We start from the raw sequence: 72089 nt of genomic DNA on the forward strand, positions 1-72089 counted from the left end.
TTCGCCAAGAGGGCAATGTGGTGGATGGAAGGGATCACCTTCTTCTTGTCTCCAATGATTAAGGAGGCTACGAACCCATCCCCAATTCATCCAGAATAGATGATGACTAATTGGTTGATCCATTCTGGTCACACTGCTTTCGGAGCTTGAGTGGGATTCCATATCGGAATTCGAGGGACTTGAACTAATGACGAATTCCATTTCGTTCGAGTGAATAAAGGATTTTTCGATATGAAATGATTTTTCGGCTATCGGGTGGTATTCTAATTACATAGAATATCTATATATATAGCGCAAAAGATTTCGTAGATTACGGAGGAATTTACGGGATATGTCAGGCAAAGTTTACAGTAACAGATACGCTAAGATATGGATTAGCAGATACGCTAAGATATGAATTTTTTCTATACACTATTCATGCAATCAATGCAATAAGATGTGTCTAGACTAAGAATGATAAGCAGGTAATTTCCGACAAGAATGATGAGCAAAACTTTTGAAATGCAAACACGGTCGAAGTCCAGACTCACTAATGCATCCTAACGACTATCAGTTAGACACACTAATGTAGACCTGGTTCGCTAAGACCACCGCTCTGATACCAACTGAAAGTTGGGGACGCATCCCACTCAGTGCCTTCTCAGCTAACCGCCTGTGACCACTGAGCGTACCTCAGACACTGATTTTACGGCCCGCCTCTCGGCAGTACAGCCAACCCTAATAGGGACCGCGAGGAGTAAGAGCCAATGCTTCGTCACAGGTAACACTGTGAGAACCCCCTCTACGATTAACCCGCTAATAAACGGCATTAAACCAGCTCTGATACCAACTGAAAGGACCCGTTCATAAACATTATAAACGATTCACAATAGTTGATTACATCGCGAGGTATTTGACCTCTATATGATACATTTTACAAACATTGCATTCGTTTTTAAAAGACAAACTTTCTTTACAACGAAAGTTGACGGCATGCACACCATTTCATAATACATCCAACTATAATTGGCTTTATAATAATCTTGATGAACTCAATGACTCGAATGCAACGTCTTTCAAAATATGCCATGAATGACTCCAAGTAATATCCTTAAAATGAGCTAATGCACAGCGGAAGATTTCTTTAATACCTGAGAATAAACATGCTTTAAAGTGTCAACCAAAAGGTTGGTGAGTTCATAGGTTTATCATAACAATCATTTCAATATATTAATAGTCCACATGATTTTCGTTTATAAATATATGTACACTCGCAAGTGTATAAAAGTATTCTATAAGTTGTAGGCACCCGGTAACAAGCCTTAACGTTCATGTTTTACCCTCTGAAGTACACCAGATCAGGTGTGTTTAAAATTACCTCGAAGTACTAAAGCATCTCATAGTCAGGATGGGGTTTGTCAGGCCCAATAGATTTATCTTTAGGATTCGCGCCTACCGTACATAGACAAGTAGTTTAATGCTACCAAGCTAAGGGTATATTTCTGGTTTAAACCCACGTAGAATTAGTTTTAGTACTTGTCCCTATTTCGTAAAACATTTATAAAAAACAGCGCATGTATTCTCAGTCCCAAAAATATATATAAAAGGGAGCAAATGAAACTCACCATACTGTATTTCGTAGTAAAAATACATATAACGTCATTTAACAAGTGCAAGGTTGGCCTCGGATTCACGAACCTATATTAATTATATATATTTATATGTTGGTCAATATTTGTCTAATAATTTTTGGTCAAGTCATAGTGTACCACAATCCTAATGCTCGAGACTAATATGCAAAAGTCAACAAAAGTCAACTTGACCCAAAATGACTTCTAAAATTTATACGTGTTTATTATATAACTTAACTATAGTCGTTTTATATATTTAAATATATTTATTAGATTTTATAATAATAAAAGTCATTTATTAATAAAAATTTATATTAACGTTTATATATGATAAAATATACTTTTATATATCTTAAGTAGTAAAATTTATAAAGTTCACTTAATATCGTAAAACTATAGTGGTAAGTATTATTAATGTAATTATATTACGCGTGGTGAAAAATATCTTTGTATCCCCTATTTATTTGATAAAATAATATTGATCATAATAATAATAAGTAAAAGTTGTATTATTTTGTAATAATAATTATTATTCTATAAAAAAATAACAATATTTATATTTACTAAAAATGGTATTATGATAAAATGATAATACTAACATAATAGTAATAATGATATTTTATAATAACAATGATATTTCTATTAAAATAATAACGACGATAGTAATAATAATCATTTTAACAATAATACTAAAATTCAGTTGACTATAACTTCTAATCTGTTCATCGAAACCATTCGATATCTAAATGAAAAGTTCTTAATTTTTCGCTAGCTTTCCAATGACATGCATATCATATACCCTATCTCAGTAGCATATGTATCTAATTCAGGATTCAACAAACCTATCTAAGGATAATATCGAATGTACAAGCATGCATAATCCTATATACTCGAGCACTAGTCAGGGATACACTATTGATATATAAAAGTTAAGTTATGAGTGCTCACGTATCAATATTGAGATTCAATATTGCAGGAAAGTACGTAGACGCAACGGAGATGATAAACACTAGATTGACCTCACGAGCATACCCATAAACCATACCCATCACCTCCATAGCTATAAGCCATAATTTCCTTAGCTTCGACTCATTTAAAAAAAACTGTTTTGAAATCACTCGGACATCACTCCGTCGTAATATTTTATGTATACTAATAATATCTTGAAATAATACAGAGCATATATATATAAATCGATTGAGAGAGTTTTAGAGAATTATATTTTCAAGTTTCTATGAAATAATGAAACCTATTGAATTCTATTTATAATAGATTTTTGAATTATTAAAGTGAATTATTAAAGTATGAATTATTAAAGTGAATTATTAAAGTATGAATTATTAAAGTGAATTATTAAAGTTAAAGTAAAGTAAAAGTGAAGTAAAAGTAAAGTTAAAGTATAGTAAAAGTATAAAAACTATGTATGTATAATACGCATATAAATATATATAATATTAATTTAAATCGTTATATATATTTAATGAAATAAAATATAAATATCGTTATATTTATTATACTGGTTAAGTAATGAGTTGTCAAAAGTGATTCTAGATATTTATAAAAGTTATATACGTTTTAATAATAAAGTTCCTTTTAAACTGAAAACGTTTTTGTACGTTTGAAAATAGATTAATAGAATATTATGGAAACCAATTCTCCACTAGCTTTTGTCTAACTTTCGTAAATGACACTTTTTATTTTTATTTATAAATAGCTTTACAAATTATTTCGAATATCGTTAAGAGGAATAGATTTCTCAAATCATAGTGGACCTCTCAACAGAGACTTGTAATCATAATTCAATGTTTCTAAAAATTCAATCATTTAATATATATATATTTTTTAATTTCGTCGATAATCATATTGAAACAAATACGTCCATATAAAGCATTATACTTTTAAATACTTTGTTGACATTTTCAATTTATAACATATACATATATATGTTCATTTAATGGTTCGTGAATCATTGAAATTTGGTCGAGGTTTAAATGAATGTATGAACACAGTTTAAAATTCTTGAGATTTAACTTAACAAACTTTGCTTATCGTGTCGGAATAATATAAAGATTAAAGTTTAAATTTGGTCGAAAATTTCCGGGTCGTCACAGGTTGAACATAACTTACAATGATTAAAAATAGCGTAGCGTTACACGGACAGAATTTCGACTTACACCCTTACAACATTCGCTAACATACCCTTATTATTAGAAATTAAAATTAAAATTAAAATATAAATATAAATATATATATATATATATATATATATATATATATATATATATATATATATATATATATATATATATATATATATATATATATATATATATATATACGTTTAGATAGAGAGATTAAAGGATGGATATATAAAACGTTGAGAATGCGCGAGCTTTTATAGGCATTTTTGTCCAGGACATCTCCGCGAGTCGCGGTATTTTTGTACTACAAACTCCGCAAGTCGCGGAGTTCGTAAATCCAGCTCACACAAGTTTGGATCCTAGTCTGCCGACAGTTTTATTATATAAATATAATATATATATATATATATATATATATATATATATATATATATATATATATATATATATATATATATATATATAATTTATATAATTAATTATATATTATATTATATTTATATACATAGTTAACTTGTAATTTTTAGTCCGTTGCGTCGAGCGTTGAGAGTTGACTCTGGTCCCGGTTCCGAATTTTCGAACGTCCTTGCGTACAATTTAATATCTTGTACTTTGCGTTTTGAATCTTGTACTCTTGTAATTCTGAGACGTTTCTTATCAATAATTGGAACCTCTTTGATTGTATTTTGTACTTTTGAGCTTTTTGGTCGTTTGCGTCTTCAATTCGTCGAATCTGTCTTTTGTCTTCACCTTTTATTATTTAAACGAATATCACTTGTAAATAGAACAATTGCAACTAAAATCTTGTCTTTCTTGAGGAATAATGCTATGAAATATATGTTCGTTTTTAGCATTATCATATCTCATTGAAACAGGTGCATTGAGTGGCATATTAAGCTTATTAAGAACATTTTTCAACAATATTCTTCGATTCATGGGTTTTTCGGGTGCAATTGGGAGTTTTAACTGAATTCTAAAACAATCTAGGGGAAAATATATGGGAATGTTGTTAATAAACTGGAAAGAACCCCCACAACATAGATGAACAACAAATTTACCATCATTACGACAATTCATTAACATTAAAATAATTGCAAAAATGCTTAAATGTGTACCTTTTGATGCCAATAATCTCTGAAATGAATTTGAAATAATGGAATATGAGAGTGTGTATGAACTCTTCCATGGCCATTCTTTATTTACTGATATAATCTTATCCGAAAAAATCTAGGAAATCTGACGAAATCTTATCCAGAAAATCCAGTTCTGATCAGATAAAGTCGCAAGGCCGCAAGGTCGCAAACTTGCGCCTTGCGCGGGTCTAGTGGCAAGGTTTCTTGCGACTTGCACGGGCATTCTGGCAAATTTTTTTTTTTTTTTTTTTTTGGGCTCTGAGGAAAAAAGGGTGAAAAATCGGGAAAAAAGTGATAATCCCACAACAATTTTACGATTGGGTATTGACTTGATTGAATACAATATACCCATTTCCAAATAGTGCTTATACAAACATTAATTTATCTTTGCATATTTACTGTGAACGAAAAATAACTTTACTACATGCACATATATCAGTTTTAACAAACAAGAACATGTGGCACAGATACATTGTACCATACAGCATGCCAACAGTAGGATCTCAATATTTTCAGTAACCCATTAGGAGAAGTCGATGAAGTCAGCATCATGGATTAATTAATTTTAGGTTCCAACCACACAACAAACAATTAGTACGTATTGTCTTGTTTGTAGTCTTAAAAAACAGGAACACTGAGCGATGTGGTGTTTTGAACCCGTGGTAATATCTGCAGTAACAGCATGAGATTCAGGTAAATCTAAACTTACATTCAAATGGTTTTCAGGCACAACAGACCTCTCACAGTCTCGCGTTAATTTTAAAATCTGCAATATGAACAGCTCGAGTTTTGCCAACATTTATACTAGTTACTAGAATTGAGTTACATCGGGTTTAAGAATTCAGTCACATTTTGAGCACGTCGGTATGTGGAAATCTTCTTTTCAGAAATTTTCATGGATTTCAATATCACCATCGGGTCTTTGCTTCATCCCAAAACTCTTATCTGAATTGCTGCTGTCATAACCCAGACTTTCTATTGCTGCTGCCCACTGCAATCAACGTATATTGTTTGATGTTGGTTCGAGCTCTTTTGCTGCAAATTCCACTTTCGTCAAATCATTAAAAAAAAGAACGGAGAAGAAGATGGAGAAGGAAGTATCTTTGGGTTTACACAATGAAGACAAGAACGAAGAAAAGCCTACCCTGATTTTGATTGGGCGAAGCGGGAGAATATATTGCGACTGTGAGGTGCCCTCGTGTGAATGATTTTATAAATTTTGGCATGTCTTTAATAGGCATTTATCAAAAGTTCAAATTAGTAGCGCTAATTTGAAGACATGAAAGTAGGCGAAAGAGATACATACCTTGCGATCTTTAAAACTCAAGGATTATAACGAAGATTTGGTTTACGGAGAAGCAATCTAAAATTTGTTATGGTTCCTCAAGATTGTAACCAGGTTGGATCGTCGGGTGCGAATTTTATGAACTTCGAATATAGATGCCTTCCAAAACTTGGCTAACTGTGGTTTTTCCCCTCCTTCTTCCGATACTTTGATTGGTGATTGATCTTCTTATGCTCTCTCCTTTAAGATCGAGAACTCTTCCGGAAAATATCGGTCGAGAGATTTTACATGGCAAGTTTAAAAAGGTCGAAGATTCGATGCTTGTTACGTTTTGTCATTTTTCCGTAAGGTCTACTGTTGGATGTTAGTTTGATGTTTTTTTTTTTATGTTTTTTGTTTCGATTCTCCTTCTGGGGTAGTTTGGTTTGCCTTAATGTAGATGAGACTCGGTATAGATAGTTAGATTCTATGCTGCTTTTTAGGTACGAGCCTCATCAGGTCATCTTTTGTATATTTGGTTAAAGACGTTTTCTTTTAGAAAACATTTTCGATTTTATAGAAGTTTTCGTTATTTTTGGCAAAAAAAGATCAACTTCCACAAACAAACTACTACTCGATAAAAATTGGTATTGTAATTCCTTATATGGCAACACACATTGTACTACCTTAAAGGCGTCGTCGTTGTTGATGTCAACATCATCGAGATACCAACCACTCACACTTAGTTAGTTTTCATTATGTTGTTTAAATTCTTAGATAGCGCAATGCTAAATGATAGGTTTACATCGGTTTAAGAAGTCTATCACACTTGAGCATCTTGGTACGTGGAAAGATCATCGACTTCAATTGAAAGAAAGACAAATTATTTACTTAATTAAATTATTAGTTAATTAAAGTTTAACTAAAGAGTATTGAACTCCGTACTAATTTTAATTGAACAAGGACCTATTCTCCAAATAAAAAGTTTTGGTTAAAATTCGAGGTATGTTTACTTATGCCACAGTGACCTAAACCCTATAAACCTGAAAGTCTGACAAAACTTAAAACGAGAGGGACTGCAAGTTTCGGCGCTAAACTCTAATCGGTACTCCAATGGATTCATCTTTTATTTTGACTATCGGTAAGTTTATTTCTCCCTCATAATACGATTTAATGATATTCAAATAAACGTACTTATGTGTGAAAAACATGATTCATGTTGTAATTTCTATTCGACTTTTTATTTTCTTCAATTTAATGCTGTCACACATTCATTGTTTATTCCAGTTGAATTAGTTCATTCTGGTTTAGCAATTCGAGTTATTTGAGATTGTTATAACCTAGTTAGCGATTTACTCTAAACATATTCAAGAGACCGAATATTAACTTAGATACTTATTAGAATCCCTAAAGAATAAAGCAGCAAGTATGAATAGATTGCTTTATAAAGACGACTAATCAACAAATAGAAAAATGCATATAGTATCAACTAAGTGTATTCAGATTACCTGATGAGTAATTGGCTTGAAACCAGTACTGTAAGCTCCATATGGGCTGCACAAATCTTAATATTAAACAGGAAACATTAATGATGTTACTTACTGGGAGATGACATGAAAGTTACATAAGCACAACAGAAAAATATTTGACAACTACTAAAAAAGATAAGTCCCTTTATGAAACCATAGGTGGTAAAATGGGCAGGTTAGTTAATGATTGGTTTGTTAACTAGATACATGTGAGGTTGCGTTGACCTGAAACACTTCTCGTCCAAACTTTTATACAAATAACTAGTGTATCAAATAAGATTATCAAATACATATATATACTACTTTGATAATAAACTAAAACTTTGATAGAAATGATTTGGGAGGTTTTATGGATCGAAGATACACATTGGGAAACTTTCAGTTCATTAGATCTGTTGTTTATCAAGCAGTTTTTCTATTTTACCTTTTGACCCATTGAGAGATATATCATAGCCCAAATCGACCCATTTATAAGAAAATTGATCTTACTTCCATTCATAAGTAAATTGATATAACATCGGCCTAAGAACTACATCACATTTTGAGCATCTTGGTTGTGGAAATCTTTATCGATTTTGATTGAAGAAAAAACAAATTAATAAAAATAAAAATAAAGAGTATCATAGTAATTAAATAAACCAGTCTTTGTTTTCTTGAATGTAATGACAGATAACAATGCTAAGAGGAGGTTTGTAACTTGTACTGAAATGGATAGAATCAGTAATTTGGCAGAGAATTTGATAGACTCGATTTTAGAGAAGCTACCTGTTGTAGATGCGGTGAGGACACATGTCCTGTCAAAAAAATGGAGGTACAGATGGACCTCAATTAGGTCATTGGTTCTTGATAAACATTTCTCAGAAAAGTTTGCAAAAAATGGAAGTTTTGGTCATAATGGATTTATTAGGATCACAAACTATATCTTTAACTATCTCAAGGGTCCTCGCTTAAAGTTACATCTTCACATACCATACATGTTTCTTGATAGTTTCCAAGAAGTCAATCAATGGATTTCATCATTGTCAAGAGATGGTGTTAGAGAACTCATCCTTACAAATTCAAACCAACGTTATCAACTTCCATATTATTTATTTCATTGTCTAGAATTGAGAATCCTAGAACTTGACAACTGTATCATTAAGCCACCACTTGAGTTTCAAGGATTTCTATATCTCGAAAAACTTAGGCTTAGGAATATTGAATTTGGGGCTAACTTACATGGAACTATTATCAACTTACCACAGCTCAAGATGTTGCAATTGTTTGAATGCACCGATGTTTACAATTTCAAGATCAAGTCTACAAAGTTGTTTCAGTTATTGATCAGGAGTTGCCCCGATGCAACTTTGCTCCACTTGTTGCATAGTAAATGTCTTAGTGAGTTTGGTATATTTATCAAAAAACCTATTCAGGGAGTTGAGAGAGTTAATTTGGCAAGCTTGTTAATTAATATGCCATGTGTTGGGTATTTTGTTATCGACGGGTATTTTCTCCAGGTACGAGTTGAATTTTAAATTCTAGGGTTAAGGCTACTCAAGGGCCATATACTTTTTGTTTTGTTCCGATGTAGTCCATATACCCAAAAAATACTATTATAGGCCATAAACTTTGAAAAAGTGTATCGATGTAAACAAAAGGTAACTTGTTACCGGCTAAACAGGTCACCTTTTGTTTACATCGATACGGAAAATATGTGACCTACATCGATACACTTTTTGAAAGTATGTGAACTACATTAGTACTTTTTTTTTTGTATAAAGCTTACATTGGAACAAAAAAAATTATACTTTTTTGAAAATCAACCTACAAAATCGATCAACCTTATTTATCAGGTCAACGGTTTACATTAACACATTTTTTTAAAGTTTATGGCCTATAATAGTATTTTTTTTGGGTATATGGACTACATCGGGACAAAATAAAAAGTATATGACCCTTGAATAGCCTTAACCCTAAATTCTAATATTTATATTTTGCTCTTCATCATTTTGCGTTTGAGCAAGTGAACTTTACCATTCAACTCTTGTGTATAGTTAGTTCTCATATATTATTTCGTATCATCTTCCAACCATATCTTCTTTGTTAACTTATAATCTTACTTTCACCCTCACAGTTTTCCATTGCGGAAAATATTCCCAAGTGGCTTCCACACCCAACTAATAGTTTAAAGCTTCTCTACTTACGAGACTTCAAATTTGGTGATTTGTACCAACTTCAAGGTGTTTTATGTATCCTTCGAAACTCACCTAACTTGAGACGACTTGATGTGTACAATCAGGTAAAGAGTGCTAAACGTTTCTCTTGTGTTTTTGTGTTGTGTGTGCATATATATTAATTTAATGTGGGTTCCTTTTATACACAGTCAGTCTCACTTTTAATGTGTTTCCAGGATCTTCCAAACGTGTATTTGGATGTGAAACCAACAATAGCTTATTTGGAAGCTTCTGACTGTTTGGACCAGACATTGAACTGCTTGAAAATTATAAATATAATGGATGTAGAAAGATCAAGATCCTTGTTGCTATTTATAAAGCTTTTACTTGAACATTCTCCCACTCTTGAAAAAATATCAATCCGACCACGTGCAACTGTTGATGTTCAGGAAAGGTACAACTTCTCTAAGGATGTTATGCGGTTCCCACGAGCTTCCTCGAAAGCAGAGCTTCACTACTTGGATCCGTAACTACAATCCACTAATAAATTTAAGTTACTTTATAATTTAGTTGTATTCTGATTGTATGCATCATATATGTTATGGGTTTTCATTAACTCGCAGAGTGGTACTATAAAACCGGTAACCCTCCTGGTATTTATTTATACTTTGCGAGCAGCTAGAATAAAAACTAGATCAAGTGTTCCTTACACAATAGTTGTGTAACAAGCATCTTTGGAAAAAGAAAATTCACAGATTGATTTGTCTGGTTAAAATGTACATATCACATCTATAGTGTAATGTTTGGATATTCTTGTTATTGTAACTATAGTGTTATAAGACCTTTACCAACCCTCCGTTAGTTTCCCCCTCGTCAGATGATGTGTTAAAAATTGACGAAAACTGACGGCCCCTAATGGAGCGTCAGTTAGTTTTGTATCCATCCGTCACCAAGTGGCACAAATGTGAAGGTGCGTTTGTTTTCTCCCAACCAATCAAAAATTTTCATTAATTGGATTTTTATTATTAATTAATTTTTTCCCACCCATTTTCAATCTGATTTTACCACATCACTCTATCCAATATTTGAAAAAAAAACTGACATATGGGGTTAAAAAATGTCAGAAATTGACATTGCCAAATCAGATTGCACTTTTTGGCTTAAAAGTGCACAACTGACCGTGATATCACTACCAAGGGTTAGAAATGGTCCAAAAACAATTTTACGGTTGGGTATTGATTGATTGAATACAATATACCCATTTCCAAATATTGCTTATACAAACATTAATTTATCTTTGCATATTTATTGTCAATGGAAAATAACTTTACTACACGCACATATATCAGTTTTAACAAACAAGAACATGTGGCACAGATACCTTGTCCCATAACAGCATGCCAACAGTAGGATCTCAATATTTGCACTAACCCATTAGGAGAAGTCGATGAAGTCAGCATCAAGGATTAATTAATTTTAGGTTCCAACCACACAACAAACAATTAGTACGTATTGTCTTGTGTATAGTCTTAAAAAACAGGAACACTGAGCGATGTGGTGTTTAGAACCCGTGGTAATATCTGCAGTAACACCCAACTGGAATCATGATTCAGGTAAATCTAAACTTACATTCAAATGGTTTTCAGGCACAACGGATCTCTCCCAGTCTCGCGTTAGTTTTAAAATCTTCAATATCATCAGCTCGAGTTTTGCCAATATTTATAATTGTTGTAACAGCACCAGCATCATGAGCAGCTCTGTATAATTGCTCCAACCACATTTGTACCCGACAAGTCAGAAAGCGGACATTGTCATAACGGATGAACCAAGAACGAGGAAAGCATCACACCCTACAGCAGCTTCCATAGCTACAATCGCTCTATCTTTTGGTACGTACATTATCACCAAAAAACACAACCTTCAAAAAGAGACACCTTAAGCCAATTAGTCAATTAGTGGTAGTAAAAACGGATTCCATGTATTAATACTAGTTACTAGAATTGAGTTACATCGGGTTCAAGAATTCAGTCACATTTTGAGCATGTCGGTATGTGGAAATCTCCTTCCCATAATATTTCATGGATTTCAATATCACCATCGGGTCTTTGCTTTATCCCAAAACTCTTATCTAAATTGCTGCTGTCATAACCCAGACTTTCTATTGCTGCTGCCAACTGCAGTCAACGTATACACCCTTATTAATTTGTAACGTCCATAATAGTTATTCTCATGCAGGCACTGTTGTAAAGCTCCCCAATTAATCCTTTTTAAGAACAGGCCAATCCTAGTCTTGCGTTAATCGTCCACTCGTGTTTTGCCAATATCTATAATTTTCGTAGCAGCACCAGCATCATGAGCTGCTCTGTGCAATTCATGTACATTTCTCAATTAAACAAAAAAAAATTATAAAAATACCAAAACATAGTAACGTTCGTGATCAAACCAAAATCGTAATGGGTGATGAGATTTCGGGTTTGAGTGCTTAATTTGGGAAAAGGAGTAAGTTGATTGTTTTAACTCCAATTATTGTGCGAACCCCGATTTGGAATCTGGATTCCAAGGGCGTAAAACAATCAAGTAGATTAACCTTATTCGATCGGAATCGAATAAGTTAATATCTTAATGTGGGTTAACTCGGATGGTGATCGGAGCACCGATCGGAATTAAGCTAATGACTGGAGTGACGTTATCGTAATTGATTTTGGCAGAGTAACGTTTATGCATCCAGTGTCTTTTTTAAATGAATTATTTCACTTGTGTATTTATAGATGTTGTGGAGGGAATGATGGCGTGGCACATGTCCCTTTCATGGTTGTAACAAACTTTGTCAATCCCGAGGGGTGACGTGGCACCTGTCCCTTTCGTGGGGAATAACAGATTCTAACGAACTTCCCTAAATTTGTAGGCTGACGTGGCACACGACTTGCCCGCGTGCTTGTTCCGTGATCAAGTGGTCATTCCGGGACGAGGTGCCTGCTCTGTGGTGACGCACTCTTGTTTCGGGACAACGTGCTTGTCCCGGGAGTGTCTTTATGTCAGTTTAGTAGACCGAGATGATGGTGTCGGTGAGTTGGTTCCGGTTATAGAATTACGATGTTCTCGGTCTAGCCGGGTAGGTTTCGCCTAGACACGTTCTAAGTGTTTCTTGACGGTCACGATTATGATGACTGGTCTTGCGATGCCTAGTTACGATTATCTTGATCAGTTGTAAGGTGCCGGTTACGTGTTTGTCATCCAGGTTCTTAGCCTTGCCATTTGTCCGTCATGGAGGAGTATCCGGGAAGACGTCAGACGGATGACGAGAAAAGGAGTTGGCAACCCGGGACTCGTAGTGCCGGGTGTGATTTTTGCCCAGATGCTTGCCTATTTTGAGACAGATCATTATGCGTATCATCAAGTCCCCCCAGTTTGGTAACGTCAGCTGGGACAGTTGTGTTGCCAAACTTTAAATTATTGTGACCCGCTCACGTGATTTGATGTGCAATAAATGCGCATTGCGTGCTGTCTTAATCATAGTACTTCTCATGTTCCAACGCACCTTTTTTGAGTTGGATGGGTCCCACGCGGGACTTTTTCCTATAAAAAGGAGCGTTTCTCTTCATTTTATTCTTCCCACCTTCGAGAGTACTTGCTTTGTAAATTACAGAGAAGCGATTTTCTTGTCTTCTGTGGTTTGCATTTTCATCCTTTTTTCTTCAGTATGGGCCCAGACCTAACATTCTTCATGATGTGTTACGTGCACCTAGTAGTGTTGACGAGGCGTATCTCGATATGATTTGCCAGATATGCCCTTAGTTGCGAGGTTTGGAGTTGATCATTCCAAGATCACACCAACGTACTTTAAATTGTGCCATCTATTTGAGGCCGTTCGAGGTTTCAAATTTGAGGTACCCCTTCACCCGCATTTTCACGAAGGTTTTAAATTTCTATAACCTTAGTGTTGCTCGTTTACATCCGAATGGCGTTCGTGCGACCGTGTTGTTCGAGATGTATTTCAATGGTTTAGGCATGAGCCTAAGCTTGAATATTTTTAGAAGCATTTTTCGGCTATCGTCCTATCGTAAAGGTTGATATACGTTTACCGACGAAATTGATTTTCTTGAGGAGGCACCAGCGATTGCAGACAATTGGGTGCAATCATTTGTTTTTGCCAAATGTATTGACTTCCCGTTAAAGAACGAACAGTTCTATCTGTTTAGGTCTGTGACTGTTCAACCGTCGAGGTAGCTTTCTGAGCTAGGTGAATCGATGGTAGACCAATTGAGGGGCCTGAGGATTCCTCAACGGTCTTATGAGGAGCAGGTGCTGGTAATAGCTAATGTTAGCAACAATTGGACTCATGCTGATAGAATTCCTGTTGCCCGAAGAGGTGGGAGAGGTATCTTACCGTTTGACTCTTCCCGTCTTTTTAGGGTTACCTTGATTTATATGATGATAATTTATATTTTGTGCAGAGTTGACCGTGTCAGAAGTTCTCAGGGCGACGAGCCTGGATGGCATGGTCTTTACCAATAAACTGGTCGAAGGGACCACACCGGCACCCTCCAGCCGTCGCAGGATGTCGCCTCCTGAATATTTGGAATCTTCGAATGGTGGCTCTTTGGAGGGCGGACTGATCCGTCGTACCAGGCATCGGATTGAGCCGGCAGCCGAAGGTATGCGTTGTTTTTTTTCTTTCTTTGATTTAACTGTATCTTGCGCTCAAGGGCATCGTCCCGGTAAAGAGCCCGTGGTAGAGATCTCGAATGCTCGTCCTCGGTTGACGACTAGTGTCGGGCAGAATGTTTACGTGCTGACCGACTGTAATATTGGGCCGTTCCGTGATCTGTTCCGCTGTGAAGCTTCAGACTATCCGGTTTATAAGGAGTATCTTGACTTTATCACTTTTCTGGCTTTGAAAGAGGCGCTGGCCGCGCTTTCCGCTACCCATGTACAACATTTGCGTTCCCAATTCTCCGTATTTTCTCAGCATCTTTCGACAGATGAACTGAACCGAAGCGAGGCTGATGCTCGTCGTATTCACGAGCATTGTGTGCTGTTTGAGAATGATAACCGTCGGGTGGCGGAATTGTCAGGGACGATTGCCCATCTTGAAGGGGAGTTGTTGTCGGCCAACGAGGCGTTGGAGCCTATTCAGAATGAACTGCGTGTTTCCCGGGAAGCGCAGGAGTCGTTGAGGGCTGCTCTTGCCCAAGAACAGGAGAAAGTTGCCTTGCTATCTGATGACAATAAAAAGTTATCGGAGAAGGTGTCGGCCACGCTAGGCGAACTCACCCGTCTCCAGCATGGTATTCCTGTGCTTTTTTCCCGGCTTCTCAAGTCGTCTATTGTTCATCAACCATTTAGTGCCTTTATTGAGGCCGTTAAGAAGTTGACTACTTTTGAGGTTTTGAAGGCAGTGTAGTGTTTTCTGCCACCTGGCAGCGCGGCTCAGAAGAAGAAAACTCTTTTGAGTGCTACCTGTGTGGAGGACTGCCATCGGGCACATGAAGCTCTCGGCCGGATTAGTTTTGAGGAGCTAGATAGAATTTGTTGGGACGAGAACTCATCCATTGAGGATATTGTAAATTACCAATCATAGAGATATGCACTCGGTTGGGTTTTTGTATATTTGATGTAATTTCGACAATTTTTTGTATGCCGTGTTATAAACTAGTTTACTTTTCCGTTGAGTTGTACTTGTTTGTCATGACAAAAACGTAGATATCTAGACTACGCGTGAGTGTGGTCGAGTTGTTTATACGGTAAAACAGGGCCACCAATGATATGGTCGGACGTCCTTGTTATCCGTTAAGGTTCTTCAAGGGGTGTCCTCCTACCAATGAAAGCTAGAAAGCAATTCTTCTGGCGGTAGGTCCGAAATATGCCAAAGGATATTTGGTGTTACTTGTGTCATATTCAGAGTCACTACAGTGCATAAGTGTGATGCCCCTTACAAAACCATCATGTACGGACCATCAACAACAGGATCATTACAAGGTTAAGTACTATATGCTGTAATTAAAGAAATTGCATTCGCGATAAAAAGGTGATGTCATAACCGACATCCAATGTTTTACATTTCAAAAGCATGCTTCACTAAGTAGAAGCAAATAATAAGTGTACGTGACCACAATGGTCGTTACAAGTCATAGTTCAAAAGTACGAATGTTTGAATGCAAAGTTAAGTAGTTCATGCGTGGACAACTCTAAGCAGCGGGTTCTACAGCACGACTAGTACACAGCAGAAGCAACCTCAAGCACCTGAGAAATACATGCTTAAAAACGTCAACACAAAGGTTGATGAGCTATAGTTTAAGTATAACAGTATGTAAGGTAGGCCACGAGATTTCAGTGCTACAAAGAGCGTTTCAAAACAGTATGATAAAGTATATGTTAACCGTGGGCACTTGGTAACTAACTTAACATTTATACCCCCTGAAAGTACACTTGGCAAGTGCGTATGTCTACGAAGTATTAAACACTCGTTAAATGCTAGCGCGACTAGCCCGAGTGGGGATGTCAAACCCTATGGATCCATATCTAAGATTCGCGTTCACCGGTTCAAAAACCAATGACTAAACGTTACCGAGCTAAAGTGAATGTTTCTGCCGTTATATAACCCACACATATATAAGTTTAAGTACTCGTGCCTAGTATGTAAAACATAAAATCCGCATGTATTCTCAGTTCCCAAAATAAGTTAAAGTAAAAAGGGAATGCTATAACTCACAATGATATGTTGCGGTAAAGTAGTAGTCGGGAAAAGTGTGCAAGTAAATGGTCCGAAGTCCTCAACCTAAGTCAAATAGTACTAAGTCAGTAAATCGTCTTAATAGGTTTAAAAGTATGTAATTAAGGTCTTAAGGGTCATCATCATTCATCATTAAACAAAAGGCGTAAAGTCGGTTTCGTTTATGAAAGTAGTTTAAAACAAAGTCTGACTTCAGTCAGTCACCACGGCCTCTACCCTTACTGAATTAAGGTGAGACCAGTGGCCATGGCTCCGTCTATGAGTCCCTTAAGTGTGGTGAAATTTACAGAAGCAAACTCGTCTTGGTTTGACCGTGGCGACGGTCTAAGTGCGAGTAGGTCAGAAATTTCTGCACAATGTTAAAGGACATAGTAACGATCGGAGGGCCATAAATCCTAAACCGTAACTCGGATTAAGACGAGTCCTATATGAAAAGTTATCTACTCGAAAAGTTATATCTAGAAATAAAGGTTAGAACAGCCCAGGTCTACTGGTCTGTTCCAGAAGCATCAGGTCAGTAGGTTTTGGACAGAACAGTGAGTTTAAAAGGGTTCCGGTGGTCTTGGTGCTTGATGTTCATCATGGTTCTCATCCTTGTTGCATATAGCTTCAAGTGTACAACTCATTGATGTATCTACATCATCTTAACCAAGTCTTGACCATCATAACCCTAGTGCAAGTCTAAGACATGAAGCACAACTCACTTAAGAGTTGTATGAAGTTTGATGAACCAAAGTTACATCAAAGTCTTAGATCTAACACATACATGAACTATAAGACTAATAATAAGTTACAAACTTGAAAGTAAACTAACTAATCAAGAACATAAGTAGTAGAACATAGTTCTTAGTTTGATCTTGAAGATCCAAGACTCAAAAGTCTAGATCCAAAGTTATATTTAAAGAAAACTTATTTGTGTGTTCTTGAACTTCCAAGGTTAACTTAATTTGTTCAAGAGATATGAGATCAAGACTAACTTGTAGTACTTGACCATATAAACTAACTACATGAAATTAAAGTGCATAAATTGAAGAAGTAAACTTAAATAAACAAGAAAAGGTTCATGGTTGTTCATACTTTAAAGATTCAAACCAAAGTTTGATCTTTAGAAAGTAAACTTTAAGTTTACTTCAAGAACTACAAGTATGTCTTTCAACCATGAACTTTATAAACTTAGAACAAGTATTAAGTGAAGATCATAAACTAGAGAGTTTATGTCTTGTATGTTCTTGAAGGTTCAAGATAAAAGAAGAATTAAAACTAGAAAGTTAGATTCTTGAAAGTTAATAAAGAATAACAAGTAAGTAAGTAAACAACAATTAGTAAGTATCAAACAACAAATAATGAACAAAAGATGATGATGAATGTGTTCTTGAATTCGGTTTTATTCAAGAGAAAAGGAAGAGGATTAGTTCATAAAACTTACAAGGAAGTAGAGAAAAGTGAGAGAGAATGGTTGAGAGAAAATGAGAGATGAATGTGTGTTTGAATTGTGAAGTGAATACAAGTTAACTAGTAATGAATAATGAACACAAAAACACCCCTAAAGGGAGTCTTGGCTTCGGCATTCTGCAGCAGAAAAGGAAGGGGGAAGGCTAAGTTTAATGGTTATTAGCATGTAAAGTTCATAAAGGTGGTTAATGAATGGTCATGCATGGGGAAGGTGTGCAACTAGATTCTTCATGTCTTCCAAACTAACTAGTTAAGGTTCAAGTAATACTTACACTTTGAAAGAGTGGGCTAAAGGGTCCATTAACAATGTAGGGTGGGCTTGGAAGTCCACTAACATGAGTCCATTACACTAACAAAGCCCAAGTTCAAATAAATCACAAGTTAAACCAATTAAAGCCCAAGTAACTAACTAATAGCCTTAGTTAATTAAAATGATTAATAAATTTAATCATGAATGTAAATAATATCTAAAAATATTATTCGTGAAAGTTCCGGGTGTCACAAAGACGTTTCGGGCCCTTAAAAGTCAAGTACGGGCAATCATGGCAACATGTAAATGTAATAACGTACATTCGTTTAAACACGCGTATTAATAATAGTAATTATTAATAAATAAATGTTGGAAATTCCAGGGTCGTTACATTACCCACCTGTTAAAGAAAATTTCGTCCCGAAATTTAAGCTGAGGTAGATGGAGGAGTCGAGAAAAGGTGAGGATACTTCCGCATCATTTGATCCTCTCGCTCCCAAGTAAACTCAGGTCCTCGTTTGGCATTCCATCGTACTCGGACGATCGGAATCTTGTTACGTTTCAAAGTTTTGATCTCACGATCCATAATTTCAACAGGTTCCTCTACAAAGTGGAGTTTGTCATCAATTGTAAGTTCTTCCAGTGGTATGATAAGTTCTGGTGCAGCAAGACACTTCTTCAAGTTTGACACATGGAAGGTAGGATGAACTGAGCTCAATTGTGCTGGTAGATCCAAACAGTATGCAACGGGTCCAACACGTTCCAAGATTTCAAAAGGACCAATGTATCGTGGGTTCAACTTTCCACGTTTTCCAAAGCGAATCACACCTTTCCAAGGTGCAACCTTCAACATTACACGATCACCAACGTTGAATTCAAAGTCTTTACGTTTAAGATCGGCATAACTCTTTTGACGATCATGGGCAGTCTTAAGTCTAGCTTGAATCTGAGCAATCTTCTCCGTGGTTTCGTGGACTACCTCGGGTCCGGTGATTTGCTTTTCGCCTACTTCGGCCCAACAAATAGGAGATCGGCACTTACGGCCATACAATGCTTCAAAAGGTTCAACATTAATGCTAGAGTGATAACTGTTGTTGTACGAGAATTCGGCGAGTGGCAAATGCCTTTCCCAGGCCTTTCCAAAATCAATGACACATGCACGCAGTATGTCCTCCAAGGTCTGAATCGTTCGTTCACTTTGCCCGTCAGTCTGAGGATGATAAGCAGTACTCATGTCAAGACGAGTTCCCATGGCTTCTTGCAAGGAACGCCAAAATCTAGAAGCAAAACGGGGATCGCGATCGGAGATGATCGATAAAGGGACACCATGACGAGATACAACCTCCTTGATGTACAGCTGAGCAAGTCTTTCCATTGTATCAGTTTCCTTCATCGCTAGGAAGTGTGCAGATTTGGTAAGGCGGTCAACAATAACCCAAATAGTATCGCATCCACCCACCGTCTTCGGCAGCTTAGTAATGAAATCCATTGTGATCCTTTCCCACTTCCATTGTGGGATTTCCGGCTGTTGAAGTAACCCAGAAGGTCTCTGATGTTCGGCCTTAACTTTCGAACAAGTCAAACACTTCCCAACATAAGTTGCAACGTCTTTCTTAAGATTCGGCCACCAATACTGTTCTTTAAGGTCGTGGTACATTTTTCCCGCTCCAGGATGAATCGAATATCGCGATTTGTGTGCTTCATCAAGTATCAGGTTCCGTAGATCTCCATAATAAGTTACCCAAATCCTTCTGGCATAACATCGGAGTCCAGACTCCCTAACCTCGAATCGAGAGACAAGTATGTTCAAATGTTCGTGAGATATGTTCTCCTCCTTGAGAGCCTCAACTTGGGCTACTCTGATCTGGTTGTTGAGGTTCGAATGAATGGTGATGTTCAGAGCCCTAACACGAAGAGGTGCCGTCCTCTCCTTTCGGCTTAAAGCGTCAGCTACAACATTGGCCTTTCCAGGGTGATAACGGAGTTCACAATCGTAGTCGTTGAGCGTCTCGATCCATCAACGCTGTCTCATATTCAGTTGCTTCTGATCGAAGATGTGCTGGAGACTCTTATGATCGGTGAATATAGTGCTCTTAGTTCCATACAAATAATGTCTCCACAATTTGAGCGCAAAGACAACGGCTCCAAGTTCAAGATCATGTGTAGTGTAGTTCCGCTCGTGAATCTTCAATTGGCGGGAGGCATAGGCAATAACCTTTGATCGTTGCATCAGTACACAACCAAAACCACTCTTCGATGCATCACAATAAACAACGAAATCGTCACTGCCTTCGGGAAGCGATAGGATAGGTGCGGAGGTTAACTTCTTCTTCAAAGTTTGGAATGCTGATTCGTGTGCGGGTTCCCAAATGAACTTCTTGCCCTTGTGAGTCAGCGCGGTCAAAGGACGCGAAATTAGAGAAAATTCTTTGATGAATCTTCGGTAATAACCGGCGAGACCTAGGAATTGGCGAATATGCGTCGGAGTAGTGGAAGGGTCTCCCACTTGCTGATGGCTTCAATCTTGGCGGGATCAACTAGGATACCCTGATCGCTCACAACATGACCCAGAAACTGTACTTCCTTCAACCAAAATTCACACTTGGAGAATTTGGCATAAAGTTGTTCTTGTCTCAAGAGTTCAAGTACTAGTCGGAGGTGTTGCTCATGTTCTTCTTCGCTCTTAGAGTAGATGAGGATATCATCTATGAAGACGATAACAAACTTGTCCAAGTAAGGCTTGCAGACACGATTCATGAGGTCCATGAACACGGCAGGTGCATTTGTCAAACCGAATGGCATCACGAGGAACTCATAATGACCATAACGGGTTCTGAATGCAGTCTTCATCACGTCACTTTCCTTCACCCTCAACTGGTGATAGCCGGATCGCAAATCGATCTTTGAGTAGACACTCGATCCTTGTAGTTGATCAAAGAGATCGTCAATTCGTGGAAGAGGATACCAATTCTTGATAGTCAGTTTGTTGAGTTCACGGTAGTCAATACACATACGGAAGGATCCATCCTTCTTCTTCACAAACAACACAGGTGCGCCCCAAGGCGAGAAACTTGGTTGGATAAACCCACGGTCTAACAGCTCTTGTAGTTGACTCTGTAATTCTTGCATCTCGGAAGGTGCGAGTCTATAAGGTGCGCGAGCTACAGGTGCAGCTCCTGGCACTAGATCAATCTGAAATTCTACGGCTCTCGGCGATCGTACTCCAGGCAATTCCTCTGGGAAGACATCAGAAAATTCGTTCACAATTCGAATGTCGTTCACGCTCTTCACCTCAGTTTCTACCGCTTTCACATGTGCTAGGACAGCAAAGCGTCCCTTCTTCATAATCTTTTGCGCTTTCACGCAACTAATGAGGTTCAACTTCGAGGTACATCTCTCTCCATAGATAACCAGTGGTTTGCCATATCCTTGTGGTATGCGAAGTGCTTTATCTCCACAGATAACATCGGCCTTTATCTTGCTCAACCAATCCATACCAACGATCACGTCAAAACTTCCCAGTTTGATGGGTATCAAATCAATTTCGAAATCTGCACTAGCTATGTTGATAATAGCTCCACGACTAATATGGTCAACCTTTTCAAGTTTTCCATTGGCGACCTCGACAAGCATACTCTCTTTTAACGGAACTAATGACCAATTAATCTTATCGCAAAAATGTCTACATACATAACTTCTATCCGCACCAGTATCAAACAAGACAGAAGCTAAAAGATTGTTGATTGTGAATATACCTGTCACCAAGTCGGGGTTATCGCGTGCATCCCTTGCATTAACATTAAAAGCTCTAGCACGCGGTGGTTCGCCATCCTTTCGTTTGTTGGGGCATGCGTTTCTGAAATGGCCCGTCTGTCCACATTCGTAGCACTTCTTCGGCCCATTGGTGTTCGGCCTCCCTGTCATCGTGGTAGTCTTGCAGTCTCTACCGATGTGCCCGCTCTTCTTGCACTTCTCACAAATAGCATTACAATACCCGGTGTGGTGCTTGTAGCACCTCTTGCATTGTGGTAGCGTGCCCTTGTAGTTCGGGTTGGAGTTGTTGTTGTTGGGGTTGGGGTTGTTGTTGTTTTGCCTGAACCCTTCATGTCGCTTCGCCGTGTTTTGATCATAGTTTCTACCCCTGTTGTTGTTATTGTTGTTGTGGTTGTTATGGTTGTTGTCCCATTTCCTCTTTTCACTACTACCGGCTTCAAACTTAGCCTTCTCCGGCTCGTCAAGGATGATTTGATTCAGGAGAGTATGCACCATGCGCATTGCTTCGGGAACATTCGGTGGTTTGGATGAGGTGACATTTCCTTTGATGGACTTAGGGAGTCCCGAGAAGTATTTCTCCATGCGCTTGAATTCGGGGGTGACCATGGTCGGACACATTAATGCTAACTCCAAAAACCTACGATTGTAACTGTTAAGGTCATTCCCTACGGCCTTCAACTGCATGAATTCAATTTCCATCTTCTGAATTTCGGTTCTCGGACAATACTCATCAATCATAGCCGCCTTGAATTCCTCCCATGGCGTAGCATACGCCTCATCGATACCTTTCACTTGAGCTAACGTGTTCTACCACATTAGCGCGCCGTCTGATAGTGTGCAAGATGCAAACTTGGTCTTATTGTCCTCCGAACAGTTGCTAACTCGGAATACTGATTCAAGTTTTTCGAACCATCTGGTGAGACCAACTGGTCCCTCGGTGCCGCTAAAGTTATGTGGTTTGCAGCTCTGGAATTCCTTGTATGTACACCCATTTCGAACGGGTGGAATAACCGGTGGTGGTGGTGGCGGTGGAGCTTCGAGATTTCTTTCTGCTAGGGCTGCAGCGACCCGTTCGTTGATCATGTCCTCAATCTGGGCGGCGGTAGGTGTGGATCTTCCGTTAGCCATGATATTCTAAACAAAAATTTTGACTCAAGTCAAAATCCAGTATGCAAGTAGTAATAGTACAGTATATAGTGACCAACATGGAATCAAAACATCACATGTTATTAAATAATACATCTAGGTACAAATACCACAGAATCATCGTATAGCAATGTAAATAGAACATCGTGCAAGAATTAAATAACGCAAAGTTCCATTCATTAATAATAATAAGTTTCATACATCTGAATAAGTTCGTACAATACATATGAAATACATGAAACTATATCTAGATTACATCATGAAATCTAAATACAAGGTCCTACGGTGAAGGCGGGTGAACTGCTCCTCGAGCCAACTGCTCCTCGAGCTCAGTGACTCGAGCTCGGAGAGTCTCAACCTCCCTCATCAGTTCCTCGTTAGAGGAAGCTGGTGGGGCAGGCGGTGCAGGTGGGGCAGGTGGTGCCGGTGGTGCCGGTAGTGCTGATGTAGATGGTTCGGCTCCGGATGTAGACGGTACGTCTCTAGATGTAAGTGGTCCGTATCTAAATCTAGGTGGTACGGTTCCAGGAATAGTCAATACGTAATGGGGAACCTTACGTATCTATGGGTCGGCAGGGTATGGCACAACTCGTTTACGAGCAGTAACCCTACGACGATGGCCAAATGCGTCAGTAAAAGCACGACCTCCATTCACCCCTGGAATGACGGTGCCGTCGGAACGGTACCGCTTCTTCGACGGGGTGGAGGGTGCCTGAATAGGTCTATCAGCAGGATCCTCATCATCGCTGGAGTCGTCTGATGATGAAGAATCGGTGGATGATGAGTCATCCGAATCATGTGGTGGTGACACCGGTGGCTGAGCTGGTAATCCGAAGCGGCCGAAGGCGGCCAACATCTGTCTGTGTCTGCCTGGCGGAATCACGACTAAACGTCCGTCGGGAGTGCGTCGGCAAGGCGTGCGCATGTGGTTACGAAAAGGCCCTTCCCCGAACTCTGCGGGGATCTCAATACCACCAATGCGGGGCTGTGACCTCGAGGGTCCGGGAGCAGAAACTGGGGCAGGTGCACTAGTACCATCTCCGGAAGTGGAAGCGCCGCGATCACTAGTGGGTGTCGGGGCCGGTGTATTGGCAGTAGCAGCAGCAGGTGTAGCAGTAGGTAGGGCGACGGGGTCTGAGTCTGTACTACCCGAAATGCCAGCAGGTGGAACATCCGACATCTGAACAAGGAAAAATAAATTTTCCATGTCAGTATGTCATAAAGCAAGCAAATAATAGGCCAACAGTTTAAATCATGTATAACAATAAGTAGCATGGCAATATCAGTAATCGTACGAAACTAGCATGCAATCGAAAGCAAGTAATAGCATGCAGCAGTGAAATCATGTAGTAGCATACGGCATATAGCAGTAACAGTAAGCATTAGCATGTAGTAAGCTCAGCGGAAACAAGTAAACTAGCAAGTTGTAGATTAGTCCTATTAGTGAATCCTACTCGGGTCGGTCTTAGACTCACTAATGCAACCTAATTCCCTACAACCAATGCTCTGATACCAAATGTGATGCCCCGTACAAAACCATCGTGTACGGACCATCAACAACAGGATCATTACAAGGTTAAGTACTATATGCTGTAATTAAAGAAATTGCATTCGCGATAAAAAAAGTGATGTCATAACCGACATCCAATGTTTTACATTTCAAAAGCATGCTTCACTAAGTAGAAGCAAATAATAAGTGTACGTGACCACAATGGTCGTTACAAGTCATAGTTCAAAAGTACGAATGTTTGAATGCAAAGTAAAGTAGTTCATGCGTGGACAACTCTAAGCAGCGGGTTCTACAGCACGACTAGTACACAGCGGAAGCAATCTCAAGCACCTGAGAAATACATGCTTAAAAACGTCAACACAAAGGTTGGTGAGCTATAGTTTAAGTATAACAGTATGTAAGGTAGGCCACGAGATTTCAGTGCTACAAAGAGCGTTTCAAAACAGTATGATAAAGTATATGTTAACCGTGGGCACTTGGTAACTAACTTAACGTTTATACCCCCTGAAAGTACACTTGGCAAGTGTGTATGTCTACGAAGTATTAAACACTCGTTAAATGCTAGCGCGACTAGCCCGAGTGGGGATGTCAAACCCTATGGATCCATATCTAAGATTCGCGTTCACCGGTTCAAAAACCAATGACTAAACGTTACCGAGCTAAAGGGAATGTTTCTGCCGTTATATAACCCACACATATATAAGTTTAAGTACTCGTGCCTAGTATGTAAAACATAAAATCCGCATGTATTCTCAGTTCCCAAAATAAGTTAAAGTAAAAAGGGAATGCTATAACTCACAATGATATGTAGCGGTAAAGTAGTAGTCAGGAAAGGTGTGCAAGTAAATGGTCCGAAGTCCTTAACCTAAGTCAAATAGTACTAAGTCAGTAAATCGTCTTAATAGGTTTAAAAGTATGTAATTAAGGTCTTAAGGGTCATCATCATTCATCATTAAACAAAAGGCATAAAGTAGGTTTCGTTTATGAAAGTAGTTTAAAACAAAGTCTGACTTCAGTCAGTCACCACGGCCTCTACCCTTACTGAATTAAGGTGAGACCAGTGGCCATGGCTCCGTCTATGAGTCCCTTAAGTGTGGTAAAATTTACAGAAGCAAACTTTTCTTGGTTTGACCGTGGCGACGGTCTAAGTGCGAGTAGGTCAGAAATTTCTGCACAACGTTAAAGGACATAGTAACGATCGGAGGGCCATAAATCCTAAACCGTAACTCGGATTAAGACGAGTCCTATATGAAAAGCTATCTACTCGAAAAGTTCTATCTAAAAATCAAGGTTAGAACAGCCCAGGTCTACTGGTCTGTTCCAGAAGCATCAGGTCAGTAGGTTTTGGACAGAACAGTGAGTTTAAAAGGGTTCCGGTGGTCTTGGTGCTTGATGTTCATCATGGTTCTCATCCTTGTTGCATATAGCTTCAAGTGTACAACTCATTGATGTATCTACATCATCTTAACCAAGTCTTGACCATCATAACCCTAGTGCAAGTCTAAGACATGAAGCACAACTCACTTAAGAGTTGTATGAAGTTTGATGAACCAAAGTTACATCAAAGTCTTAGATCTAATACATACATGAACTATAAGACTAATAATAAGTTACAAACTTGAAAGTAAACTAACTAATCAAGATCATAAGTAGTAGAACATAGTTCTTAGTTTGATCTTGAAGATCCAAGACTCAAAAGTCTAGATCCAAAGTTATATTTAAAGAAAACTTATTTGTGTGTTCTTGAACTTCCAAGGTTAACTTAATTTGTTCAAGAGATATGAGATCAAGACTAACTTGTAGTACTTGACCATATAAACTAACTACATGAAATTAAAGTGCATAAATTGAAGAAGTAAACTTAAATAAACAAGAAAAGGTTCATGGTTGTTCATACTTTAAAGATTCAAACCAAAGTTTGATCTTTAGAAAGTAAACTTTAAGTTTACTTCAAGAACTACAAGTATGTCTTTCAACCATGAACTTTATAAACTTAGAACAAGTATTAAGTGAAGATCATAAACTAGAGAGTTTATGTCTTGTATGTTCTTGAAGGTTCAAGATAAAAGAAGAATTAAAACTAGAAAGTTAGATTCTTGAAAGTTAATAAAGAATAACAAGTAAGTAAGTAAACAACAATTAGTAAGTATCAAAAAACAAATAATGAACAAAAGATGATGATGAATGTGTTCTTGAATTCGGTTTTATTCAAGAGAAAAGGAAGAGGATTAGTTCATAAAACTTACAAGGAAGTAGAGAAAAGTGAGAGAGAATGGTTGAGAGAAAATGAGAGATGAATGTGTGTTTGAATTGTGAAGTGAATACAAGTTAACTAGTAATGAATAATGAACACAAAAACACCCCTAAAGGGAGTCTTGGCTTCGGCATTCTGCAGCAGAAAAGGAAGGGGGAAGGCTAAATTTAATGGTTATTAGCATGTAAAGTTCATAAAGGTGGTTAATGAATGGTCATGCATGGGGAAGGTGTGCAACTAGATTCTTCATGTCTTCCAAACTAACTAGTTAAGGTTCAAGTAATACTTACACTTTGAAAGAGTTGGCCAAAGGGTCCATTAACAATGTAGGGTGGGCTTGGAAGTCCACTAACATGAGTCCATTACACTAACAAAGCCCAAGTTCAAATAAATCACAAGTTAAACCAATTAAAGCCCAAGTAACTAACTAATAGCCTTAGTTAATTAAAATGATTAATAAATTTAATCATGAATGTAAATAATATCTAAAAATATTATTCGTGAAAGTTCCGGGTGTCACAAAGACGTTTCGGGCCCTTAAAAGTCAAGTACGGGCAATCATGGCAACATGTAAATGTAATAACGTACATTCGTTTAAACACGCGTATTAATAATAGTAATTATTAATAAATAAATTTTGGAAATTCCAGGGTCGTTACAATAAGTATATAAAGTGAAGCTTTATTGATGACTTATACATAGAAATTACTTGAATACATAAGTGTTTCTGCCGTCCGAGTGGGTGATCAGTCCTCATGGGTGCAGATAAGCTACACATGATATTTCTTTAAATAAAAGGCGTGCCAAGGGTGTTGTATCAGAACTCCATCCGGTGTTTCCAGGTGGTATGCACCATACTCAGTTATCCCGACAACCCTGTAGGGTCCTTCCCATCTGGGGCCTAACTTGCCGACATCTTGCTGTCGGCTGGCTTCGTTGCTGCGTAATACCAAATCGTTTAATTGAAAGTCCAATGGTTTGACTTTTTTGTCATAGTGGTTTGCGATTTGTTGTTTCTTTGCAGCTTGCCGGATGTACGCTATTGTTCGCCGCTCTTCCAGGGCATCCAAATTTTCTCACAATGCGTCGTCGTTTTGCTGTTCATCGAATTCTGTGATTCGATCAGTTGGAACTAGCACTTCAGCCAGTATGACCGCCTCGGTTCCTTATACCAGACTGAAGGGTGTTTCGTTCGTACTATCTTTCGGCGTTGTCCGATGTGCCCATAGTACATGTTGGAGTTCATCCACCCATCCTTGCCGATGTTTTCCTAATCTCGCTTTTATGCCGGCAATGATGTCTCTTAAGCCAATTAGTCAATTAGTGGTAGTAAAAACGGATTCCATGTATTAATACTAGTTACTAGAATTGAGTTACATCGGGTTTAAGAATTCAGTCTCATTTTGAGGGGTGACGTGGCACATGTCCCTTTCATGGTTGTAACAAACTTTGTCAATCCCGAGGGCTGACGTGGCACCTTTCCCTTTCGTGGGGAATAACATATTCTAACGAACTTCCCTAAATTTGCGGGCTGACGTGTCACACGACTTGCCCGCGTGCTTGTTCCGTGATCAAGTGGTCATTCCGGGACGAGGTGCCTACTCCGTGGTGACGCACTCTTGTTTCGGGACAACGTGCTTGTCCCGGGAGTGTCCTTATGTCAGTTTAGTGGACCGAGACGATGGTGTCGGTGAGTTGGTTCCGGTTATAGAATTACGATGTTCTCAGTCCAGTCGGGTAGGTTTCGCCTAGACACGTTCTAAGTGTTTCTTGACTATCACGATTATGATGACTGGTCTTGCGATGCCTAGTTACGATTATCTTGACCGGTTGTAAGGTGCCGGTTACGTGTTTTTCATCCAGGTTCTTAGCCTTGCCATTTGTCCATCATGGAGGAGTATCCGGGAAGACGTCAGACGGATGACGAGAAAAGGAGTTGGAAACCCGGGACTCGTCGTGCCGGGTGTGATTTTTGCCGAGATGCTTGCCTATTTTGAGACGGATCATTATGTGTATCATCAGTTCGCGTCAAATGAATTTGCATGAACATTTGTACCTGACAAGTCGGAAAGCAGACATCGTCATTCTAAAACTCTTGTCTGAATTGTCATCATATGATATAGATCTTCCGAATTAATACTAATTGGAGAAGATCACAAGCTAAAGTGAGGAACGTCCAAGATTAAGAATAAAGTGTTGGATCAAAATAGCAATAGAAGTAATTGTTGGGTAATCTTGAACCCGAGTCTGGTTAGGCCCAAAAGCTTGTGCGGCCCAATTGAAAGTCCAAGAAGGATAAAAAATTATTGCAAGTACTCCAAAATTGTTAGCAGTTGATTTAGAGTCATGCACGTGGGTCGTGGGTTTTACCGTTAATGGACAAACACAAATCTATCTCTGCATATTTACCGTTAATGGAAAATAACTTCACCACGTTCATATATCAGTTTCAACAAACAAGAACCAAAACGATCGGTTTCGGATCACAAAATGACTAAAGGTCAAACACAAGAGAATGTGAATTAAGTACCATAACGTCATGCAGTTGTTAGGATATTAGGACCCAAACAACGCTAGTAATTCTACAAGATTACTAGCCGAGTAGTGATACTATCAAGATCACTCAACCCACTTAATGAACGAAAGATAATAAATGCGAAAATGTAAGAACGACACAAGATATAACGTGGTTATATGCAATCGTTTTGATTGCTTTAGTCCACGGACCAACTAAAGATTGTTATATTACTGAACACTTGAGAGTGGTGCGTTACAATGACTATGAATGAGCTCTATATATAGAGCAAACAAGAAACCAACCAAACTACAACTTGATCTTCAAGTGTGCTAGTAATCATGAAAGATAAACCAACTAGCCATGCTTTACACCCACTAATGACATGATCACAGCCACAATTAGTGGTGTAAAGCAACCCACTAAGCACCTAAAGTGAAAGGAGAATCAATCAAGATCGGATCCCATGTGTGCAAGTTGCCCACTTGCTGCCAGACATCGTGTGCGCCGTGCACACTTAAACGTGCGCGCCGTGCACACTCCCAAACTTCGAGCAAGCCTTCTGATCAAAACTTCTCTAGTGCGCGCAGGGAGCGCGCCGCGCACCATCACCGCGCACAATCAATTTGCTCTATTTTTGATCTGTTTTTCTCTGTTTCACGCTTACCGAAATCTGTCTCCACAATTTGCTCTAGTGTTGAAACAGTTTTTAGTGACACTTTTTCCAGTTTTGTTTAAATGTCTCCACACTCCAACAATCTCCCACTTGGAGACTTTGAACAAGCTCCATTCATATCAATGAATTTACCAAGAACATTAAACCACCTTCGATTACCGCCAAATATCATTTGGGACACGCACGCTCAACACATTCTTCGGATGAGTAGACTTTCGATAAAAGGTCTTCAATACTACTTGTTAAACTTGTAACACCATTCACATCTCTAGCTGGGGTCTTCTCTCATCAATTCATGAGAAGACCAATTGAGGTAATGCAAAACCTCAATTTTTCCGTCGTAACCACCTTAGTAAACATATCGGCAGGATTCTTTGTACCAAGGATTTTCTCCAAGAATAAAGTGCCATCATTTATATGTTGTCGAATAAAATGATACCTTATCTTGATGTGTTTCGTTCGACTATGAAACACCGGATTCTTCCCAAGATGAACCGCACTTTGATTATCACAATACAAGATGCAATAGTCTTTTCTTTTACCCAACTCACCTAAGAAGTTCTTTAACCACACTAGCTCTTTAGAAGCTTCCGCAATAGCCATGTATTCGGCTTCGGTGGTTGACAAAGCAACACTCTTTTGCAATCGAGATAACCAACTAATCGCCGTCTTCCCCATTGTGAAAACATAACCCGTAGTGCTTTTCCCCGAATCATCACATCCACCCAAATTAGCATCCGCATAACCTCTAAGTATGAGATTGTTTTTAGAGAAACACAATCCCATATTAGAAGTACCTTTCAAATAACGAAGCAACCATTTGACCGCTTCCCAATGCTCTTTTCCTGGATTAGACATATAACGACTTACAACTCCCACTGCTTGAGCAATATCGGGTGTTGTACAAACCATGGCATACATAATACTACCCACGGCTGATGCATATGGAACCTTTTCCATATCCTTCTTGTCTATTTCCGTCTTTGGTGATTGACTTTTCGATAACTTTAAGGTGCTTCCCAAAGGCATAGAACGAGCCTTTGAATCTTCCATGTTGAACCTCTCTATTACTTTCTCAATATATTTGGATTGAGACAAGTATAGAGTACCCTTCACACGATCACGCACAATACTCATGCCAAGTATTTGCTTAGCACCGCCAAGATCTTTCATCTCAAATTCTCGGGAAAGTAATCCCTTCAACTTGTTAATTTCGGACATGTTTGAAGCTGCAAGTAACATGTCATCAACATACAACAATAAGATTATGTAAGAAGACTTGAATTTCTTCAAGTAGCAACAGTGATCCGCTTCACATCTTAAGAAACCAATCTTCTTCATAAACTCGTCAAACTTCAAGTACCATTGCCGAGGTGCTTGCTTCAACCCATACAAACTTTTCTTTAGCTTACAAACCCACTTCTCTTTACCCTTTACCCCAAAGCCCTCGGGTTGCCTCATGTAGATCTCTTCAACAAGATCACCATGTAAGAATGCAGTTTTTACATCTAGTTGCTCAAGATGTAAGTCTTCGGATGCAACCATAGAAAGTACCAAACGGATAGTAGTCATTTTAACTACCGGTGAAAATATCTCTTTGTAGTCAACCCCTTCCTTTTGTTGAAAGCCTTTGACTACCAAACGAGCCTTGTACCTTTTCTTGCCATCCATCTCATTCTTGATTCTATATACCCATTTGCTTTGCAATGCCCTTTTATCATGAGGTAACTTCACTAGTGACCAAGTCTTGTTCTTCTCAAGTGATCCCATCTCTTCTTTCATGGCAAGTTCCCATTGTATGGATTCTTTTGTTTTTCTTGCCTCAAAGTAACTTTTGGGTTCACCATTCTCGGTATAGAGCAAGTAGTTTGCTGATGGAGAATACCTAGGATTAGGTTTGGGCACTCTAGTCGAACGTCTTAGTGTAGGATTAACCGAAATGGTTGGACCGGTTTCATTTGTAACCTCCTCATCACTAGAATTCGCACTATGTTCGGAATCATCACCACTTTCCGAATCATCCCCATCATTAGCATTTCCCGACACCTCACCGTCATTCGGCAATTCATTGTTTCCCAAACTCCCACTAGAACCTGAAAGATCATCAATAGAAACATCGTCAAAAGTAACTTGACTCGGTTTAGGACTCCCCGTTTCCGGTTTGCCATAGACCGAATCTTCATAAAAAGTAACATCTCGCGAACGAATTACTTTTCTAGCTTCGTTGTCCCAACAACGATAACCCATTTCATCCGACCCGTAGCCTATGAAAATACACTTCTTTGACTTAGCTTCAAGCTTGTCTTTATCCGCATCTTTGGTCTTCACATATGCATTACACCCAAAGATCCTAAGGTGACCATAACTCACCTTCTTGCCTTGCCATTCTTCCTCGGGAATTCGGAAACCCAACGGTGTTGAGGGTCCCCTATTTATCAAATAAGCCGCCGTGTTAACCGCATCCGCCCAAAACATTTTAGGTAAACTGGCATGTAGTCTCATACTCTTAGCCCTTTCATTTAACGTACGATTCATGCGTTCGGCGACCCCATTTTGTTGCGGTGTCTCCGGTACCGTTTTCAACATTCTAATACCGAGCTTTGCACAATGGTCTTTAAACTCAAGACTACCATATTCTCCTCCATTATCCGACTTTAAGCACTTAACCTTCAAGTTAGTCTCATTTTCTACCATAGCTTTCCACTTCACAAAAGTATTAAATACATCGGATTTAGCTTTAAGAAAATAAACCCATACCTTTCGAGTGGAGTCGTCAATGAAGGTGACATAATAACGAGAACCTCCATGTGATTCTACATTAGTTGGACCAAACACATCCGTATGAACGAGCTCCAATTTCTCCAACTTAGGTGCATTCCCTGATTTTCCAAAAGTCACCTTCTTTTGCTTCCCATAAACACATGGTTCGCAAAACCCAAGTTCTACCTTCTTCAAATCCGGAATTCTCCCACTCGAAACAAGCATCTTCATACCCTTCTCACTCATATGCCCGAGTCTTCGGTGCCATATTTTTGATTCGGACTCAACATTAACCGTAGCAACCACCGTGTCTTCATCAAACACTTCAACCATATAAAGTGTTCCACATTTATGTCCACGAGCCACAATACTACTACCCTTAACCACCTTCCATTGGCGGTTTTCAAAAGTAATCGCGTTACCTTCATCATCTAATTGACCAACCGAAATAAGTTTTCTTTTCAATTTAGGAATGTACCTTACGTTCTTCAAAGTCCAATTAGAACCAAGAGTAGTCTTCAAAACAACATCTCCAATGCCCTCTATGTTGAGTTGCTTGTTGTCCGCCAATCTCACCTTGCCTTGATATGAACGAAAATTCTTCATCATGCTTTTGATATGAGTAGCATGAAACGAAGCTCCCGAATCCAAGATCCAAGACTCCATAGAATTTTCAACACTACATAAAAGTGCATCATCACTTTCCCCTTCGGCCAAGTTTACACCTTTCGTGGAACCATTTTTGCAATTCCTTTGAAAGTGCCCTTTTTGATTGCAACCCCAACAAGTAACTTCACTTCTATCTTTTGATGGATGCCTCTTCTTAGACTTCTTCCTACCCTTCTTCTCACCGCGTTCAAATTTTCTACCACGGTTGTCGGTACTTAACAAAGAACCGGATGTCGATTCTCCCGAGTTTCTTCTACGAGTATCTTCACCAAGAATCAAATCCCTTATAGCTTCAAACGCTAGCTTAGTAGTTCCCGTAGAGCTACTAACCGCGGTAACCGTACCCAACCAACTTTCCGGTAATGATGAAAGCAAGATAAGTGCTTTTAGTTCATCATCAAACTTAATCTCTACCGATTCAAGTCTTGAAACGATATTATTAAATTCATTGATATGATCCGTTGCACTCGTACCTTCCTTCATCTTAGTATTAAACAATTGAGGCATGAGAAATACCTTATTTGCAGCTGTAGGTTTCTCATACATGTTAGAGAGTGCTTTCTAGCAAGCAAACGTCGTCTTCTCATTCACAACGTTGTATGCAACGTTCTTAGCAAGTGAAAGACGAATAGCACCCAAAGCTTGACGATCCAAAAGCGTCCAATCGGCATCGTCCATGCTTTCGGGCTTGGTCTCTAACAAGGGTTGGTGTAGCTTCTTTTGATACAAGTAATCTTCAATTTGCATCTTCCAAAAGCCAAAGTCTCTTCCATCGAATCGGTCGATTCTAAACTTCCCATCTTCCGCCATCGTTCCCTTAACGAAACCTTGTGCTCTGATACCAGTTGTTAGGATATTAGGACCCAAACAACGCTAGTAATTCTACAAGATTACTAGCCGAGTAGTGATACTATCAAGATCACTCAACCCACTTAATGAACGAAAGATAATAAATGCGAAAATGTAAGAACGACACAAGATATAACGTGGTTATATGCAATTGTTGTGATTGCTTTAGTCCACGGACCAACTAGAGATTGTTATATTACTGAATACTTGAGAGTGGTGTGTTACAATGACTATGAATGAGCTCTATATATAGAGCAAACAAGAAACCAACCAAACTACAACTTGATCTTCAAGTGTGCTAGTAATCATGAAAGATAAACCAACTAGCCATGCTTTACACCCCCTAATGACATGATCACAGCCACAATTAGTGGTGTAAAGCAACCCACTAAGCACCTAAAGTGAAAGGAGAATCAATCAAGATCGGATCCCATGTGTGCAAGTTGCCCACTTGCTGCCAGACATCGTGCGCGCCGTGCACACTTAAACGTGCGCGCCGTGCACACTCCCAAACTTCGAGCAAGCCTTCTGATCAAAACTTCTCTAGTGCGCGCAGGGAGCGCGCCGCGCACCATCACCGCGCACAATCAGTTTTTAGTGACACTTTTTCCAGTTTTGTTTAAATGTCTCCACAATCCAACAGAAGTAACCCATTAAAAGAAGTTGATGAAGTCAGGCAGTACAGATTGATAAATTTTAGGTTCCAACTGCACAATAACCAATTAGCACGTATAGTCTTGTTTTTTGACGTCTTAAAATACAGGAATACTGAGCGATCCAGTGTTGAGCAGCCGTGGTAATATCTGCAATAATAGTGAACAGACCTCTCTTAGTCTAGATAGTGTTTGAGCTCTGTAGGTGATTCGGGTACAACATACCTCTCTTAGTATCAGTTTATCCATCTTTTTTACTAAATTTAAGTAAACTAAGTAAATAATTATTTAAACAATGGGCATGAAGGGAATTAAAAACTATAACTGCTGTTGGTTTCCCTAAATGATGTCATAAGCATTTTTAATGGCTTGGATTAAAAGATAATATTCCCATCTAAAGGCTAGTATTTTGACAAGTGGGTTTTTTTGAAAAAAGATAGCATCATAAAAGATTTCTTATTAAGTATAAGAGATATACGTGTTATCCACATTAAGATATAAAAAAACGTAAAATGGAAAATAAATTAAATAGTGAGATCAGTGGTGGATTCAGGAAAAATTTTCACCGGAGGCGAATTTTTTTTTAAAACGTAGGGAATTTTTTTTGGCAAAAATATAGAGTTTTTTGAGCAAAATTTGAAGGTTTTTGGGCAAAATACGAAGGTTTTGGGGCAAAATATGGAGGTTTTGGAGCAAAATATGAAGGGTTTGGGGCAAAAAAAAATTTCACCGGGGCAAAATCGAAAAACTGAAAAAATTTGCACTAAAATTTCGAAATCCATCGGGGGCGGCCGCCCCCCTCCTTAACACTTTAGATCCGCCTCTGAGTGAGATGGAGGTGGAGTAGGTAAATTTTAGTGAAATACCACGGAAGCTTCATAAATATTTAGAGGACTATTCGGTAATTTTTACTCGAGATAAGAATCATGTTTTTGGTGCAGTACCTCCCATGTCACTATTTCAATATCGCGTTTTTAACCCATTAAATCGCAATTAATCAATTTTCAAATGTTAACTGCCAAACACTGAAAATAAATTATTTGCGTTTTGTAATCGTGATAATCAAAAAATCACTAACAAAATGTAACCCCAAACACCCTCTAAGATATACTAGGGACACATGTAAGTGTGAAAATTCTCCTACGTTTACACAAATGGTCATATCCAGCAATACTAGTTCATTCAGGCATGCAATAGATTTATCAAGCTTCCTGAACTTTATTACATTTTAACTTTTTGAGCATCTTTCATCGATTTCAATAGAAGGAATACCTAAAACTCAAATTTAAATAAAGAATATTTTATTAATCTAATTGAAATTGAACAAGGGACCGCCGTTCAAAAAAAAATCTAATTGAAATTGAACAAGGGACCTATTCTGCAATAAAAACTTTTTGTTTTGAAGCATACAAAAAAAAAAAAAAGTTGAGAAGTTGAGGGGTGTTTACTTTAACTTATCAGAAACTACAGCGACCTAAACCCTAAAAACTCTGAACAACTTAAACTCGAAGGCACTGCAATTTGGGCGCTAAACTATAATTGGTACTCCGATGGATTCATCTGTAATTCCGAATACCTGTGAGTTAATTTCTACCTCATAATTTGGTATGATTCTTTCATATAAACGTAGTTATGTTTGAAATGAATTGATTCATGTTGTAATTTTTTAATCGACTTTTTATCTTTGTTAATTTTATTATGTAATTCACACATTCTTTATTCCAGTTGAATTCGTAAATCCTGGTTTAACAATTCGATTAATTATTTTTGCTATACCTTAGCTAGAGATTTATTCAAAAAATATTCAAGTAACCGAAATTGTTACAAGCCTTAAAGTAAAGCAGCAGGTTTGTATATAATGATATTTGCATCAATTAAACTGGTCCAGGAATAAAAGATGTGAAATAGTGAAAGCGAAAATGTAATGCGTTGAAAAATGATAAAAGATAGAGATAGAACCAGTTTTTTTTTTCTTATTTTTTTATTGAAGAACTGATAAGACAGTAAAAATTAATCGTTGGCGCTAGTTATAAGTTATAACTCTGTAGGTATAAGTAGATGATGATGTTGTTATTAATTCCCCATTTTCACTCTCTACTTAGTTTTAAGTTTGTTTGGCCCGCAGCTTGCTTTTCGATAGCAATGTTGCTTTACGATGGACATTATTACAACCATTTAAGATGTACACTTTGTTTATTTCTTGCTCAAATACTCAACTTTATAAGTCTTGATGCCCTCTGTTTATTTCTGCAGTTGCCACGTTTTCTATCTTTGAGATGTGTGTTGATATCTCTACATTTTCCTTCCATATTTTTGATTGCTTATATTTTGACTAACATTCCATTGTATGTTGCAAGGAGAATGTTCAATTTTGATGATTGATGCAAAATGGGCCATACTAATAAGAAAGTTAAGAAAAATGCTTTTAACCATCAATAATAATTATAGCAGAAAAAATATTGTTTTTGTCAGGTGTCGTGTTATTGAAAAGTTCATTTACAATAACACATAAATTAAGAGTATTAGCTATATGTCAACTTGTTTTCCTTTTGAATAACTCATTCTGCGTTTTCTTGAATGTAATGACAGGTAACAATATTGAGGACACACGTTATAACAATACTGAAGTGGATAAAATCAGTTGCTTGCCAGAGAATTTGATTGACTTGATTTTCGAGAAGCTCCCGGTTGAAGATGCTGTGAGGACACACGTTTTATCAAAAAGTTGGAGGTACAAATGGACCAAAATGAGCTCGGTGGTTCTTGATAAACATTTCTCAGAAAAGTTTGCCAAAAATGAAGCTTTTGGTCATTATGGGTTTTTTACCATCTCAAACCAAATCTTTAACTTTATCAAGGGTCCTATCTTAAAGTTACATCTCCACATACCAAACATGGCTCTTGATAGCTTCCAAGAAGTCGATCAGTGGATTTTATCCTTGTCAAAAGCCGGTGTTATTAGGGAACTCGTCCTTACTGTTTTAAACCAACGTTATCAACTTCCATGTTATTTTTGTTGTTGTCTAGAATTGAGAATGCTAGAACTTGAAAACTGTATCATTAAGCCACCACTCGATTTTCAAGGATTTCTCTATCTCAAAAATCTATGTGTTAGGAATATTGAATTTGGGACTAACTTGCATGGAGCTATCATGAACTTACCACAACTTAAGATGTTGAAACTGGTTGCATGCACCAATGTTTACAATTTCAAGATCAAGTCTACAAAGTTGTTTTGGTTAGTGGTCTTAAATTGCCCTGATGCAACTTTGCATCAGTTAGTGCATAGTAAATGTCTTGGTGCGCTTTGTATAGCTATAGGTAAACCCATTCAAGGAGTTGAAAGAGTTAATTTGGCTAGCTTGTTAAGTAATATGCCATGTCTTGGGGATTTAATTATCGACGGGTATTTTCTACAGGTATGATTTGAATTTTTAATTCTAATATTTAATTTTTGTTCTTCATCATATTGCCTTTGAGCAAGTGAACTTTACCATTCCACTCCGGCGTATAGTTAGTTCTCATATGTTTTTTCATATCGTCTTCCATATCTTCTTTGGTAACTTAAAATCTCACTTTCACCCTCACAGTTTTGTATTGCAGAAAACATTCCCAAGTGGCTTCCACACCCGGCTAATTGTTTAGAGTATCTCAGCTTACACAACTTTAAATTTGGTGATTTAAATCAACTTCAAGGTGTTTCATGTATGCTTCGTAACTCGCATAACTTAGAACGACTTGATTTCGATAATCAGGTAAAGAGTGCCAAACGTTTTCTCTTGTATTTTTGTGTTGTGTGTGCTTATATAGTAATTTAAGATAGGTGTTTTAATATACAATCTCACTTTTATTGTATTTCATAGGGTCTTCAAAACGAGCAACTGGATGTGAATCCAGCATCGACTTATTTGGAAGCTTCTGACTGTTTGGACCAGAATTTGAACCGATTGAAAACTATAAATATTATGCATGTAGAAAGATCAAGGCCTGTGTTGGTCTTTATAAACCTTTTACTTCATCATTCGCCCATTCTTGAAAAAGTATCAATTCGACCCAGTGTAACCGTTGATGCTCTTGAAAAGTACAACTTCGCTAAGGATGTTATGCAGTTCCCACGAGCTTCCGCAAAAGCAGAGCTTTTCTACTTGGATCCTTAACCACAATCCGTTAAGTTTATATTACATTGCATTTTATATGCATACTAGTTATCGTTGACCATCGCTTATGTTATGTTCTCTGTATATACTATATAATGTTAAACCTGATTGGTTTATGCTTTAAGCGTTTGAACAGCTTGCTAGTCAGTTTGATTTGATACAAAATGAGCTCAAACACTCCTTGCATGATATAGTTCTTTAATAGCTTTTTCTTTTTTTATATTTTGAGAGCTGTGCGTAACTACTGGTTGATTCAAACTAATCAAACTACTTGCAAGAATGTTTGAAACACATACTTCATATGTTCTTATTATGGAGACAAGTCCTCAAAATAAATGGCTGGTGAATTTAAGATCAAGAGAATGATATCAAACAAACACTGCATGATACTTTAGTAACAAACATCCATGAAGGAAATATTTCATACACTGATTTGGTTGAATACAATATACATATTACAACAACAACAACAACAACAACAACAACAACAACAACAACAACAATACCCAATTCCACTAAAGTAGAGTATGGGGGAGGTTAGATGTAGGCAGTCATTTCCTCTACCCTAAAGTAAAAGGGAAGTCATTCTTCTACCCAGGATACCTATCGGTCCCCAGGTAGAGAAAGTCGTCCCTCCCTATTCTGTAGAGCAGAGAGGCTGCTTCCTAGGGACCTCCAACTAGAAAGAACCATGAAATCCGATATGTGAAGTAAAAATATACAAGTAAAGTTGACAAAATAGAAGTTTTACCATGAATAATGTATACTCCAATACGATATATATAGGTAAATAAAGCATATAACAATATTGAGTAATGTAACATATAAGTAAAATATGTGAGTGTCAAATATGCAAGTATAACAAGTCATGTAAGTACAATAAGTATACGTAAACATGTTGGTAAGAAGCATGTAGGTATAATATGCAGTATAAAATAGATGGTATACTATGTAGGCATAGACAAATAAGTATACTATGTTAGCATAAAAACATGTGATATGTAAGTACGTATAAATTAATTGCTATATAATGTAATACAAACATGTAACCATATAGTCCAATAAAGCATGTGAATATGCTACAATAAGTATAGATATATTATATATCCATAAAACATGTCCAGCCAATACGTAAAGTCCCACAAAAAAAAATACATAATAAAGATATATATGAAGTGCACACAAGCAAGTAGGCAAGAAATATAATATAAATATATAAGATAAATAAACACCATGTAGAACCTAGTCATCTATTCTAATTCTACTCCTCCACAAATTCCTATCAGAAGTCATGTCCTCGGTCAATAAGAGCTCCTTCATGTCAAGCTTCAATCTATCCTCCAACCTACGTTTGGGTCTACCCCTTCTCCTTATGCCCCCAACAACGAGAGTCTTGACTCTCCTAACCGGGGCTAGAAGTGGGTGCCTCATAACATGCCCGAACCATCTAAGTCGTCCTTCCCTCAACTTGTTGGTTATGTTCCCAACTTCCAAGTTCTCCCTAAAAACTTCATTTGGTATCATATCTAGCATGGTCTTGCCACACGTCCACCTAAGCATCCTCATTTCTGCCACCTCCATCCTCCTCTCTTGGGCTTTCGTCATTGGCCAACACTCTGAGCCGTACAACATGGCCGGTCTGATTGCGACCTTGAAAAATTTCCCTTTCAATTTAGGGGGTACCTTCTTGTTGCACAACACCCCTTTCGCTGCCCTCCACTTCAACCATCCTACTAGTATACGATGCGTCACGTCCTCATCTATCCTTCCCGATTTGTGAAGCATCGAGCCTAAATATCTAAAGGACTCTTGTGGAGGTAAAATCTGATCCCCAATTCTGACATCCACTAAATCCTCTTGTCCACAATATACATATTACATTTCCATATAATGCTTATACAAACACAAATTTATTTTTGAATGCCAAATGACTTGACGACACACATATACCAGTATCAACAAAAAAGAGCAAAAACATGAACATGTGAACAAAAAGCTTGTACCATAACATCATGCCAACAGTAGGATCTCAATATTTGCGGTAACCCATTAAAAGAAGTTGGCGAAGTCAACATCACGCGAATCGATTAATTTTAGGCTCTAACCCCACAACAAACAGTTAGTCTTGTTTGAAGTCTTAAAAAACAGGAACACCAAGTGATCCAGGATTCAGGTAATTGTTGAACTCGCATTCAAATGGTTTTCGGGTACAACAGACCTCTCCTAGTCTTGCGTTAATTTTCAAATCTGCCATATCATCATCAGCTCCAGTTTTGCCTATATTTATAATTGCTGTAGCAGCACCAGCCTCATCATAAGATGCTCTGTAAAATTCATGTCGATTTCTCAATTAATCAAAAACAAACCACAAAAAAATATCAAATGAACATTTGTACTTGACAAGCCGGAAAGCGGACATTGTCATAACCGGTGAACACGAACAAGGAAAGCGTCACACCCAACAGCAACTTCCATAGCTACAATCGCTCTTTCTTTAGGCACATTATTACCAAAAAACACAACCTTTAAACAGAGAGACGTTAAACCAATTAGTCAATTAGATCCGGTAATAACGGACTCCATGTATTGATAATTAAACCATTTGTAACTTTAGTTTACAAAATTGTAATAATTAAAAAGAAGATCGTACCTTTAGTTTACAATAATTATGTGTACCTAGCTTCATTGATGAATCCTAGCCAATTCAATCACATAGTTCATCTATACCTCACTATCACCGACCCAAAATACACGTTCTCCCTCCCTTTGTTCTACACATGTTGAAAGTCGAGAAAATAAACAGTATCCCATAAAATTATTAATTTCCAAATTACAAGTCATCCCGTTAAGAACACAATACGATATTTCTGTAACCATTCTATCGCTCCATGCAATTCCATCACTTTCACTCATCATTAGTTTATTGTTGCCCTCCTTTCTTTCTGTATCATCGCCATCATATTCTTCTTTGTATATAATATTTGTACCACATTCTTCTATAGCATTGAACAACACTCTAGAATCATCTACTAAAATGATACGTACAAAAACTTCATCTCCATGTTCTAATAGATTGCCACATCTTCAAAGGCTTACCCACCCTTTCTTTTTTGTCATACCATTTTCATCCGTTTTTTCACATGTGTAATTCAATAACAAATCCTTAGTCTTGTTATATACTTGAATCTTCAAATCTTATATGGCCAAATATACTAGACACAAGTTGAAGCTAGTTATTGGTGTTGAATCATTCTCTGGAACTCTAAATGATATTTGTGCTCCCTTTTTATGATACATTGCATGTAGCTGCTGCAACAAGGGATTAGGTTCCCTGTAACCCATGTGCCGAATATACCATATTCATACAATACCTGCATATACACCATCCTCTATCATTCATTTTCATTTTGATTCTCAGTAACATTTATTAATGATATATAAGCCAACGAAACTAAACTAGTTAAAAAGCATAGCACAAAACAGAACAAAGTCGAACATACCACCATTGGTTTAGAATAATCAAGACTACCCAGCTCTATTAATGATCCCAACCCCATTTTTTTCTATTATTTTCTTCTCCACATTTTCTATTGAATTCCACTTGAAAAAACCCTCCACCTCCCATAAATTCGGGCATTCGTTTATTTCCAAAAGCATAGCTGGAGATCCTCGAATTGACTGGATCTTTGAAAAGTGGTTAGCGTTGAGATATATAAATGTAGGTAGAATTTGAATACATTTTGGTAAGCTTGTTATATTGTTTCCTTCTAGAATCAATCTCTCTGTTGAAACTAGATTACTCTACTGACAAGTCATTAGGGAAAGAATCGTTAAACAAATGGGAGTGTGAATTCAAGCAACATAAACTTCCAACAACTTCAAGGTTTCGACAAGCACATATTTCAACATATACAAGGGACGCAAGTGTGGAAATTCTCGTACGTTTAGACAATTGGTCATATCCAGCAAGACTAGTTCATTCAGGCGTGCAGTAGATTTTTCTAGCTTTCTTATGAACTCTATCTCATTTTGACCATCTTGCATGTGGAAATCTTCATCGATTTCAATCAAAGAAAATAACTAAAATTTTAATTTAAATAAAGAATATTTTATTAATTTTAGCTGAACAAGGGACCCATTCTGCAAATAAAACTTTTGGTTCTGAAGCATACACATATAACAAAAGTTGAGGGATGTTTACTTTAACTTATTAAAAACTTCATCGACCTAAACCCAAAAAACCTTAAACTCTGAAAAACTAGGCACTCCAATTTGGTCGCTAAACTTGAATCGGTACTCCGATGGATTCATCTTTATTTCCGAATATCGGTAAGTTAATTTTAAATTTGGTTCGATTCTTTCATATAAACGAAATGTTTGACAAAAATTGATTCCTGTTGTTATTTCTATTCGACTTTTTACCTTCTTTAATTTAAATCTGTAATCTGTAATTCAAACATTCTGTATTCCAGTTGAATTCGTAGATCCTGGTTCAGTAATTTGATTATTTATTGTTGCTACACCTCAGTTAGAGATTTATTCGAAAAATATTCAAGTAACTGAAATTATTACTATCAATTTATTAGAAGCCCTAAACATAAAGCAGCAGGTTTGAATCGATTGCTTAAGGTTTGCGCATAATTATACATTGTTTACAAGTCATTTTGTCTATAATAATAGTTGCATCAATTGAATTGGTCTAGGATTAAAAGATGTGACACAGTGAAAGCGAAGCTGTAATTAGTTGAAAATTGATAAAAGGTAGAGGTAGAACCAGTTTTTCTAATTGAAGAACTGATTAACAATAAAAATTAATTGTTGGCACTAGTTATAAGTCTGTAGGTATAAGTAAAAGGATCCTGTTATTGGTCAACATTAATTCCCCATTCTGTACTTGGTTTCAAGTATCCTGGCCTGCAGCTTGCTTTTGGATGGTAATATTAATTTAGGATGGACATTATTACATCCATTTAAGATTACATTACCCTCATTCTTACCCTTAGCAACCTTTTGAACCTTCTTGCTCGAATACTCACCTTTATAAGTTTTGATGACTACTTTTTTTATTTATGCAGTCGTCTCCTCGTTTTCTATCTTTGAGATGTGTGTTGATATCTCTACCTTTCTCTTTAATATTTCATTGCTTATATTTTGACAATCATTCCATTGTATGTTGCAAGGAGAATGTTCAATTCTGATGATTGATAGAAAATGTTACTCCGAACTATATAGTCAGGGCCATACTATTAAGAAAGTTAAGAAAAATGCTTTCAACCATCAAAAATTGCAGAAAAATATTTATTTTTGTCAGGTGTCATGCTATTGACAAGTTCATTTACAATATACAATAACAAAATTCAAGAGTATTAGCTATGTCAACTTGTTTTATCTATTATGATGAAGTTGTTTTTATTTTTGAATAAACCAGTCTCTGTTTTCTTGAATGTAATGACAGATAACAATACTGAGAGGAGTTTTGTAACTTCTACCATTGAAGTGGATAGAATCAGTTGCTTGCCAGAGAATTTGATTGACTTGATTTTAGAGAAGCTCCCCGTTCAAGATGCTGTGAGGACACATGCTTTATCAAAAAAAATGGGGGTACAAATGGATCACATTGAGTTCGGTGGTTCTTGATAAACATTTCTCAGAAAAGTTTGCCAAAAATGGAGCTTTGCATCATAATGGATTAATTAGGATCACAAACCAAATCTTTAACTTTCTCAAGGGTCCTCTGTTAAAGTTACATCTTCACATACCAAACATGGTTCTTGATAGCTTCCAAGAAGTAGATCAATGGATTTTATCCTTGTCAAGAGATGGTGTTAGAAAACTCGTCCTTATTAATAAAAACTGACGTTATCAACTCCCATGTTATTTTTTCTGTTGTCAAGAATTGATAATGCTAGAACTTGAAAACTGTATCATTAAACCACCAATCGATTTTCAAGGATTTCTCTATCTTGAAAAACTATTGCTTAGGAATATTGAATTTGGGGCTAACTTGCATGGAACGATCATCAACTTACCACAGTTTAAGATGTTGAAACTGGTTGCATGCACCAATGTTGACAATTTCAAGATTAAGTCTACAAAGTTGTTTCGGTTATTGGTCTTAAATTTCCCTGATGCAACTTTGCTTCCGTTATTGCATACTAAATGTCTTAGTGTGGTTGCTATAGTTTTCAAAAACCCTATTCAAGGAGTTGAAAGAGTTAATTTGGCTAGCTTGTTAAGTAATATGCCATGTCTTGGGGATTTACTTGTCGACGGATATTTTCTCCAAGTATTATTCGAATCTCAATTTTTTATATTTAGTTTTTAATCTTCATCATATAGTGTTTGAGCAAGAGAACCTTACTATTCCTCTCCAGTGTATAGTTAGTTCTCATATATTCTTTTATATCGTCTTCCATATCTTTCTTTGATAGCTTAAAATCTTACTTTCACTCTCACAGTTTTGTATTACAGAAAATATGCCCAAGTGGCTTCCACACCCTGCTAATAGTTTAAAGTTTCTCAATTTACAAAACTTCAAATTTGGTGACTTGTTTCAACTTCAAGGTGTTTTATGCATTCTTCGGAACTCACCTTACTTAGAACGAATCAATGTGACTAGTCAGGTAAACTATCTTTTTCCTCTGTTTCTCTGTTGGGTGTGCTTCTATTTAAGGTAGGTACTTTCAATGCACGGTCTCCCTTTTAATGTATTTTCAGGGTCTTCGGAACGTGCATTTGGATGTCAACCCAGCTTTAACTTATTTGGAAACGTCTAACTATTTGGACCAGACATTGAACCGGTCAAAAACTATAAATATCTTTTATGTAGAAAGATCATGACCGTTGTTGCTCTTTATAAAGCTTTTACTTTATCATTCTCCCACTCTTGAAAACATATCAATCCGACCCCATGCAACTGCTGATGCTAATGAAAAGTACAACTTCGCTAAGGATGTTATGCGGTTCCCACGAGCTTCCATAAAAGCAGAGCTTCTTTTCTTGGATCCGTAACCATAATTCATTAATAATTTTAGTTGCATTGCACTTCATTTATTTATATCTAAATTATATTTATTTTATAATTATATGTCATTTTCATTTTCCATGTTTTGTATGTTGTGGGACATGTCAATTAATACATAAAATTGGAAAGTTGGTTGATGCAGAATTCTAGTTCTTTGTATATAATGTTTTGGTAAAGTCAATTATTGGTAAGAAATGAGATATTGGTTTACCATGATCATAATTTGAATCATGCAGCTTCACATTGGTCACGAGATGACAAAGTTTTCCTCAACAACCAATGGTTGACACCAAATCAAGATCTTTAAAACTAATGAACAACAACAATTGAGCCACCAATCAAACAAGCTTCCGCACCAACTCTTTGAAAATCTTATCAAGACAATAACATTCAAAGAAACAAACCAAAGTCCAATCAAGGAGGAGCAAGAGAACGCAATAATAGAGGGGGAGCAAGAGAATTGATCAATATAGGGGGAGCCAAATTATCACACTACTCAAGCTTCGTCATAACAAAGCTCTTTCTCATTAACAAGACAAGTCAACAACATCATTTCAAGGCAACACAATCAACAATCATACAAGATAATCAACAAATCTTCACTGGCTACCAAAATCAACTGCCTACAAAGAAGACAGGAGAAATCAATTTACATTCACCAAAGACAACTTGAAAGTGTTTGGAAGTTATTCCACATCGGTCATGGACAAAAACAAATATATGCATATAAGTCAAATGGGAAGTCCCTCTATCACCAATTGATTTTAGAAAAGGGTGAACTCTAGGACTTATGTGTCGTACATGTTGTTAGACTATATGATTTATCAATTTGTCATGGTATCAGAGATTAGGTGGACGGTTTGTTCTACAGCGAGTCCGAGTCAGGCTCCCATGAGTGTGGCGCCGTCGCTACAAAGAGATTGAGTCAGGCCTTCTTCTTACTGCCATCTCTACAAGCGTTCCACGCCTCGATGTGAGGGGGCGTGTTTGGAAGTTATCCCACATCGGTCATGGACAAAAACAAATGTATGCATATAAGTCAAATGGGAAGTCTCTCTATCACCAATTGATTTTTGAAAAGGGTGAACTTTAGGACTTTTGAAAAGGGTGAACTCTAGGACTTATGTGTCGTACATGTTGTTAGACTATATGATTTATCAATTCTGTCACAAAGCCTTCAATAAGTCTTCCTCAAAGAAGTTCAAAGACTAAAGATGATCAACGACAAACTGCATCTAAGGGGGAGATTGTTAAGTCTAATTTTAGATGCAATTTGTATTTAGTCTTAGGAGTATAAATACCTCCACCTAGCTTAGTGATAAAGCTAACCTTTAGACAACTCTCATTTATACCAATTCCCTCACACCTCACAAACACACACTTAGCCAATTTTCTCAACCCTCACTTTTGTAATCACTCTCTCAACTTGTAATCTTGACATATAGTTGTGTTTAATTATGTGTTTATCATCATCATCATTAATCATCATGTGAATCATACAACATCTATTATCATCTATATACATAGTGCATACATATACATATAGATACAACATATATATACATTCATTTCACTGTTTCATTCAAAATCGTATGCAAGCATGAATTAATCTGGTTTCTAGAAATATCAATCAATTTTGCCAGTAAGCTTCCTCCAGTGGAAAGAACGTATTATCAATCAAAGCTGGCCATACAAGTGACAAAAGGTAATCATCTGAAGATAGTTTAGCAGCAGATACATCTTGAGTGATGATATGATTCCATGACTTGTAATAAGCCAACGGATCTTCTTCTTTCTTGTTTTCCTCACCATACACTAGGCTATTCCCATACTCACTTAAATGTGCATAATCTTGTCCATTACCAAACTGATTCACATATGATGAAGAAGAGTACGAAGAAGCGTAATTAGTTTTTGCATTGAAATGAACACTAACTTCATCGCCAACTTCAAACTCATTGTTCTCAAACATCCAATGGCTTAACCATACTATAACTTCATTAGAATTTGATAAAATATACGCTATAGGTTGGTATATCCAGGAGAAGTTCTTTGTCAAATTCTTTATTGCAATTCTTGGAGGAAGATCCATAGATATGTTTGAGAGAAAACCCACAATGCATACATTTAGCCCACGAATCCGGCAATTCTTTTGATCTGATTGCAAGGTTATTGATGATGACCCATTGCTTCAATGAGTGAAGGACTTTGGAACCTCTTGGCCTTTAAGATATTTGCTGAATATTCGATGTTCATAAAGCATCTGTCATAACCAGCTTTTGTTAATTTGCTTCAATCACTTGAATTTACTTAACATAAGGAAAAATGGGAATATAGATGAAGAGACATTCACCTGTGCTGATTGAATTTTTTCTGGGTAGGAGTAGTCTCCGTAAGAACATGCTATACACAAGCGATGATAATTCACATATTCTAAATTAATCCATCCCAAACTAAGAAGTGTCACTTCGTCAATTTATGATATAGCTTGCATTTTGAACTTGTCTTGAATCTCAGTCAAAGAAATTATATCAGAATAAAAAATAAACCTATGTGATACTGACATTTCTGGATAAAAAGTTACTTTCTCCAATGTTTCACATCCATCGATATACAATCTCGTTATTGTGTTTGGAGCACACAAAATTGTCTTCAACATTTTGCAATTTTCTAAAGTGAGAACCTCCAACTTACATAGGCTTCTCACACAATCGGGAAGGGAATCAATAGGATTACCATCTAAATTCAACTCCTTCAATACCGATAGGCCAATAAAATCCACAAGAAACTATTCATTCGACAAGTTATTATCTATAAGTGACAAAGTTACTAATGATTTGGGTAAAGAATTCGAAAAGGATCGCACACTTCTCGGTATAGCCTCCACAATGGCAGAGGAAGACACTTGGGGTTCTTTGATAATATTGTTAGCCTCAAACACTTCTAGGGATTCCATATCTTTATCTCAACTGGAAACTCGCCAAGATTTAAACACCCATTTATCAATAGTTGTTTAAGCTTTTTTAAATTTCTTATGCTCCGTGGAAGCTTTTTCAGCTGACGGCATTCACTCATATTTATGACTACAAGTCTATCACAATTCCCAATCGATTCACTAATCTCAACGAGATTTGTACACCCTGCGAGTGTCAACCGCTCAAGTACAGGGAATGCAGAGAAGCTACCCACTGTAAGAAGCTTATAACAACCACTGAGATTAAGAAGCTTAAGTGACTTGAGCACCTGAATAATTAAAGATGAGTTTTAGTGTTACAAAGATATATAACCAAAAACTAGAAGAAGAAAAAAAGATGTTCAATTTAGTACCTTGGGCGTCTTCCAAAGTTGTTGTAGATTGCTATTCGACATGTCAAGAGAAACCATATTCCCCATTTGTAAATTTGAAGGTATTAAACTTAAAGGAAATCCATGCATACACAAATATCTTAAATCTTTAGGAAAGTTCTTGTACGATCCAATGATTTTTACATAGTTGAGTTGTAGTAGTCTTAAGTTACACATCTCACTAAATGCAAGTGTCTCAAAGACAACTTGTTCATTATCACTAGGAGAACATAAACTTAAAGCCCAACTGATGAAGGGAAATGATCTGAAGTTATCGTAGTCATCGACGTTACTTGAGTCGCGTGAAGTCTCATCCTCAAATGCTCGCATGTCAAGGACAAGATCTTGAATTTTTGATGTTCCGTACAAATAAAGGAATAGCAAGATATTAAATTAGAAGTTAATGTTATTGTTATATACATCAAACAAAATCGTTAATGAATGCACTCTTAACAGAATTGATTATTACCTTTTTCTGTTGCAACACTGTTGCAGACTCCTCATGATGCCATAACAGACTTCGTTTCCAAGGGGATTCTTGATGGACTACGTATCTCCCCAAATCTTGAAGAATCTGATGCATATTTAACTGATTAGTTAACAGACAAACTGTGAGAAGGCATCTGTTTGTGAGATTCTTGATCCCAGATGATCTGCATATACCACATGCTTTTAATATTTCTTCACAAAATTTTTTCCAACGAAAAAACAAGCAATGAACTTGAAGAGTTCCTTGTCCTTTTCATGTGGCAATGAGTCTAAACTTATTTGCAGCACCTTCTGAACATCATGATTAATCTTACCTAGCGATTCTAAGATATCATCCCATGTAGCGTCTTCATGACGAACAGAACTTCCCAAAACTTTAAGAGCTAGTGGATGCCCATTACAATACTCTGCAACCTTCTTTAGGTCTTTTATGTCGCCTTCTTTGCGTTCATTGTGCCCGAAGGCATGCCAACTTAAAAGCTGCATTGAATCTTTCTGACCCAACCCTTCAAGCAAGAGCCACATATACTTTGGTGGAACTTCTGTTTCAAACAACCTACATTTTTTTGTTATTGATCCATCTTTGGATGTTATTATTATTTTACTTCCAGGATGAAGACCTTTCGTCCCGATTAACGCTTGCAACTGCTCAATTTTACTGATACCGTCTAGAACAAGAAGAGTTCTTTTCCTATGAAGTATTTTTTCAATCTTATACGTGCCCGCATTAGTATCTTGTACGTCCATCCAACTTCTATCTTGAAAGTCTTTAAGGATCTGTTTTTGTAAATCAAGCAATCCATTTGATGATGTACCACATCTCCTTTCGATATCTTCAAGAAAGCAGCTTCTTTCAAATTCGAAATAATGCAACTTAAAGATATAGTCAGCTAAGTAAGTCTTTCCAATCCCGGCCATCCCCCATAGTGTGACAACTTGGGTGTTATCTAATGAATTATCTTTCAAGAAATCTTTAACAATATTAATGACAGACTCCATCCCAATCATGTGTGGAATATTACTCCGTTTGTGTAGATCTAATCTGTTGCTGATCTCTTTAACAATTTCTTCAATAAGTATCGTCTCCAACCTGGTATATTTTTAAATTAATATAATAAAAAAAAGTTTGGTTTCATCTAAAACTACATCTAATGTTAAGGCTATGTTAGGAAAAATTAACTTGTGTGTGGGGCTTTAGATACCTTTGATATAAGTATTTAGCTGGTGTTTTTACTTGGAGCTATAGTTGGCACTTACTTTTAGAAAAGTTTTGTGACCTTCAAATGAAATCTGTGAATGGATGTAATTTAAAGGAGAAATGGATAATATTTCATTGTTCTAAAAAAATAGCTTGTAAAAGCAACTAGTTTCAAACATTACTTAAGCCTACAGAAATCTAGCCTAAGGTTCAAGCACTGCAATGATCATTACTAAATCTATAGGGTTGACCAACTAATAATTGAAATTTTTTCGAAAGAGATTTATTTTGTAGCTCTTTACAAAAATATAAATTCAAATAAATTTTTTACAAAATAGGTAAAACGATGATTCAATTGCATGTTTGAATGTTTTGGGGCCAAACCGATGTTTCAAATGCCGGTTTGGCGATGTGTTTGATTCTCTGTCAAACCGGCAAATGAAATGCTGGTTTGACTCTTTGACTGGAACAATTTTCGCACCAACCGCCTTATCATTTATTCCCTCAATCCATGACATAAATGTTGCGAACCAAAAGATGCCACGTGTACAAAACGGCAAATGAAAAGCCGGTTTGTATCATTATATAATCCGACCTTTACTTCATCGGTTTGCATCACTCCTTCAATTTCATACACTTTTTTTAAAACACACACACGATTTTGCAATGGATCCCGCCCAACCTCGAGTAACTCCGCTCGATGAATCACTATTATTTTTGCAATCAGCATCATGCCATACATGGCACAACCCTACGGTCAAGAGAAAACGTGGATATAAGGCTAACAAACTCGCAAGTTGACTACATAAGCCAGTGGTACGAACGAGCTCAGAGGGTCTATATTCCTACGTCGGGGGTGGGCACGGGCACGACTGCTCGTTACTTTTCGTGGTACTACGCGCGTACAATAGTTACTATACGTGATATTATGAGACCACTACTCGTCAACCAATATCGTGATTGGGCAACCGAAGAGAAACTTTATGTAAGTAAAATAATTATTTTATAGCATTTGTGTGAAATGAATTAGTTTTAATATTTGTTTACATTTACCTATTGTGCAGGAGGAGCGTTTAGCAAGGACAAGCGCAATGGCTACATCTCAAATGCAACCAAACAGTCAACCAAACCTGCAGGCTTTTGTTGACTTTTCGCGTCATTTGATGGGCGTCACGCATCAAACTCATCATGATCCAGGTTTCCAGTTCTATGGTACACAAAACTACCAATGACCGGATTATGGTTTCCCTCAATATACAAATCAGGGTCAATCATCCAGGGCCACCCCGAACCAGAACGTGTCTATAGGGGGATTATGGTTATGGTAGTACCCCTCATCAAACACCAAGGACTCTGCGTTTGATATGGGAAGTCCACCATATGGACATCAAACTCCAAGGAACTCTGTTTGATTTGCGATCTCAACGAACTCAATCATGTGTTCGTCGAAACTCTCCCTTGGCATTCTCAGATATGGGAGATACATCACAAGTTCATCAGAATGTACATGATGCGGCGGATTTAGGAGATGATGAGCCTGACCCACAACCATAACAACTTCGGAGGAGTGACCGGGTTTCAAATCCACCACGATGTGGTACCGGTGGACACAAACATGGGCATAGACGTGGACATTGATTGAGCGTATTATTAATGATTGTAATAGTTTGGTTTTTTTAATGAGAACTCGTCATTATCTTTTATTATAATGAATGTATTTTTATTATATTTTATTATAATGAATAATTTAATAATTGAAAACTCGTTTTACAATCAAATTAATAAACTAAAAATTATTATAATTAAATAATAAAAACATAACATAATATGAAAAATAAAAAAAAACTCATTATTAATAAACTAATAAATAATTTTATAAAAATCATAATAAATATTAAATAATACAAACATAACATAATATATCAAAAAATAAATTACAATCCGGCATTTTGAAAGCCGTTTTAATCTGTTAGGGCAAACGTAGCTTAAATATATTATAAAATGTAACTGGAGGGTAAACGTGATTTACCTATTTTTATAAAAATTTGTTTAAATTTCTATTTCTGTATTATAGTTAGAAAATAAATCTATTTTGGAAAAAATGTTAAAGAAATGTTTTATTACCTTTGCCCTTTGGGAATATAACCAAAATGCTCATTTCTTTAAAGCTTGTTGACTGACAGCCCTTAAAAAAGTTTGACAATTTGCCCTCGCAAGGCGCAAGATGCCTTGCGTCCTTGCGACCTTGCGTACTTGCGACCTTGCGTCTTACCCAGAAAGAGCTGGTTAAATAATCACTTTGCGTTCACTGTTCACCTCACAAAACACACTCATACGCAAGCTTCTCTCTGGTGCCCATTCGCTCGTCACTCGCAAAATCTTCATCAAGCTTCCTTAGATTCTCGCAAACACTCGCAAATCACTCGCAAAATCTTCATCATCATCCTCACATCTTCATCGTGTTCATCCTTCCTTCTTCATCATCACTAAGCTGCAACCTTAATCATTCCATCTTCGATCTTCGAAAGTACAAGCGAGCTAATACGCCACCTACATCATCGAATCACCATCATCGTTCATTATTTCTCAAGAACAGGTTAGATTTTCTTAGATCTATGTTATATTATTCGATCTATGTTAGTTTTCTTCGTTCTTTGTGCTTAAACAAAGTTTTTGCACGCCAACTGTTAGATAAAATGTGTCAATGAAATTTGTTTGTATTTTGTGATTTTGTTTGTATATTATTGAGATTGCGTACGATACCCAGGACTTTTTGCTAGTTTTAAGTTGTAAAACTCGGTTGATATTTAGACGCAAGGTTAACCTTGCATATTTGCGTAGGACATGTGGTTGTACGCAAGGTTTTGTTTGCGTCTTTGCGTATGGCATATGGTTATTCTTTCATGTGGACGCAAAGTTTTGTTTACGTACTTGCGTCTTTGTTCTAGGTTACGCAAGGTGTCTCTTGCGTCTTTGCGTCTAGATTGCATGATGCACCTAAGGTTAACCTTGCATCCTTGCATCCGTCATTATTGGCACGCAAACTTTGTTTTGCGTCTTGCGTATGAGTGATTTGTCTGCTGATGTTCTTCTCACTTTTACAGGGCTATGTTGAAGGTAAATTGACCATGAAGAATATGTTGACCGTGATACCTCAGGTCAAGAAAATTTTGACTGAAAATCAAGAAAAATTATTCCGAAGTACATGCTTTGGTCCCTGGTTAGATCTTTCATACACGGGTAATGATCCTGGACTAGTACATGCCATGCTCTAACAGAAATGTGAGCGTTCATCAAAATTAGATGCTACTAAGTACCCGGAAGAGCAACAAGATATTTGGTTTACTTTTTCCCCTAATTTTATGATTAGATTTGGTCGGCGTGAATTTTGTTTAGTCACCGGTTTTTTTTTGGGATCCCGGACAGACATGGTCCATTACATCCCTCGCAATTATGAATCTAAGACCGCACCCATTAGATGGCGTTGTTTTCCAAAGCATGCCGATGCCAGCAACATTTTGGTTAATGATATACAAAACATCCTTATCAAAAAATAAGGTGATGTAAAGGTTAGTGATGATGATATCGTTCGATTAGCTACATTTTTGTTAAGTAATATGCCATGTGTTGGGTATTTTGTTATCGACGGGTATTTTCTCAGGTACGAGTTGAATTTTAAATTCTAGGGTTAAGGCTACTCAAGGGCCATATACTTTTTGTTTTGTTCCGATGTAGTCCATATACCCAAAAAAATACTATTATAGGACATAAACTTTGAAAAAGTGTATCGATGTAAACAAAAGGTAACTTGTTACCGGCTAAACAGGTCACCTTTTGTTTACATCGATACGGAAAATATGTGACCTACATCGATACACTTTTTGAAAGTATGTGAACTACATTAGTACTTTTTTTTGTATAAAGCTTACATTGGAACAAAAAAAAATTATACTTTTTTGAAAATCAACCTACAAAATCGATCAACCTTATTTATCAGGTCAACGGTTTACATTAACACATTTTTTTAAAGTTTGTGGCCTATAATAGTATTTTTTTTTTTTGGGTATATGGACTACATCGGGACAAAATAAAAAGTATATGGCCCTTGAATAGCCTTAACCCTAAATTCTAATATTTATATTTTGCTCTTCATCATTTTGCGTTTGAGCAAGTGAACTTTACCATTCAACTCTTGTGTATAGTTAGTTCTCATATATTATTTCGTATCATCTTCCAACCATATCTTCTTTGTTAACTTATAATCTTACTTTCACCCTCACAGTTTTCCATTGCGGAAAATATTCTCAAGTGGCTTCCACACCCAACTAATAGTTTAAAGCTTCTCTAATTACGAGACTTCAAATTTGGTGATTTGTACCAACTTCAAGGTGTTTTATGTATCCTTCGGAACTCACCTAACTTGAGACGACTCGATGTGTACAATCAGGTAAAGAGTGCTAAACGTTTCTCTTGTGTTTTTGTGTTGTGTGTGCATATATAGTAATTTAATGTGGGTTCCTTTTATACACAGTCAGTCTCACTTTTAATGTATTTCCAGGATCTTCCAAACGTGTATTTGGATGTGAAACCAACAATAGCTTATTTGGAAGCTTCTGACTGTTTGGACCAGACATTGAACCGCTTGAAAATTATAAATATAATGGATGTAGAAAGATCAAGATCCTTGTTGCTATTTATAAAGCTTTTACTTGAACATTCTCCCACTCTTGAAAAAATATCAATCCGACCACGTGCAACTGTTGATGTTCAGGAAAGGTACAACTTCTCTAAGGATGTTATGCGGTTCCCACGAGCTTCCTCGAAAGCAGAGCTTAACTACTTGGATCCGTAACTACAATCCACTAATAACTTTAAGTTACTTTATAATTTAGTTGTATTCTGATTGTATGCATCATATATGTTATGGGTTTTCATTAACTCGCAGAGTGGTACTATAAAACCGGTAACCCTCCTGGTATTTATTTATACTTTGCGAGCAGCTAGAATAAAAACTAGATCAAGTGTTCCTTACACAATAGTTGTGTAACAAGCATCTTTGGAAAAAGAAAATTCACAGATTGATTTGTTTGGATAAAATATACATATCACATCTATAGTGTAATGTTTGGATATTCTTGTTATTGTAACTATAGTGTTATAAGACCTTTACCAACCCTCCGTTAGTTTCCCCCTCGTCAGATGATGTGTTAAAAATTGACGAAAACTGACGGCCCCTAATGGAGCGTCAGTTAGTTTTGTATCCATCCGTCACCAAGTGGCACAAATGTGAAGGTGCGTTTGTTTTCTCCCAACCAATCAAAAATTTTCATTAATTATATTTTTAATATTAATTAATTTTTTCCCACCCATTTTCAATCTGATTTTACCACATCACTCTATCCAATATTTGAAAAAAAAAAAAAACTGACATATGGGGTTAAAAAATGTCAGAAATTGACATTGCCAAATCAGATTGCACTTTTTGGCTTAAAAGTGCACAACTGACCGTGATATCACTACCAAGGGTTAGAAATGGTCCAAAAACAATTTTACGGTTGGGTATTGATTGATTGAATACAATATACCCATTTCCCAATAGTGCTTATACAAACATTAATTTATCTTTGCATATTTATTGTGAATGGAAAATAACTTTACTACACGCACATATATCAGTTTTAACAAACAAGAACATGTGGCACAGATACCTTGTCCCATAACAGCATGCCAACAGTAGGTTCTCAATATTTGCACTAACCCATTAGGAGAAGTCGATGAAGTCAGCATCACGGATTAATTAATTTTAGGTTCCAACCACACAACAAACAATTAGTACGTATTGTCTTGTTTATAGTCTTAAAAAACAGGAACACTGAGCGATGTGGTGTTTAGAACCCATGGTAATATCTGCAGTAACACCCAACTGGAATCATGATTCAGGTAAATCTAAACTTACATTCAAATGGTTTTCCGGCACAACGGATCTCTCCCAGTCTCGCGTTAGTTTTAAAATCTTCAATATCATCAGCTCGAGTTTTGCCAATATTTATAATTGTTGTAACAGCACCAGCATCATGAGCAGCTCTGTATAATTGCTCCAACCACATTTATACCCGACAAGTCGGAAAGCGGACATTGTCATAACGGATGAACCAAGAACGAGGAAAGCATCACACCCTGCAGCAGCTTCCATAGCTACAATCGCTCTATCTTTTGGTACGTACATTATCACCAAAAAACGCAACCTTCAAAAAGAGACACCTTAAGCCAATTAGTCAATTAGTGGTAGTAAAAACGGATTCCATGTATTAATACTAGTTACTAGAATTGAGTTACATCGGGTTTAAGAATTCAGTCACATTTTGAGCATGTCGGTATGTGGAAATCACCTTCCCATAATATTTCATGGATTTCAATATCACCATCGGGTCTTTGCTTCATCCCAAAACTCTTATCTAAATTGCTGCTGTCATAACCCAGACTTTCTATTGCTGCTGCCAACTGCAGTCAACGTATACACCCTTATTAATTTGTAACGTCCATAATAGTTATTCTCATGCAGGCACTATTGTAAAGCTCCCCAATTAATCCTTTTTAAGAACAGGTCGATCCTAGTCTTGCGTTAATCGTCCACTCGTGTTTTGCCAATATCTATAATTTCCGTAGCAGCACCAGCATCATGAGCTGCTCTGTGCAATTCATGTACATTTCTCAATTAAACAAAAAAAAAAAACTATAAAAATACCAAAACATAGTAACGTTCGTGATCAAACCAAAATCGTAATAGGTGATGAGATTTCGGGTTTGAGTGCTTAATTTGGAAAAAGGAGTAAGTTGATTGTTTTAACTCCAATAATTGTGCGAACCCCGATTTGAAATCTGGATTCTAAGGGCGTAAAACAATCAAGTAGATTAACCTTATTCGATCGGAATCGAATAAGTTAATATCTTAGTGTGGGTTAACTCGGATGGTGATCGGAGCACCTATCGGAATTAAGCTAACGACTGGAGTGACGTTATCGTAATTGATTTTGGCAGAGTAACGTTTATGCATCCAGTGTCTTTTTTAAATGAATGATTTCACTTGTGTATTTATAGATGTTGTGGAGGGAATGATGACGTGGCACATGTCCCTTTCATGGTTGTAACAAACTTTGTCAATCCCGAGGGGTGACGTGGCACCAGTCCCTTTCGTGGGGAATAACAGATTCTAACGAACTTCCCTAAATTTGCAGGCTGACGTGGCACGCGACTTGCCCGCGTGCTTGTTCCGTGATCAAGTGGTCATTCCGGGACGAGGTGCCTGCTCTGTGGTGACGCACTCTTGTTTCGGGACAACGTGCTTGTCCCGGGAGTGTCTTTATGTCGGTTTAGTGGACCGAGACGATGCTGTCGGTGAGTTGGTTCCGGTTATAGCGTTACGATGTTCTCGGTCCAGCCGGGTAGGTTTCGCCTAGACACGTTCTAAGTATTTCTTGACGGTCACGATTATGATGACTTGTCTTGCGATGCCTAGTTACGATCATCTTGATCGGTTGTAAGGTGCCGGTTACGTGTTTGTCATCCAGGTTCTTAGCCTTGCCATTTGTCCGTCATGGAGGAGTATCCTGGAAGACGTCAGACGGATGACGAGAAAAGGAGTTGGCAACCCGGGACTCGTAGTGCTGGGTGTGATTTTTGCCGAGATGCTTGCCTATTTTGAGACGGATCATTATGCGTATCATCAAGTCCCCCCAGTTTGGTAAGGTCAGCTGGGACAGTTGTGTTGCCAAACTTTAAATTATTGTGACCCGCTCACGTGATTTGATGTGCAATAAATACGCGTTGCGTGCTGTCTTAATCATAGTACTTCTCGTGTTCCAACGCACCTTTTTTGAGTTGGATGGGTCCCACACGGGACTTTTTCCTATAAAAAGGAGCGTTTCTCTTCATTTTATTCTTCCCACCTTCGAGAGTACTTGCTTTGTAAATTACAGAGAAGCGATTTTCTTGTCTTTTGTGGTTTGCATTTTCATCCTTTTTTCTTCAGTATGGGCCCAGACCTAACATTCTTCATGATGTGTTACGTGCACCTAGTAGTGTTGACGAGGCGTATCTCGATAGGATTTGCCACATATGCCCTCAGTTGCGAGGTTTGGAGTTGATCATTCCAAGATCACACCAACGTACTTTAAATTGTGCCATCTATTTGAGGCCGTTCGAGGTTTCAAATTTGAGGTACCCCTTCACCCGCATTTTCACGAAGGTTTTAAATTTCTATAACCTTAGTGTTGCTCGTTTACATCCGAATGGCATTCGTGCGACCGTGTTGTTCGAGATGTATTTCAATGGTTTAGGCATGAGCCTAAGCTTGAATATTTTTAGAAGCATTTTTCGGCTATCGTCCTATCGTAAAGGTTGATATACGTTTACCGACGAAATTGATTTTCTTGAGGAGGCACCAGCGATTGCAGACAATTGGGTGCAATCATTTATTTTTGCCAAATGTATTGACTTCCCGTTAAAGAACGAACAGTTCTATCTGTTTAGGTATGTGACTGTTCAACCGTCGAGGCAGCTTTCTGAGCTAGGTGAATCGATGGTAGACCAATTGAGGGGCCTGAGGATTCCTCAACGGTCTTATGAGGAGCAGGTGCTGGTAATGGCTAATGTTAGCAACAATTGGACTCATGCTGATAGAATTCCTGTTGCCCGAAGAGGTGGGAGAGGTATCTTACCGTTTGACTCTTCCCGTCTTTTTAGGGTTACCTTGATTTATATGATGATAATTTATATTTTGTGCAGAGTTGACCGTGTCAGAAGTTCTGAAGGCGAAGAGCCTGGATGGCATGGTCTTTACCTGTAAACTGGTCGAAGGGACCACACCTCCAGCCGTCGCAGGATGTCGACTCCTGAAGATTTGGAATCTTCGAATGGTGGCTCTTCGAAGGGCGGACTGATCCGTCGTACCAGGCGTCGGATTGAGCCGGCAGCCGAAGGTATGCGTTGTTTTTTTTTTCTTTCTTTGATTTAACTGTATCTTGCGCTCAAGGGCATCGTCCCGGTAAAGAGCACGTGGTAGAGATCTCGGATGCTCGTCCTCGGTTGACGACTAGTGTCGGGCAGAATGTTTACGTGCTGCCCGACTGTAATATTGGGCCGTTCCGTGATCTGTTCCGCTGTGAAGCTTCAGACTATCCGGTTTATAAGGAGTATCTTGACTTTATCACTTTTTCGGCTTTGAAAGAGGCGCTGGCCGCGCTTTCCGCTACCCAGGCACGCACAGCATTTGCGTTCCCAATTCTCCGTATTTGCTCAGCATCTTTCGACAGATGAACTGAACCGAAGCGAGGCTGATGCTCGTCGTATTCACGAGCATTGTGTGCTGTTTGAGAATGATAACCGTCGGGTGGCGGAATTGTCAGGGACGATCTCCCGTCTTGAAGGGGAGTTGTTGTCGGCCAAGGAGGCGTTGGGGCCTATTCAGAATGAGCTGCGTGTTTCCCGGGAAGCACAGGAGTCGTTGAGGGCTGCTCTTGCCCAAGAACAGGAGAAAGTTGCCTTGCTCTCTGATGACAACAAAAAGTTATCGGAGAAGGTGTCGGCCACGCTAGGCGAACTCACCCGTCTCCAGCATGGTATTCCTGTGCTTTTTACCCGGCTTCTCAGGTCGTCTATTGTTCGTCAACCATTTGGTGCCTTTATTGAGGCCGTTAAGAAGTTGACTACTTTTGCGGTTTTGAAGGCAGTGTAGTATTTTCTGCCACCTGGAAGCGCGGCTCAGAAGAAGAAATCTCTTTTGAGTGCTACCTGTGTGGAGGACTGCCATCGGGCACATGAAGCTCTCGGCCGGATTAGTTTTGAGGAGCTAGATAGAATTTGTAGGGATGAGAACTCATCCGTTGAGGATATTGTAAATTACCAATCGTAGAGATATGCACTCGGTTGGGTTTTTGTATATTTGATGTAATTTCGACAATTTTTTGTATGCCGTGTTATAAACTAGTTTACTTTTTCGTTGAGTTGTACTTGTTTGTCATGACAAAAACGTAGATATCTAGACTACGCGTGAGTGTGGTCGAGTTGTTTATACAGTAAAACAGGGCCACCAATGATATGGTCGGACGTCCTTGTTATCCGTTAAGGTTCTTCAAGGAGTGTCCTCGTACCAACGAAAGGTAGAAAGCATTTCTTCTGGCGGTAGGTTCGAAATATGCCAAAGGATATTTGGTGTTACTTGTGTCATATTCAGAGTCACTACAGTGCATAAGTATATAAAGTGAAGCTTTATTGATGACTTATACATAGAAATTACTTGAATACATAAGTGTTTCTGCCGTCCGAGTGGGTGATCAGTCCTCACGGGTGCAGATAAGCTACACATGATATTTCTTTAAATAAAAAGCGTGCCAAGGGCGCTGTATCGGAACTCCATCCGGTGTTTCCAGGTGGTATGCACCATACTCAGTTATCCCGACAACCCTGTAGGGTCTTTCCCATCTGGGGCCTAACTTGCCGACATCTTGCTGTCGGCTGGCTTCGTTGCTGCGTAATACCAAATCGTTTAATTGAAAGTCCAATGGTTTGACTTTTTTGTCATAGTGGTTTGTGATTTGTTGTTTCTTTGTAGCTTGCCGGATGTACGCTATTGTTCGCCGCTCTTCCAGGGCATCCAAATTTTCTCACAATGCGTCGTCGTTTTGCTGTTCATCAAATTCTGTGATTCGAGCAGTTGGAACTAGCACTTCAGCCGGTATGACCGCCTCGGTTCCTTATACCAGACTGAAGGGTGTTTCGTTCGTACTATCTTTCGGCGTTGTCCGATGTGCCCATAGTACATGTTGGAGTTCATCCACCCATCCTTGTCGATGTTTTCCTAATCTTGCTTTTATGCCGGCAACGATGTCTCTTAAGCCAATTAGTCAATTAGTGGTAGTAAAAACGGATTCCATGTAAATTTTTGTTAAGTAGAAGTATTTTGATAAGTGTATTGAAGTCTTTCAAAAGTGTATAAATACATATTAAAACACTACATGTATATACATTTTAACTGAGTCGTTAAGTCATGATATAAATTTCGAAGTACTAAAGCATCCGGTACTTTGGATGGGGTTTGTTAGGCCCAAGCATCCGGTACTTTGGATGGGGTTTGTTAGGCCCAATAGATCTATTTTTAGGATTCGCGTCAATCCGTGATTACTAGATAAAATGGGGGTGGGTTCGCGACATACTCACCCTAGTTACTAGAATTGAGTTACATTGGGTTTAAGAATTCAGTCACATTTTGAGGGGTGACGTGGCACATGTCCCTTTCATGGTTGTAACAAACTTTGTCAATCCCGAGGGGTGACGTGGCACCTGTCCCTTTCGTGGGGAATAACATATTCTAATGAACTTCCCTAAATTTGGGGGCTGACGTGGCACGCGACTTGCCCACGTGCTTGTTCCGTGATCAAGTGGTCATTCCGGGACGAGGTGCCTACTCCGTGGTGACGCACTCTTGTTTCGGGAGAACGTGCTTGTCCCGGCAGTGTCCTTATGTCGGTTTAGTGGACCGAGACGATGGTGTCGGTGAGTTGGTTCCGGTTATAGCATTACGATGTTCTCGGTCCAGCCGGGTAGGTTTCGCCTAGACACGTGCTAAGTGTTTCTTGACTGTCACGATTATGATGACTGGTCTTGCGATGCCTAGTTACGATTATCTTGACCAGTTGTAAGGTGCCGGTTACGTGTTTGTCATCCAGGTTCTTAGCCTTGCCATTTGTCCGTCATGGAGGAGTATCCGGGAAGACGTCAGACGGATGACGAGAAAAGGAGTTGGAAACCCGGGACTCGTAGTGCCGGGTGTGATTTTTGCCGAGATGCTTGCCTATTTTGAGACGGATCATTATGCGTATCATCAGTTCGCGTCAAATGAATTTGCATGAACATTTGTACCCGACAAGTCGGAAAGCAGACATCGTCATTCTAAAACTCTTGTCTGAATTGTCGTCATATGATATATATCTTCCGAATTAATACTAATTGGAGAAGATCACAAGCTAAAGTGAGGAACGCCCAAGATTAAGAATAAAGTGTTGGATCAAAATAGCAATAGAAGTAATTGTTGGGTAATCTTGAACCCGAGTCTGGTTAGGCCCAAAAGCTTGTGCGGCCTAATTGAAAGTCCAAGAAGGATAAAAAATTATTGCAAGTACTCCAAAATTGGTAGCAGTTGATTTAGAGTCATGCACGTGGGTCGTGGGTTTTAAGAAGTTGTTTTAAGTATGCATGTGCACGTTTACATTCAGAAAAGCACGTAGTAGTCTTGACCGAATATTTAGAGGGAGTAATTGTTTGCATCATGTGCAGAGCATGTGCCCATTAAGTAAAATCCATAACATCACAACCCAGACCTTCGATTGGTGCCGCCCACTGCAGTCAACATGTATACTTAATACTTGTAATGTCTATCATAATAACAATACTGAGAGGTGTGAAGTGGATAGAATCAGTTGCTTGCAAACGAATTTAATGGACTCGATTTTTAGAGACGCTCCCCCTTCAAGATGCTGTGAGGACACACGTTTTATCAAAAAAATGGGCGTACAAATGGAAGAAAAGGATGTCCTGTCAAAGTTTTGTGCATTCATAAAGCTAATCCGGTTGGCTTTTTATAAAGAAGCTAATGCAGTATGAGGTGGACTAGGGTTAGCTTCGATAAATTTTCTCCATCCTGCATAACTCATATCCCTACTGCCTTTGTGCACGGCTTGAACAACTAAATTGCTACACCCATAAAAAATATAAAAAAGAAGTACAAATCAGGATTCCTCAAATAGAAAAATGCAGATAGTATCAACTGAATGTAATGTATTGAATTTACCTGATGAGTGATTGGCTTGAAACCAGTACTGTAAGCTCCATCCGGGCTTTTGCACCAATTATGATATTAGACAGGAAATATGAATGATGTTACTAACAGGGATACATATAATGAGTAAACACAAACAGATTACCAGCAGGTAACAACCACTAAACAGAATATGTCCCTTTATAAACCAGAATATCAGGTGGTTAAAATGGGAAGGTTAGGTAGTTGGTGGGTTGCTGATCAAGTATGTACAAGGTTGCACTACCCTGGAACACTTTTTTGTCCAAACTTTTGTACAAATAAGTGAATAACTAGCTCATCAAATATGATTACGGAATATATAATTAGACATGCAGATTATCAGCAGGTGACAACTACTAAACAGGATATGCCCCTTACTCCCTTTATGAAACCAGACTATTTGGTGGTAAAATGGGCAGGGTAGGTAAATGGTGGGTAACTTAGGTACGCGTACGTGTGAGGTTGCGTTGACCTGAAAGACTTTATGTCCAAATTTTCATGTAAATAACCAGGATATCATATCCAAAATATATGACTTTGATAATAAACTAGTAATATTTTTTGATTAAAGTGATTTAGGTGGTTTTTATGGACCGAATATATACTCTTTGGTAACTTAAAATCTCACTTTCACCCTCACAGTTTTCAATTGCTGAAAATATTCCTAAGTGGCTTCCCCACCCGGCTAATAGTTTAAAGACTCTCAGCTTACGTAACTTCAAATTTGGTGATTTGTATCAACTTCAAGGTGTTTTATGTATGCTTCGGAACTCACCTAACTTGGGACAACTCAATGTGAATAATCAGGTAAAGAGTGTAAAATGTTTTCTCTTGTGTTTTCTGTGTTGTGTGTGCTTATATAGTAACTTAAGGTAGTTTTTTTTAATGCACCGCTAGTCTCACTTTTAATGTATTTCTAGGGTCTTTGGAACGTGCATTTGGATTTGGATGTGAAACCAGCATTAACTTATTTGGAAGCGTCTGATTGTTTGGACCAGACAATGAACCGATTGAAAACTATAGAAATAATCCATGTAGAAAGTTCAAGTCCCTTGTTACTCTTTATAAAGCTTTTACTTGAACATTCTCCCACTCTTGAAAAGATATCAATTCAACCCCGTGTAACTGCTGATGCTCAGGAAAAGTACAACTTCGCTAAGGATGTTATGCGGCTTCCACGAGCTTCCTCGAAAGCAGAGCTTCACTACTTGGATCCGTAACTACAATCTATCTATTAATGACTTTAAATTACATTGCAATTTATATGCATACTAGTTACCGTTAGCTATCTTCCATGCTATGTATGCTGTGGGACCTATGCACAACTCTACTGATCTGTAAATAATGTTTGATGAAACCAGTAACATGATTGGTTTATGCTCTAAGCGTTCGAACATCTTGGTACTCAGTTTGATTTGATACAAAATGAGATCAAAAGCTCCTTGCATGATAGCTCATCAATAGCTCTTTCTCTTTTTATATTTTGAAAGCTGTATGTAACTAATCAACCTACTTGCAAATACTTATGGAGATAGGTCCTCAAAAATAAATGGATGGCGAATTTAAGATCACGAGAATTATATGAAACAAACATTGCATGATATGATACTTTAGTGAATAGTATCTATGAAACTACTATTTCATACATTGATTTGTTTGAATACAATATACATATTACATTTCCAGATAGTGCTGAGACAAACACAAATCTATCTCTGCATATTTACCGTTAATGGAAAATAACTTCACCACGTTCATATATCAGTTTCAACAAACAAGAACCAAAACGATCGGTTTTGGATCACAAAATGAGTAAAGGTCAAACACAAGAGCATGTGAATTAAGTACCATAACGTCATGCAGTAACCCATTAAAAGAAGTTGATGAAGTCAGGCATTACAGATTGATAAATTTTAGGTTCCAACTGCACAATAACCAATTAGCACGTATAGTTTTGTTTTTTGACGTCTTAAAATACAGGAATACTGAGCGATCCAGTGTTGAGCAGCCATGGTGATATCTGCAATAATAGCGAACAGACCTCTCTTAGTATCAGTTTATTCAGCTTTTTTACTAAATTTAAGTAAACTAAGTAAATAATTATTTAAACAATGGGCATGAAGGGAATTAAAAACTATAACTGCTGTTGGTTTCCCTAAATGATGTCATAAGCATTTTTAATGGCTTGGATTAAAAGATAATATTCCCATCTAAAGGCTAGTATTTTGACAAGTGGGTTTTTTTGAAAAAAGATAGCATCATAAAAGATTTCTTATTAAGTATAAGAGATATACGTGTTATCCACATTAAGATATAAAAAAACGTAAAATGGAAAATAAATTAAATAGTGAGATCAGTGGTAGATTCAGGAAAAATTTTCACCGGAGGCGAATTTTTTTTAAAACGTAGGGAATTTTTTTTGGCAAAAATATAGAGTTTTTTGAGCAAAATTTGAAGGTTTTTGGGCAAAATACGAAAGTTTTGGGGCAAATATGGAGGTTTTGGAGCAAACTATGAAGGGTTTGGGGCAAAAAAAAATTTCACCGGGGCAAAATCGAAAAACTGAAAAAATTTGCACTAAAATTTCGAAATCCATCGGGGGCGGCCGCCCCCCTCCTTAACACTTTAAATTCCGAATACCTGTGAGTTAATTTCTACCTCATAATTTGGTATGATTCTTTCATATAAACGTAGTTATGTTTGAAATGAATTGATTCATGTTGTAATTTTTTAATCGACTTTTTATCTTCGTTAATTTTATTATGTAATTCACACATTCTTTATTCCAGTTGAATTCGTAAATCCTGGTTTAACAATTCGATTAATTATTTTTGCTATACCTTAGCTAGAGATTTATTCAAAAAATATTCAAGTAACCGAAATTGTTACAAGCCTTAAAGTAAAGCAGCAGGTTTGTATATAATGATATTTGCATCAATTAAACTGGTCCAGGAATAAAAGATGTGAAATAGTGAAAGCGAAAATGTAATGCGTTGAAAAATGATAAAAGATAGAGATAGAACCAGTTTTTTTTTCTTATTTTTTTATTGAAGAACTGATAAGACAGTAAAAATTAATCGTTGGCGCTAGTTATAAGTTATAACTCTGTAGGTATAAGTAGATGATGATGTCGTTATTAATTCCCCATTTTCACTCTCTACTTAGTTTTAAGTTTGTTTGGCCCGCAGCTTGCTTTTCGATAGCAATGTTGCTTTACGATGGACATTATTACAACCATTTAAGATGTACACTTTGTTTATTTCTTGCTCAAATACTCAACTTTATAAGTCTTGATGCCCTCTGTTTATTTCTGCAGTTGCCACGTTTTCTATCTTTGAGATGTGTGTTGATATCTCTACATTTTCCTTCCATATTTTTGATTGCTTATATTTTGACTAACATTCCATTGTATGTTGCAAGGAGAATGTTCAATTTTGATGATTGATGCAAAATGGGCCATACTAATAAGAAAGTTAAGAAAAATGCTTTTAACCATCAATAATAATTATAGCAGAAAAAATATTGTTTTTGTCAGGTGTCGTGTTATTGAAAAGTTCATTTACAATAACACATAAATTAAGAGTATTAGCTATATGTCAACTTGTTTTCCTTTTGAATAACTCATTCTGTGTTTTCTTGAATGTAATGACAGGTAACAATATTGAGGACACACGTTATAACAATACTGAAGTGGATAAAATCAGTTGCTTGCCAGAGAATTTGATTGACTTGATTTTTGAGAAGCTCCCGGTTCAAGATGCTGTGAGGACACACGTTTTATCAAAAAGTTGGAGGTACAAATGGACCAAAATGAGCTCGGTGGTTCTTGATAAACATTTCTCAGAAAAGTTTGCCAAAAATGAAGCTTTTGGTCATTATGGGTTTTTTACCATCTCAAACCAAATCTTTAACTTTATCAAGGGTCCTATCTTAAAGTTACATCTCCACATACCAAACATGGCTCTTGATAGCTTCCAAGAAGTCGATCAGTGGATTTTATCCTTGTCAAAAGCCGGTGTTATTAGGGAACTCGTCCTTACTATTTTAAACCAACGTTATCAACTTCCATGTAATTTTTTTAGTTGTCTAGAATTGAGAATGCTAGAACTTGAAAACTGTATGATTAAGCCACCACTCGATTTTCAAGGATTTCTCTATCTCGAAAATCCTCTCAGGAATATTGAATTTGGGACTAACTTGCATGGAGCTATCATGAACTTACCACAACTTAAGATGTTGAAAATCACACGTGGCGTGAAAGTCCTGATGAAGGGAGAGAAGTATGAAGGTTTATATCATCTGGTGGCGAGTACAAAATGTACTCGTGTCTCGAAGGTTTTGAAAGCGTGCACGCGGGAAACAGGTCGGGAACATGTTGGGACATGTTTGACCAAGGTAGACGATGGTGAGAAGAAAAATCCTACTGTGGTGGGAGAGGTGATTCGAGACTCCTTTCCGGTGTCAACTAGGTAAGTTAACAGGGTTAGCTGCACATAATTATTGGCCATGTTATTTGAATCGGGGTTCAGGATCGAGGTGATTCATGGTGTGTGCAGCGGGGATAAAGGAGGTCATTGGTGAAAATACTTGGCGTTAGTATTTTCGGTGACAAAGATAAGATAAATGTTCGTCAAGGTGGAGATTGTTGGACGGTAGTCTAATATTTGACAAACATTAGTGGACAAAGTTGAATTGTCTTTTGCATATGAAATAGGAGAACTATTATTTGCCATTATTGTGAGGACTTTTTTGGTTCTCATAAACGTGCAAGGTTTTGCATTCCTACAAGTCAAAAGAAGGGTGCTAGTTTCTTTTCACATGGGATTTATTTATGTATATAAAAGTATACATGTGTAAATTGTGAAGCCGTAGGAAGAATAGTGTGGGTATTTTTATGGAGTTGTTTTCATATGTTGGTTTCACATGTCAAAGGAACATCTATATATAGATGGCCATGGAGTGAAGTAAATGTATCCAAGAGTGGGATCAAGTGATTTAATAGAGGATCAAAGTATCACGAATGTAGTAAACATAGTTGATCGATAATATCAATGGAGTGTGTTTCTTTGTGAGGTCGAGAGTTTTATTCTTGTAAGAAGTGTAGTACGGGAAACTTAGATTTTATGCTAAAATCTAAGGGGCTTGGGTTTGGGTTTAACTCATAGTGTACTTTTTCTTGTACCGGGTTCTTTTATATTATAAGAATAAAGGAGACTCTTGGGGTGGACGTAGGCAGGGTTTTGCCGAACCACGTTAAATCGTCGTGTTATCAGTTACTTTATTTGCTTTCTATTATTTCTCGCAAGTTTGTCTCAAACAAATTATATCCTCTCTTCCGCTGGTGTGGGTGCGCTAGGTTAATTGTCATAGCATATACAAAATGAGAACAAACACTCCTTGCATGATATATTCATTAACAGCTTTTTCTCTTTTTATATTTTGAGAGCTGTGTATGTAACTATTGGTTGATTCGAACCAATCAAACTACTTGCAAGAATGTTTGAAACATATACTTCATATGTTCTTATTATGGAGACAAGTCCTCAAAATAAATGGCTGGCGAATTTAAGATCAAGATAATGATATCAAACAAACACTGCATGATACTTTAGCAACAAACATCCACGAAAGAAATATTTCATACATTGATTTGGTTGAATACAATATACATATTACATTTCCATCATACATTGATTTGGTTGAATACAATATACATATTACATTTCCATATAGTGCTTAAACAAACACAAATTTATCTTTACATATTTACTGTGAATGCCAAATAACTTTACTACAAACATATATCGGTATCAACAAAAAAGAGCAAAAACATGAACATGCATGTGAACAAATAGCTTGTACCATAACATCATGCCAACAGTAGGATATCAATATTTGCAGTAACCCATTAAAAGAAGTTGGCGAAGTCAACATCACGTGAATCGGTTAATTTTAGGTTCTAACCACACAACAAACAGTTAGTTTTGTTTGAAGTCTTAAAAAACAGGAACACTGAGTGATCCAGTGTTGAGCAACCATGGTAATATTTGCAGCAACAACAACAACAATAGGAAATTGAAATCAGGATTCAGGTAATTGTTAAACTCACATTCAAATGGTTTTCGGGTACAACAGACCTCTCCTAGTCTTGCATTAATTTTCAAATCTGCTATATCATCATCAGCTCCAGTTTTGCCTATATTTATAATTGTTGTAGCAGCACCAGCCTCATCATGAGATGCTCTGTAAAATTCATGCCGATTTCTCAATTTATCTAAAATAAACCACACAAAAAAATATCAAATGAACATTTGTACTTGACAAGTCGGAAAGCGGACATTGTCATAATCGGTGAACAAGAACAAGTGTCACACCCAACAGCAACTTCCATAACTACAATCGCTCTTTCTTTCGGCACATTATCACCAAAAAACACAACCTTCAAACAGAGACACGTCAAGCCAATTAGTCAATTAGATCCGGAAACAACGGATTCCATGTATTGATAATTAAACCATTTGTACCTTTAGTTTACAAAATTATAATAATTAAAAAGAAGATCGTACCTTCAGTTTACAATAATTATGTGTACCCAGCTTCCTTGATGATCCTAGCCAATTCAATCACTTAGTCCATCTATACCTCACTATCACCAGCCCAAAATACACCTTCACCCTCCCTTTGTTCTACACATGTTGAAAGTCGAGAAAATAAATAGTATCCCGGAAAATAATTAATTTCCAAATTACATGTCATCCCCTTAAGAACACAATCCGATATTTATATAAACATTCTATCGCACCATGCAATTCCATCAGTTTCACTCATCATTAGTTTATTGTTGCCCTACTTTCTTTCCATATCATCGTCATCACATTCTTCTTTGTATATAATGTTTACTAGCTTTAATAGCCCGTGCGTTGCACGGTGGCTTAAAATTTTGACATAGTAATACGTTAATATTCGTACATATTGTATGTGTTATACGATACTTGCTGCTTGCTGATCAATCCTATATTAAAGATACTTAATTAAAGATTGAGTGCAATGAGATTAAGGTGGTGGAATGAGATGTTGATGATTGTTTTGAGCCCTGATGATCGTCTTTCACTTTAACAATCAAGTGATCAACCACCCCGACCCGGTGTTGATTATTGTTTAGCATAATTCACCTTAACACGATGTAAAAATTCCTTGGGCAAAGTCACAAGTGAAAATTACAAAGGCTAGAGCAAATGGCTGAGAATCAACAACCTATAAATGAGAGGCCAAGCTCCCTATTTATAGTTTTTAGAATATTCGTGGTGTGCGGATTAACTTATTATCCGCATTGACTTAGCGGAAAGAATCCGCAATCTTAATTAATGCGCAATCTGATCCACTAACTTAACTTTCAGCGGATCTTCCAAATCCTTTAAGCATACTTCGCGTAACTTCTGTTTTTAGCCTTTAGCACTTAAAATATGCATATACAATGCTATGTATATGATCAAGTCCCCCCTCCCCCCAGTTTATTATGGTACATTTTGCATAAAAAATGCAGCATGATAAACTCTAAAAAATAAAGTTTGCTGTTAAAAAATATCTTTACAGCAAGTCGCAATGATTTTTTCACCTTTAATTTATTACCGTTTAATTGTGTTAAATAATATATCCTTTGAATAACTTTTGCAATGATAACGCGTAATGCAGCTGTAATTCTGAAAGCCTGTCAAATCGAACAATGCTGTAACGGCAATTTAATTACCGTTGATGCGTTGCAGTAATTCTGACCATTAAAAATTAATCATTACCCTTACGAGTTCTTCGTCTCAATTTTAATTATAAATATCAAAGTGATTCGCCTTACAAATTTTACGCTTTCATAATCAATTTCTTTACAATCAAGCTTTATCGAATTCAATATCCATTATCTTCAATTTAGCGTTTCATACTTTGCGTAATTCAAATTT

General features: G+C 37.4%; 1 protein-coding gene and 2 pseudogenes across 1 annotated transcript; 1 reads left to right on the top strand and 2 right to left on the bottom strand.

Annotated features, from left to right (window-relative positions):
* The first annotated feature begins 8339 nt into the window (after positions 1-8339).
* Positions 8340-10360, top strand: LOC139875138 (F-box/FBD/LRR-repeat protein At1g13570-like). The gene is made up of 3 exons (XM_071862501.1): positions 8340-9173; positions 9791-9955; positions 10067-10360. The coding sequence occupies exons 1-3, from the start codon at positions 8340-8342 to the stop codon at positions 10358-10360; spliced, it is 1293 nt and encodes a 430-aa protein (XP_071718602.1).
* Positions 10361-35170: 24810 nt separating this feature from the next.
* LOC139875139 (NAD-dependent protein deacylase SRT2-like) lies at positions 35171-58869 on the bottom strand (annotated as a pseudogene).
* LOC139877184 (disease resistance protein RPV1-like) lies at positions 47883-51802 on the bottom strand (annotated as a pseudogene).
* Positions 58870-72089: the final 13220 nt, after the last annotated feature.

The sequence above is a fragment of the Rutidosis leptorrhynchoides genome, chromosome 11 (genome assembly GCF_046630445.1).
Source record: "Rutidosis leptorrhynchoides isolate AG116_Rl617_1_P2 chromosome 11, CSIRO_AGI_Rlap_v1, whole genome shotgun sequence".
NCBI classification, from domain to species: Eukaryota; Viridiplantae; Streptophyta; class Magnoliopsida; order Asterales; family Asteraceae; genus Rutidosis; species Rutidosis leptorrhynchoides.

What these genes read in the sequence shown, in the direction of transcription:
- LOC139875138 (XM_071862501.1), top strand. Translation starts at nt 8,340, where the DNA reads ATGACAGATAACAATGCTAAGAGGAGGTTTGTAACTTGTACTGAAATG. An exon ending in TCGACGGGTATTTTCTCCAG is followed by an intron (nt 9,174 to 9,790) that starts GTACGAGTTGAA and finishes TCACCCTCACAG; the next exon opens with TTTTCCATTGCGGAAAATAT. An exon ending in GACTTGATGTGTACAATCAG is followed by an intron (nt 9,956 to 10,066) that starts GTAAAGAGTGCT and finishes ATGTGTTTCCAG; the next exon opens with GATCTTCCAAACGTGTATTT.